The sequence below is a fragment of the Danio aesculapii genome, chromosome 20 (genome assembly GCF_903798145.1).
Source record: "Danio aesculapii chromosome 20, fDanAes4.1, whole genome shotgun sequence".
Lineage (NCBI taxonomy): Eukaryota > Metazoa > Chordata > Actinopteri > Cypriniformes > Danionidae > Danio > Danio aesculapii.
In genome coordinates this window covers 20,386,309-20,458,397 of record NC_079454.1, presented here as the reverse complement: position 1 = coordinate 20,458,397, position 72,089 = coordinate 20,386,309, and the positions used below count along the sequence as shown (strand labels likewise).

The 72,089-nt window shown below is 36.9% G+C and overlaps 2 protein-coding genes and 1 pseudogene across 5 annotated transcripts in view; 1 reads left to right on the top strand and 2 right to left on the bottom strand.

Annotated features, from left to right (window-relative positions):
• The first annotated feature begins 8,099 nt into the window (after positions 1–8,099).
• On the top strand, positions 8,100–14,179 carry LOC130247979 (protein FAM167A-like; annotated as a pseudogene).
• Positions 14,180–28,411: 14,232 nt separating this feature from the next.
• Positions 28,412–55,087, bottom strand: ccm2 (CCM2 scaffold protein). Of its 4 annotated transcripts, XR_008839571.1 has the most exons (11): positions 54,776–55,087; positions 48,615–48,791; positions 46,887–46,970; positions 45,696–45,879; positions 45,455–45,585; positions 39,933–40,068; positions 39,655–39,712; positions 39,433–39,574; positions 36,829–36,967; positions 32,242–32,800; positions 28,412–30,743 (listed from the first exon to the last, which is right to left on the bottom strand). XR_008839571.1 is itself a non-coding variant. In XM_056481149.1 (10 exons), the coding sequence occupies exons 1-10, from the start codon at positions 54,803–54,805 to the stop codon at positions 32,514–32,516; spliced, it is 1,368 nt and encodes a 455-aa protein (XP_056337124.1). In that variant the 5' UTR covers positions 54,806–55,087; the 3' UTR covers positions 31,024–32,513. The 4 variants fall into 4 exon arrangements, 3 of the variants coding, with proteins under 3 accessions (XP_056337124.1, XP_056337125.1, XP_056337126.1); XM_056481149.1 differs by lacking the exon at positions 28,412–30,743 and having other exon boundaries at positions 31,024–32,800; XM_056481150.1 differs by lacking the exon at positions 28,412–30,743 and having other exon boundaries at positions 31,024–32,800; positions 39,655–39,709.
• Positions 55,088–61,953: 6,866 nt separating this feature from the next.
• Positions 61,954–72,089, bottom strand: part of xkr6b (XK, Kell blood group complex subunit-related family, member 6b) — a 123,051-nt gene continuing 112,915 nt past the window's right edge. The window contains exons 2-3 of the mRNA XM_056481758.1: positions 68,654–68,850; positions 61,954–63,340 (exon numbers count right to left, since the gene is read on the bottom strand). Coding sequence (XP_056337733.1) covers positions 62,367–63,340; positions 68,654–68,850 — 1,171 coding nt within the window. The 3' untranslated portion in view covers positions 61,954–62,366. The remainder of the gene's footprint in view (positions 63,341–68,653; positions 68,851–72,089) is intronic.

The window sequence follows — 72,089 nt, the reverse complement described above, 5'->3', positions numbered from 1 at the left end:
TGTTTATTTCACCCCAACACTATATCTACACATATGTCTGTCCAAACAGCTCGAAAAGTTGATTTTTCACCATAGGTGCCCTTTAATGGAATGTTTGATACCACTCGCTGTATGGGAGAAAAAAAAAACCCTCCGCATTTCTTAGTAACTTAGATGCACTCGGTAGGTGCAGAGAATAGTATCAGAAAGCTGTGTGTTTATAGACTATCCTGACACAAAATGCGCTGAAAATCCTACACAACGGTAATAGTTTGACTAAGGTGTTTATATTCAGAGAGCAGCATTTACAGCGGATCTTTCAGTCCATAATATTGTAGTGATATTAACGTACTGTAAACTTAGTAACTACTGTAAATCATTTTGAATAAGGTATGTCTTTAAAAACTGAAAGAGTACTGCTGACAATACTAACTAACCTTGACATCTGAATAAACATAAACAAAGAACATTGATCACACACTTACCAAATCTATAGAGACAGGAAAATCCACACCAACTGGAACCGCGTCTTTTTTAAAGAGGAGACAAGCGGAAAATCCGGATTTTTTACCATTTCCAGATGCGAAAAGCTCTCGGGTAAAAAAAATGTTCCTTATAAACATATTTTTGTCATGTGTTAGCAGACCACTGTAATCCACATGTGAGTCCAGCTGCGCTCTCATAGCGGGGAACTGAAAACAAAACCTTAGTTGCAGCACATTTATAAACGCTTCTTCTTTCACTTGTTTTGATTACGGTTGGCAACACAATGTGCCATCTGAACACTGTAACAGGTAAAAACGGTCTTCGAAGATATATCATGCATATTAATGAAGTTGCACCTCAAACACAATAGAGCGCGATTATTGGTTTGAACCAAGTCTTTCTCTTGAATTAATGCTGAAGACGTCACATTGTACCTGCCGGTACAGACATGCAGTCTCTACGCTGGAATTTACACAATGATCTCATGGCCGTGACGTAGCTTCAAAATTTATTTTCAAATCAGAAGAATGAATTTGCTCTAAATAACGCAAAAACAACCAATTTTCACTCTTTAGTGAAATATATGTGTCCTATTAGGGTTTATAGCAACGTCTCAAAAATGTTATGGGTGTTTCGTGACCCATTAACACTGTCTTGTTAAAGTCTTTTTACACCATATGCAGGTCCTGTTAGCATTAGCTTTTAAGTTGGTGCCCACTGATGAGGGAAAACCTAGAGTTTGTGATGAATGAGGCGAAGTTTCTTCACACAAAATAGATTTGAGGATTAAAATTAAATCTTGCTGCTTTATTTTTGAGGTTTTATGAAGGCGGGACTTTTTTTTTAACCGTCGGACAAACAGGATATACAGAATTCTAAAAGCACACAGAGGTTAAAAACTTACAAGACACCTGTTGTTTTAGAGCTATTGTCTGCCTCCATCCACCAAACACTATTAGCTCTAATGAGAGAATGTATGACTGTCTTTAATGCAGCTGCAGAGCCATAATGACATCTAACATGACACATTCTCCCAAGCTCCTTGTTAGCTCAGGATCAGAGTACTGACCTTCGACATCTTTGTGTGTGTGTGTGTCACTAAAGCAGCTCATTTTGTACAGACGTGCTCCTTGGCTACTTTGAGGAATGAGGCTCTCACGGATGCCTGCGTCCCGGAATGACGAGAATGCGCTGTGTGCGCAGAATTATGTGACAATATGATAACAGTCATATTCATCTTCAAGAGGCTGAACGGCCCTTGCTGAAGCTAATTTTTTCGCTCAATTGCGCTTTTGGCGCAGTCGTTTTAAGGATCACCAATGGGGAAGAGAGGGAACAATAGTGTGATTTTGTGTACAGGGGTGCCAGTGAAGCAATGCGATAATGAGGACACGGCTGGTGGCGACCGACTTTCTAGCACAGACGAATTAAAAGGGCAGATTTACAACACAGGTTTATCTCATCCAAGTTTAACCCGTAACCTCAGAAGAAGTCATTTCAGGCCAGTGGCCTCCCGTTTCAGAGGCAATGACCGCTAATGAGAGAAACGGAGTAGAAAAACTGTGACGTTGTGGGATACACTTAATCCTCCTTATCATTGCGTGATGGGTCCCCGCTAAATACAGCAGGCTTATGCCTATGTTTGGGATTCGTCTGAAATGCTATTTTTGTCAAGGATTTCATTAGTTTGAAACGTGAGGCAACGGTGAGTGCGTGGCTTCACTTCTGATCAATTTAATGCTCAATGCAAAATAAATAGCAGACACGTAGGGAGGTGGGGTTCGGGTGGTTCGAAAGACCCCCTATACGCGCTCATTTGTCCCATTGGTGATAGTATGCCATCATAAATTGTGAAAATAAGTAATAGAAGACGGCTTTAAGACAAATTAAATTTTTAATTATTCAAATTTACAAATTCTGACTGAGGAAATGAGCTGACCAGCGTGTTAACCTACAGGCTATGGTTTTATATTTTTTTTATTTGGTTTTAATAAGTTTTAACAGAATCCTATTTTTAATGATGCTTGATAGTAAATTTGTATTTAAAAAATAATAATTTAATTAAAAAAAACTTTATTCTTTTTATTTTATATCTTCATTTAAATTTTTATTTAAAAATTCTAATCTCATAACATTTCTAAAATTGTAGTAACTTGCAGTTTAAACGCACGTAAATAAATTGTGATAAAATAGTATTAAACATTTTGACAAAATGTAGGAAATATTTTTGTTCCATCAAGAAGTGCGGTTCATCACCACCCGACAAATCCTTTAGTGTTTAAAATGTCACTACAATGCAGCATTTGAAGCTCATAATTTAATAGAAATTGAGGAGAATAACTGCAAAGAGCAAAAAAAAAACAAAAAACAAAAAAACAAAAAAAAAACATCACTTTCAATAGGCTGGCTACGGGCCTGAAAACTATTAATTTCCTTCATCGTCAGACTCCGCTTGGAAAGGTAATATGAATATTATATGGCAGAAGGTTATTGGTAATCGATCTGCTGTACTTTGAGAGCCCTCTGCTGGCAACAATGCAATAATACCACCAGTCTTGGGTACTTCTTGAAACAAAATCAACAACATAAAATGTAAATGACTTGATTTAAGATTCCAGAGTAAGCTTTCCTTTAAAATGCTAACTATTATCTATAAAAGTCAGCATTATGTTTTAAATGTTTTTTTTTTTAACTCTCAATGTTCCAGTAGCAGTTGACTTGAATTTTATGAATGACCAAGGACCAAACTAATCTATAGTCTAATAGATTTCTAAACACAGACAGCTTGGCTAAAACAAGGCTAAATTTGGGGCTGTCCAGTGAAAATCGAATAGACATCTAAGAACAGCCTAAAACTAGACACGTCAGTTACATTTCATTCTTCTGTAATGTTGGCCTGAGGGTGAGTAAATTAACAGTGTAATTTTATTTCATACATATCACTTTAAGCCAGGGTTAAAGACCTGCAATAAGCTTTCATTGGTTAATTTAGCTTAATATGAAAATAATAATGAGCATAATTTATTAATCAGTTTCAGATGATCAACATTTACTAATGCATTATTAAAATCCACCTTCATGCTTGTTAACATTAGTTAAAGCACTGTGCGTTAACATGAACTAAAAATGAATGACCTATGTCTATTAAAGATGAATACTGTAATAAATGTATAGCTCATTGTTTGTCCACGTTAATAAAATACAGTAACTAATACCTTATTGCAAAAGTGTTACAAATACTTTATAAAGACAAAAGCTCATTAAATCATGATGTAGATGAATCCATGAATCCAAATAGTAGCTCCACTACAGAGTGCTTAGAGACTAAAAGAACTACACGTTAAGTGCTTCACTTTTTAATAAACTCATACTTCAGTCGCGTTTCTGATTAGATTACAGAATATACCTTACATCCAATGTTGGATGATACAATCAGTGATTCTGCAAGGCACAACGTTAGGTTACCAAAAACTCTGAGGAGGATACAATGAATGACGGGACACGGGTGCAATGCAGTGTACAGAATATTGCATTCTCAGCCAGAAAACTGACCTTGTCTAATATCCACATTGTTCAGGTTTTCAGTCAAAACCAAAAAAATATATATATAGTGCTACATTTCCTACCTGAACAAACCCACATGATAATAACTGGGTAATTAGAACCAATCCTGGCTGAAGCAAAATATATAAAGTAAAATACATATTAGACAAAAAAAAAGAAGAAAGTGTAACACATTGACCAGTTAATATACGGGTTGTAAATGGGTCAAGTTTCGATTTTAGCACTTCAGTGCAGGAAGGAAATATACTGCACTTCACTTCCCTCAGGTTACAACATTTATAAGGCAATCCAGAACACAGTTTAGGAAGGACCACTCAGCAACGCTCCACACACTCCAGGGAGAAACTGACTCTTCACACTGATCTGAAGTTGGCTTAAAAATGACTATTAATCACTCACCCTGTGTCAGGCCTTCGGTTATGTTCAGAGCACAAATAAATGGCTATTTAACAGTTTACTTTCTCTTTAGTGTCAGTATATTGCGCACGTTCACAAGCACTGTATATCACATCACAGGCGCATCATAGGCACACATACAAACGTGAGCATATGCGCCCTTTACAGACACTAAGAAGAAATGGTTTATTTTTGCTTTATGTGCTCACAATTGTATTCTCGTTTTATTCATAATGAACCAGACGGCAAATGGTCTGTTTTGATTATGTTTTTGGTATTTTTTTTTATTTGGGATCAATTGCTGTTCACGGAGAAAGGAGGAAGCTCTCCAGTTTCATCAATAATATCTTAATTTGTTTTCCTCAAGATGAATGAAGGTCTCTGGGGGGGTGAGGAGTCTGGAAAGACATGAAGCTGAGGAATTATTACCATAAGGTGCTTGTTTTGGAAGTGTGTGAGCTCCGCTACTGGATCACTTTTGCTCACAAATGTTATTTCATTTTTAATTTTATGCAATTTTGTACGTGATCATCTTTTTGATATTGAAGTAACATGATATTAGGAATATCTGACTTTTTAGGGGATTTGAAGAAATGTTCACAAGATAACTTGTCTTGTTATTTCTTAAAAATAATCAATCATTCTACAATGAGTGGCATGATTTTGTTTTGGGGGTGCAAAAATAATTTAAGAGGCTAGGAAAACACCTTTTTTCCTTCTGAACACTTAAAAAAATAGGTAAACTATCTTTTAGGGGCTGAAAAATTATACACGCTTGCTAAATAATAATAATAATAATACACCAAAATAAAAAAAAGTGATACTAACTATTCCATACATTTAGTTTCAACTGCTAGCATAAAAGGGCTTATGGTTCAGAACAATGACTGTTTACATATACAGTTGAAGTCAGAATTATAGTCCCCCTGTGTATTTTTTCCTTGATTTCTGTTTAAGATTTCTTCAACACATTTCTAAACACAAGAGTTTCAATAACTTATTTCTAATACCCGATTTATTTTATCTTTGCCATGATGACAGTAAATAATATTGACTAGATGTTTTTCAAGACACTTCAAGACAGCTTAAAGTGACATTTAAAGGCTTAACTAGGCTAATTAAGTTAACTAGGTAGGTTAGGGTAATTAGGCGAGTTATTGTATAATGATGGTTTGTTCTGTAGACTATCGAAAACATATATAGTTTAAAGGGGCTAATAATATTGACCTTAAAATTTTTTTTTTTTTTATTAAAAACTGCTTTTATTCTAGCTGAAGTAAAAGAAATAAGACTTTCTCCAGAAGAAAAAATATCATCACATACTGTGAAAATGTCCTTGCTCTGTTAAACATAATTTGGGAAATATTTAAAAAAGCTAATAATTCTGACTTAAACTGTAGCTTTGCAGCTTCTATTGGAAAGAAAAGAAAAGATGTTGTGCAAGTGTTTCCAACAACATTGTTCCTCTATGCTGTTATCTTTAGAGTCAGAGTTATGCATTCATAGATGCAACATTCAGCCGCTACAGACACATGGACAAGTCTGACATCTTGGAAATGTAAACGCGTCGGCGCCAATAGCCTAGTGGTTAAGTGCGCCAACATATAGCACTATGGTGCTCACGGCGACCTGAGTTTGATCCAGGTTCGAGGTCCTATGGCGATCCTTCCCCTCTCTCTGCTCCCAATGCTTTCCTGTCTGTCCTCCACTATCCTATCCAAATAAAAGGTAAAAAATAAATAAATAAATACGGCCGCAATCCTGGAGTTATTAAAAAAAAACACACAAAATAAAGGAAATGTGAATGTGTCATGTCGTCGTTCACAGTTTTAAATATTATATATATATATATATATATATATATATATATATATATATATATATATATATATATATATATATATATATATATATATATATATAAATGCCTCTGGTTGTTAAACTTAAGATAAAAAAAAAAACAGGGAGACCTTCAACAAGTATGCATGCAATTAACTTTTTAATATCAAGTTAGCCAACACCTTTGTCTTGCTGTATTGTGTTAGTTTAGCAATAATCATCTGTAGTCTACTGTAAACAGATATTCACATAAGCGTATATGACCCATCCAATATGGCAAATGGTTAATTATGTCTAGCACACCATAGGATTTTATCTAATAAGGCCTATATGGTTACATACACTCACCGGCCACTTTATAACAACTCTTCGTTAATCAGCCAATCACATGGCAGCAACTCAATGCATTTAGGCATGTAGACATGGTCAAGACGATCTGCTGCAGTTCAAACTGAGCATCAGAATGGGGAAGAAAGGTGATTTAAGTGACTTTGAACGTGGCATGGTTTTTAGTGTATTTCAGAAACTGCTAATCTACTGGGATTTTCACGCACAACCATCTCTAGGGTTTACAGAGAATGGTACGAAAAAGAGAAAATATCCAGTTAGTGGCAGATCCGTGGGCGCAAATGCCTTGTTGATGCCAGAGTGGCCAGACTGGTTCGAGCTGATAGAAGGAACAGTAACTCAAATAACCACACGTTACAACCGAGGTATGCAGAAGAGCATCCCTGAACGCACCACACATCAAACCTTGAGGCGGATGGGCTACAGCAGCAGTGCCACTCCTGTCAGCTAAGAACAGGAAACTAAGGCGACAATTCTCACAGGCTCATCAAAATTGGACAATAGAAAATTGGAAGAATGTTGCCTGACGAGTCTCGATTTCTGGTGCAACATTCAGATGGTAGGTATGGTTCACTGTACTCAAATGACTACAACAGTGACCAGATCTCAATCCAATGGAGCACCTTTGGGATGTGGTGGAACAGGAGATTCGCATCATGGATGTGCAGCCGACTAATCTGCAGCAACTGCATATTGCTATCAAGTCAATATGGACCAAATCTGAGGAATATTTCCAGTACGTTGTGCAATCTATGCCACGAAGGATTAAGGCAAGGTTCTAGTAAGGTGTACCTAATAAAGTGGCTGGTGATTGTAGACTCTTTAAAGCAATATTAAAAATATATCTTTGTCATTTTTGTTGTAATCCTTATGTAAATGGGCTTTAAATGTTTATTTGATAGTTTAGCAACTAAACTAGCTATTTGTATTTCGATATATCATTAGCCCTACTTGCTATTAAATGGGACACTAGCAAACTGTTCTCAGATCAGTGTGAAAGAGCCACACCTACCCAACAACAAGGTTTTTTCTTCAGTGGTAGCAGATACTGCCAATAAACATCCCAGAGGAACATGACTGCTGTCCACAGCAATACACATCCTTCCATCACAGCTCTTTAAAACCGCTCAACAATATGGCACGACATAGAAAATAAAATTGACTGTCAGGAAGTGGTATCCATACAGCATCCAAAATCCAGCATTGTCAGATTCAAATTGACAGCAATACGGACTGTTGGCCGGTGTGTGGCGATTGGCTAAAGCTCACCGAGAGCCGTGGCATCAAGATGGCACGCCGTCCTGGTCCATGCTGCTTCCTAAGGCTTCAATGTCATTGCTTATGTCTGAAATCATGCGGTCCCATTCGTCGCCCTCAGACGTGGCCGTTCCCTCATCTGATCCGCCCGCAGCACACCGTTTCCGTTCGTGGTGGAGTCTGACGCAGAGCTCGTCGTGCGCTTATAACGGCCGAAACTGTCTGTGATGATGCCGCGGCCGTCCTTCACCCGATGGTCTCCAGAAAGTTCTCAAAGTGCTGGCTGTCCTTCTCAGGGATGAACGGCCGCAGTCCTGGAGTAAACAAAACAAGGAGATTAGCCAATAAGAATAATCGTGAGGTTTGATGAGAGACTGATGCACTTTTAGAAACGGCATTTACAGGACCAAACCTGCAGAAATTCCAATTTTGTGACGGTATCCAAATTTTTTGATGACCCGTTTACATCATTTTACAAAGTGACTCGTATCTGATGTCTGCATTTACACTACACACAGTAAAGACCCAGGAAAAAACTAAACAAACAAAAAAGAAATGACAAAAATATTTATTAAGTATGTTTTGATTTAAGGAAAGGACAAAGAATCAAGCTGTGTTGGATGGCTACTCTAACAAGACGATATGACTGGGAAATGGACAGTCAATATCTTCACTGTTGATTTATTTTATAACCCCACAGACACACCATCCTGGGAAACCGCAAGCAAATCCAAAGGTCTGCCATATCTTTATTGATCAAACAATGCAATGAGATCATCTGACCACTTAAATTGATTTTCGCTATTTATTTTTGGTCACACTTACCACTGTCCACAAAAAGGCCATGGATGCGAGCTCATACCTCAGATTAATATAGAGGATTTGATGGCCTAGAAGTTGCCCCTGATGATCATTTGAGAAACTTAAAGAGGCGTTTGACTGAGAACTAAGACTGGAAACCAGAAGGCCGTCATTCTGGAGTGGAAAGAGCGAGTGGAGGCTCAAAACACCAAAGGCTTAGCGGTGTCAGATGGGTCAACAGAGCTGGAAAAGATGCTGGACTAAGACCAGAGCGACACCTCAGAGGGACCATAGAGGACTCCCAAATGACTGCTGGAAATGGACTCATTTCTAGAAGCCTTGGAGGAATTCGATAATATTGACGAAGCTCTTGTTTGGCTTAGAAAAGAACTGGTAAGTCAAAAACGTTTCAAAACCTGTTTGTGTCTTATGTAGGGGAATGTAGGAAGAAACATACGCTGAAACATCAAGGTGATATAACTTGATATCATAATTGAGAAATAGAAATTCAATTTAAATTGATGGAATTCTTGAATGAAAAAGCTTAATGGTTTAGACTATTTTGTCTTTCAGTGCAACCAACATGTACTTAAAAAAAAGCATAGCATAGATAGAGCCCCTGTGAGGCATCAAAACTGTGTCAAGGCCAAGACTTACCTTATATGACAAGATTATTTTTAAAATCACCTTGAAATTGAAGTTAAGATTGTTGATGAAAGACAGGTGTTGCAAACAAAATGAAGGATGATTGACGAATAGGCGAATTCAGAGCAGAAAGGAGACACCCACTGATAGCCCCGCCCTAAAGGAATTCCATGTGACCAGGAAGTGAAAAAAAGTCTTTCGAGAGGGAGGGAAGGATAGGGTATTTGATTAAGGTTTATGAGGGCAAATTACTTTTTACAAATAATGAAGTGCATCATTTATAACAAGAACTACTATATAAACAAAAAGAAAAGTACATTTTAATTTCATGGTGACTTTATGGTGACTGGACTTCTGTTGTTTTCTTGAAAATTGTAAAAAAAAGGTTGTATGCCTCAGTAGACAACAAACAATAATAGCTTCGATAACAACAACTAGAACATGTATAAAAAATAAATACTACAACCAGGTAGCAAAATTTGTGTTGGGACAAACCTGCATAATGGTTGTGAGAAGGCCTTGTCAGAATATTTGATACAGCTTTATGAATTGTAAGATTTTTAGCATGCTTTAGCACATTTCTAGCCTGAGTGTGCTACTATAGCATGAACAAACATGTTGTTTGTATGTTTATAACATGTTTTAGCACACTGCTAGTATTACTAGGTATGCTTTAGCATGTCGCTAGCATGTTTTTTCTATATACAAATTTTTTTTATACTATGCTAACATGTTTTATAATGTTTTAACATTTAACTGTTGTTAACATGAATTAGCATGTTTTGCCAGATGGCCACCCTACTGAAAAAAAACAGCTTAACCAGCCTAAGCTGGTTGGCTGGTTTAACTGGTTGACCAGCCTGGTTTTAGAGGGTTTTTGGCCACTTCCAGGCTGGTTTCCAGCCTAATCTTAGCTGGTCAGACTGGAAATACCAGCTAAACCAGCTTGAGCACCGCCTGGTTTAAGCTGGACACAGCTGGTTTTGGCTGTGGCTCCCAGCCTGGCTAGTCTGGTTCAAGCTGGTTTTAGCTGGTCATCTCCCAGCCTAACCAGCTAAGACCAGGCTGGAAATGACTGGAAACAATTGGCCAAAACAACTCTAAAACCAGCCTGGCTGACCAGCTAAAACCAGCCAACCAGCCTAGGCTGGTTTAAGCTGTTTTTCTTCCAGTAAGGCAAACATTTTAAAATGTTGTTAACATGTTAAGTCAAAGTCCCTTTAGGGCAAGTAATTTCACTTGGCGGCCATCTTTGAAACACCTCTCGGGCAGTATGTTCGGGCATTCTGTTTGAATGGGGAAACATCAAATTCTCCAAAACTACTTGCCAAGCTTACGATTACATTTTATATTACCAATAACCAATAAAATTAAACAACAACTGTCTCTTTAGTTTCATCTCTAAATGTTCGTATCACACAAATTCTGCAGAGACTCACGTCTGATTCGAGCCCCTCCCCTGGAGAATTGTCTTTCTATTGCAATCGCTGATTGGCTCCTGTACTAGAAGGCAGCTTTATTCGCCATATTGACAGTTACACTTTTCCCTATTCAAAAGTATATGAGTGACATGTCGTGTGTATTCTATCGTCTTTGATTTAGTGCACGTGACAAACATTTTTAGCATGTTTATCATGTTGCTAACTTGAATTCCCTATGTACAGCATTTTCTATTTAGTTACTCAAGGTTGCTAATCACAACCAGCTTAGGACCAGCACATAATCAGTCAAGAACCAGTTAATTCTAGGCCAAGATCTGCAAGAGCCATCAAGAACCAGCTTAAAGTTTAGCAGATGTGTCAAAAACTACCAAACCAGCATATGCAGTTTTTTTTAGCAGCATTACCATTTCCAAGCATATTTTAATGCATTGTTATTTTGTTTTACCATGTTGCTAGCTTAAAATAGTATGCTGTTACCACATGGCTGAAATTTGGATTCTAGCTTTTTAAAACATCTTTTAACACATAATTAGCATCTTTAACGCATAACATCTTTTAACACATAATGAAGGTGCATGATGAGAGCATTTACCGTGCTGTTAGCATGAATTAGCGTTTTGCTAACATGTTTCTAGTATGTTCTAACACATGGCTAATATGTTTCAGCATGTTTTCCCGCTACATTCAGTTATCTCTCTGTAAATGGAGAAAACGAATAGCATCCCTATTAGTGAGCTAATTTGAATTAAACAATGGGGTGAAATGTGGGCCTCCATTAGCACATGATTGCGCGAGATTGCCATTCATGTTAAAGTGAGTGGAAAGATGGTGAGCAGATGAGCATTAGAGGCGATCGCTCTGTTTCCGCTCTCTTTCTGTTCTTGTAAGTGTAATCACTTCTCTTCCAGTCAGTCATGTGGATCATGGCATTCTTGTACGCACAGTCTATTAGAGCCGAGGCACGCAATGAGGCTCCTGTCCCACATCAGAGGCCCCTCTCCCACTGTCTTCGCCTCGTGTGCCTCCGTAAATATTTGTACAAAGAAAATTGGAGACAATAACACATTAACAGAGCCAGTTGTGGCACAAAGGGACATCTGATAATGCATCCCTCCACCCCTAATTTTGAGCCCCTTGTTATGTGAAATAAACAAAGGCATGTTTGCTAACAAAGACGGATCTTCTCGCTCATGTTTACTTTAGTGGTTAGTGGCAATTAAGCAGTTAAGCTGCAATTGAGCGGATATTTTGCAATAAATCTGAAAAGCTAAAAGCTAATAAGATATTAAGATTTGAATAAAAAATTAAAGAAACTTCAAATGTTACAAGTTATTTACTTCTCAAATAAGTTACTGTTTCCTATAGAAAGATGCTGAAAATAATCAATTTACCCCCAAAATAAGAAAAGGTGCAAACATCAATGAAAATAAACATTTTTAAACATAAGAAATCAGCACATTATAATGATTTCTAACATTTTAGCACATTGCAAGCATGTATGAACCATGAATTGGCATGTTGCTAGCATTTTTATATGTTCAGCATTCTGCTAGCAAGCTTTAACATTATGCTAGCATGCTCTTGGCATGTTTTAGCATGGCTAATGTAACGGAGGCCAGCAAGTAAGTGCTGTGCAGGTAACCTCACTCCTCTGACCTCTAAAGGTGCTCTAGCGACAGACGCTAGAGGCCATGGTCTTTAGCCTTCTTGTTAGAGCAACCGACTCCTATGCGAACTCGGAGTGGGTTGGGTGGTGTAGGACCAGAGGGGGTTACAGTAACATGCTCTTATACATAATTTAAACCATTTCAACTTTAAAATACTAGCAAATACAAGGACTTTTCACAATTTTAATTAAAAATGTGGTAACACTTTACGAAAACAGTACATGAATAATGATGTATTGTAAACTGACCATTATTTAAGGCATTTGCTAATCATGAACTAACTTTTACTACAACATGAGTCACATGAGTTCATGTGTAAATAGCCAACACAATCTCACGGCAATTCGTAACTTTTTTTTTAGTGGCTAATTCGTACGAATTCGTACGATCTAATTCGTACAATTTAGTACGATTTGCTCATCCTCCAATGACGGTTGGGTTTAGGGGCGGGGTTAGGTGCCACGCCTCCTTTTTAAAATCGTACCATTTCGTACGACTGAACTCGTACGAATTCGTACGAATTAGCCACTAAACTGTCAAAACGTAAAATACTTACGTTTTCTCGTGAGATCAGGCTGAAATAGCTGCTATCTTAATTACTTGTTGTTATTTATTGTATTAATGTAAAATGTAATGTATTAATAGTTAATGTATAATTATGCTATGACTTTACTTGGAGGGACACATCATCAAATCATCCTTTATGAACTCCTGTGCTTAAACTGTTCATGTTGATGTTGACAGAACTCTTTTCTGTTGTTATTCAGTGTAAATGCACTAGACGGACGTGCAAAAGGAGTTGATGAGTAGTTAAGAAGTGATTTGCCCATCTAAATAAAGTCATTATATAATTATACATGAACATATTATGAGTTCATTCTGGTTAAATTAAGGATAAACTAATGTAATAATAATATATTAATTAACAAACAAGCATACTAACAAGTAATTAAGATAGCTGTTATGAACTCATTGACTCGTATGTAGTTAAAGTTAGTTTACTATCAGCATTAACTGATTATTACTTCATAATAAAGGAATGTTTAGTTTACATATTTACAGATTGTTATTCATGTACTGTTATTGTGAAATGTTACCAAAAATGTATATTCATAAAATGTATTCATATTATGAAAACCTAATCAGTCTTTTAAACTTTAAAGTGACAACGTGTAGATTCGAAACTAGCTGTTGGCTGATTAGCAGTGCTTTCTGCTTTTAATTAATGGCATGGTCATAAAAAGACTTGGAAGCAAGCACACAGTCTGACACGTTTTAATTTAAAGCATAAAATTCAACCACTGTGATGGTGACAATTAATACAAGGCAACAAACATAACTCCAATACATTAAACAGCAGTGAGCACTAAGGCATTACTTAATTGTACAGTTAAACTAGTGAATGTAGTGAGTAAATATTGTCTTACTCAATACAAGGGTATGCTTCATAAAAAGACATAAATAGCCTTATTGAGTTTGTTATGCACTGACAGATGGAGATGCGCATCCAGGACCAGCAGTTGGCTCGGCAGCTCATGCGGCTGCGCGGTGACATCATAAACTTAAAGTGGAGCAGACGTGTCACCTGCACCGCCGAATGCTCAACGATGCCACCTTTGGGCTGGAGGAGCGGGACGAGCTGTCGGATCTTCTGTGCGATGGACCCGTCACCCCAGGGTTGGCCTCTCTTCACCTCTGCGCCTCATTGGGGTCACTAAGATGAACATCAACTCCAGACGCTTCTCGCTTTGCTAGCCTTCAGTGACCATATACTGCAAAATATTGTGCTATTTAAAACCCATGAGGGCTGTCACAGCAGCATATCCAGTGCCCTCTTGCTTTATGTACTTGTGCCATTGAATCCATCTGAATTATTACATGAACAGTGAAAAAAAAATTCTGACCCATTACCCAGACTTATGCCTTAGATACAACCCTATTGTGGTCATTAGATATAACCAGTGCTCTAAAGAGACCACTTGACATTTTCAGTCTCTCTGGATTTGATTTATTATTTAGTGGTTCTTCGTTCAGTTTTCTTCGGGTTAGTCCTTGATTTATCAGAGGTCGCCACTGCAGAATGAGCCGCCAAATACTCTGGCATATGTTTTACACAGCGGATGCCCTTCCAGCCACAACGCACCGTGTTGGGAAACACTCATAGACTCTCTCATTCACACACATACTCACATATCCACATACACAATGGTTAATTTATGTCATCCAATTCACCTATACAGTACCACATGTCTCTGAACTGTAAGGGAAACTGGAGCACCCAGAGGAAATGTTATGGGTTTGAGTACAATTTGAACATTTGTTTAATTGTTTAAACATCTGAGAACATTTATTCCAATTTTAGTTTTAAAAATACTGTAATTTAGAGAATTTTCCCTTTAAAATGGCAATTGGTGAGAAAAACAATGCTTTTCAATTAAAAATCCAGATTTTTGATTTATTTTGATAACTCAATATTGATTTTCTTAACTCTTCTGATGTCAAAACGTTGCCGTTGTGTTGCTTAAAAATAATTATATATAAAAATATGACACTTTTTTTTGTTGTTTTATGCTCTAAATGACAAAATGTTTATTGTCAATTTAGAAGAAATGTCAGAAATAACTAAAGAAATGGCTAAATAAAACGAATACATATTCAAACATATAACTATTAAATGTAAATCCAGAGAAAATATGTCAAAGGGTCTTACATTTTTTTTTTCAGTTGTTTTTGTGCCATTTGACACTAAATTTGTTCATAGTCTGCTTAATTATATAGTGCCTCCTAAGACACTTTGTGTTAGCTGCCATTCATGGTAAGATATCATTCATGGTAAAGGCAACCCATATTGCATTGCTATATACCTCAGTGAAGCAATCTATCAGGATTGTGAAAGATATGTTGATTATTCATAAATGAATGCAATATAAACTGATGATTGATCAATTCATAATATTTTTTGTGCTCTGTGTATTTTCATGCTTATTCAAACATCATGTACATCTGTCTGTCTGTCTATACTTTAAAAAGCGATTTACTTAAAACAGTGAGTAAACGTATTGCCTTAAAAGTGACAAGTTGACTGTAAAAAGTGAGTAAACTTGGACCCATTGTAACTTGGACTTTATTTTATCCCTTTAATAATTTCGCACAGTCCATTTACTTGATAATTTAAAGGTAATGGGTCTACAAAATTTTTTTTATTGCTTTGTTTACTCAAAGTAGTCAACTAATCACTTTATACAGTGTATAGACAGGAATATATACACTCACCAGACACTTTATTAGGTATAACTGCTGGTTAACGCAGATTTTTAATCAGTCAATCACATGGCAGCAACTCAATGCATTTAGGCATGTAGACATGGCCAAGACGATCTGCTGCAGTTCAAACGGAGCATCAGAATAGGGAAGTGACTTTGAACGTGGCATGGTTGTTGTTGGCAGACGGGCTGTTCTGAGTGTTTCAGAAACTGCTGATCTGCTTGGATTTTCACGCACAGCCATCTCTCATTTACAGAGAATGGTCCGAAAAAAGAAAAATATCCAGTGAGTGGCTGTTCTTTGAGCACTAATGCCTTGTTGATGCCATAAGTCAGAGGAGAATGTCCAGACTGGTTCCAGCTGATAAAAAGCAACAGTAACTCTGAGCTCTGAACACACAACACGTCCAACCTTGAGGCTGATGGGCTATAGCAGCAGAAGACCACAGCAGGTGCCACTCCTGTCAGCTAAGAACAGGAAACTGAGGCTCCATTCCGCACTGGCTCACCAAAATTGGACAATAGAAAATCAGATAAACTTTGCCTGGTCTGATGAGTCTCGATTTCTGCTGCAAACATTCAGATTGTAGGGTAAGAATTTGACGGCAAAACATAAAAACATGGATCCATCCTGCCTTGTATCAGTGGTTCAAGCTGCTGGTGGTGGTGTAATGGTGTGGGGGATATTTCTTGGCACAATTTGGGCCCATTATTACCAATTGAGCATCATGTCAATGCCACAGCCTACCTTTTGTGAGTATTGTTGCTGACCATGTCCATCCCTTTATGACCACAGTGTACCCATCTTCTGATGACGAATCATATCAGACTGGTTTCTAAACCCTCTACTGCACAGCGTAACCATATGGCAACATGACACTTATGTTCATTTCCCTGCCACTATTTCTTTAAGACCAACATTATTATTATTATTTTTTGTTGGTAAGTGAAGACCTTAGAGTAACCAATGATGTGCTTTGGTTAAGTCACGTGACATGCTGTGTTTTTCTGTAGCGCGATTTCTGACAGACTGGCGTTTATTGTGAGTAGTTGCTAAATGTAAATGTCAATAAAAACAAATGATTAAATTATGTCAGATCCACAAAAAAATCTGAAACATCGCCTCCAGTAAGTTATGATGACATATTCGAAACTCAAGCTTTTTAAATCAAATTAGTTTTTTGTAAATCGATCAAATGTGAGTGTTGCCAAATGGCAACACCGTGCAATAGTGGAACATGCAATATTGCAATGGGTTAGCTAGCTAGCAAGGTCAGCTGTGAACTTTTAAGTTGTAACAATAACAGCATGAATGCTAGTAATAAAATGTTGATTAGTTGTATGTTAATGACATTTGCATTATGGATAAAATATAGTTTTAATGGCAAGCTACTTTTGAATAGATATAAATACAGTGAACAGTGTATAAGCGAGCACCACCATGTTCTATGGTAAGTGAAAGAAGAAAAGGACAGTACTAGCTCTTCCTGCAGATGAAAATGAGGGTGAGATGGGTTTTAGTGACCATGAGAATGATGCAGACTGGACATTTGATTGAGACAGTTCAGGTAAGTTAGCTCAGATGCAGATAAATAGGCGTAGTATAGTATATAGTATAATATATATAAACATTGTCAGCTAGTAGCTACATTATTCTGATGCATCTGGATATTTTAGACTTGTTATTTATTTGTTATAATATTTACTGGAGAAAATATTTATATTTACTGTATGTTGTATACATGATAAAACAATATTACGTTTGTTTTCAATAATATTCAGCAAAACGAATGTAATAAATGAAAGCTTTTGGAATATGAGTTGTGGTAAAGTATGTATAAGGTGTTATTTATAAGTTCTGTGTTAAAGTTCATTATGCTGCAACACCAATTAAATTATATCAAACAAAAAATATTAATTAAAAGGAAAGTTTTAAATTTGAAATTTCTGAGTTAGAGCACTATTGGATGTTGTTGCCTTATGACAACATATCATAAAGTACCTTAAAATTACATTTTATTTTAAATTTTTACAGCACTTCAAGTTAAGCTATTTTAAGAAAGAAAAACAGTCAAATATATATATATATATATATATTTTTTACTGATTTATTATAATGCGTGCGGTAGAGGGTTAAACATGACAATGAGTTCACTGTACTCAAATGGGCTCAAAAGTCACCTGATCTCAATCCAATAGAGCAGGTTTCAAAACCACAGTCAAAACAATTCCCTTTATTAAAAAAAAATTTTTTTTACTTCCAGAATCTGACTTCTGCACGCTATTAAAATAAATAAATAAATAAATAAATAAATAAATAAATACATTGTTTTCCCAGAGATGGGTTGCGGCTGGAAGGGCATCCGCTGTGTAAAACATGTGCTGGATAAGTTGATGGTTCATTCCGCTGTGGCGGTCCCAGATTAATAAAGGGACTATGTCGAAAAGAAAATGAATGAATGATAAATACATTGTTCCCATGCGGAATGCAATTTGTGTAGGACACAGACTTTCTTCCTATGTAGAGCACTCCAAATGGGTCACTTATGAGGTTTCCTGATGATTACCATGTAGGCCAAAGCAAAACCCATCGGTTTTGGAACAGAGCTATAGTTTTTTTTTTTTTGCATATATATTATTTCCAAAATATCCAAAGCATTTAATTTGACACGTCTTTGCACAAATTTGCACATTTCTATTTTACTTACTGAAGAATACGCCGGTAAGTTATAAATGACTAATATAATGTTTGGAATTTACAATGAAGGTATCATTTGCCATGTATAATAAAGTAAAATCCCAGTCCACCGATCATATGTAAAAGCATGCTCACAGACAGTTTCTGGTCATTTTTCATATATCAGCAGAGATGTATAAAGCTCTAGAGACCCAGACATAAGTAAAAGTACAAGTGCTCTATCAAAAAGTGACTTGAGTAGACGTTGAAGTGCTCTTTAAGCACCATACTTAAGTGGAAGTACTAAAGTATTCAACATTTTTGTACTTAAGTATTGCAAGTAGTTTATTTCAAAATTTACGACTCAAGTACTGAAAGTAAAAGTACACGTATTGTGTAATGTAGTTATTAAAGACGCAGTCAAAAGACATCATGTGTTTTGTTTATTTTAAATATCTTTTTTTTTTTTTGGGGGGGGGGGGGGGGGGGTGACTAAGCAGAACGAAAGAGAAAACATGCACCTCACAAAGTTACCTCACAAACAGGCCAGCGGGTCAAATGTTCAAAGTGAGAGAGAGAGGTGTAAAGATGGAGTTTTACAGCATTTCTCCATAGTAGTGAAATAGCAGCTCATGTGCTGTGCCACCTTAATTGTAGTAAGAGTGTTATTAACTCTCTCTCGCCTCGTTCGCCATAGTACTCTACTGTGACATCGCGCGTAAGTGAAAAATGATGTCAATGTACTTAATAACCGGATATTATGGAAGCCCGTTCCCGCCACTGAATCAAAAAAATAATTGAAAAAAAAAAAAAAAAAAAACACTTTAAAAAAAAAAACTTAAAAAAAAAATTAAGTCAGAATTCTGACTTATAAAGTCAGAATTGCGAGTTATAAAGTCAGAATTGCGAGTTATAAAGTCAGAATTCCGAGTTATAAAGTCAGAATTCTGAGTTATAAAGTCAGAATTCCGAGTTATAAAGTCAGAATTCTGAGTTATAAAGTCAGAATTCCGAGTTATAAAGTCAGAATTCTGAGTTATAAAGTCAGAATCCCGAGTTATTAAGTCAGAATTCTGAGTTATAAAGTCAGAATTCCGAGTTATAAAGTCAGAATTCTGAGTTATAAAGTCAGAATTATTAGTCGAATTCCGAGTTATAAAGTCAGAATTCCGAGTTACAAATGAGTTTCCTGTTATGCCGGCTGTCCATAAATGGAGTTTTAAAGACGCATGCCACATTAGCTCATAATCGCAACATAAAGCCTATATCTGACTTTTTAATGTTTATCACGCTTTCTAAAAGGAATATATAGTGAACTAGTCTGTCTATTTATTCATATGGATTTGTTTTTTTTTTTAATTATTACCATTTGGTCTAAATAGCAATTATAAAGCATTAAACAGAGCGCCTGAAACTAGCTATAGGTGTGTGGGTTCCTCCAAATGTCTAAAATTAGGATTTCATTACTATTTATCTATTATATGTGTAACAATTATATGATTTATCGCAGCTGTTATTTGTTTCATGTTGCAAGAGTGCCCTCGTATGGTGTATACTTGGGAGCTGCCAGACATATCGTACATAAACATTATAAAGGGCTAAATCTAAAAGGGTTATATTAGTTTATATTTCAGTTCAGTAAAGTGTCAACCAAATACTGTGTATTCCTGGCCTTTATTGGTAAACTGGGCTGCGAATCCATACCCACATCAGAAGCAGAGAACCTAAAGAAAGAGTCTTTAACACTTCATTTATGGCCAATCGCCATAACAGGAAACTCCTTTAAAACTCGCAATTCTGACTTAATAACTCGCAATTCTGACTTTATAACTCGGAATTCTGACTTAATAACATCAGAATTCTGACTTTATAACTCGGAATTCTGACTAAATAACTCAGAATTCTGACTTTATAACTCGGAATTTCTGACTTTATAACTCGGAATTCTGACTTTATAACTCAGAATTCTGATTTTATTTCTCGGAATTCTGACTTTATAACTCGGAATTCTGACTTTATAACTCAGAATTCTGATTTTATTTCTCGGAATTCTGACTTATAACTCGCAATTCTGACTTTATAACTCAGAATTCTGACTTTATAACTCGCAATTCTGACTTTATAACTCAGAATTCTGACTTAATTTTTTTTTTTTAAGTTTTTTTTTTTTAAAGTGTTTTTTTTTTTTTTTTTCAATTATTTTTTTTGATTCAGTGGCGGGAACGGGCTTCCATAGGTTATGATCTATTACTGAACCAATATCAATAATTTTGACACCACTAGGAATGAGTAACGATGCAGCACATAAAAAAATCTATCGGAGGGAAAGTATTAAACTCATCGAAAATATGTACTTAAGTAACAAAGTGGCAGCAGTGAGGAAAAATACAGTACTCAAGTAGAGTACAGATATCAGCCTTTAAGTACTTAGGTACAGTAGTGAAGTAGTTCTACACTAATGATAATCAGGCAGTAATGTTTTCAGTACATTGCTGCTGAGTTGGTATGTTGATATAAAGGAAGTAACAAAGGTCATAGCAAGAAAGGTCGTTATTTTACCGCTTTGTGTACATCAAGCTGATGCCAATCTCTAAGTATGTACCCCAATTCCTTTAAGTGGTTCCATTTTACCCAATTTAGAAAACGAGTTTTAGTAGATCCCCATCGTCCAATGACATGCTTTTGTAAACAAACAAAAAAACTTGAACATATGCAAAGACTTACGACACTAACTGAAATGACAAGACCTAGTTATCTTATTTTGTGATTCTTTCTGTGCTTGTTTGAATGCCTAAAATGCTGGTTGTCACTAACACAGTTCTTTTTAATGATTGCGAATACAGCATTGGATAACCCAGTAGCAAACGGTACACCTACTTGGAGAAAATGTCTTGGCGTTCTCTTTCACGTTTCTTCAAAACATGGAATGAAACCAGCTTTGAACAAAGGCTGGAAGGGTGTGTTTTAACTCAAGTTCACTTTCAGGAAGGTAGTGTTTCACAGCCCTTCACAATGACTGGCTTTAGTGAATTGCCAAGCCATCCTTGATCTATGATAAACTCTTAAAGCATTCCAGAAGTTGAAATTCAGACCCTGTAGACTTTGTGTCACAATTAGCAGGTTTGGTACTCAGAATGTGAATACTGATGTCTGTAAAATATCAGTTCAGTGTTATAAATAGCAGTAGTTCTACAATAAGGACGTTCTCGGGTTACCCACTACTGTAGTGAGCCAGGGTCCTATCCCAGTGCCTGAATCTGTGTACATGATATACTAATTCACAAGCTCTTAAGGGTGCTGACTGAGATGCACCCCTTGTCTCCTGATGACCTTTGGGTACAGGGAACTGGTAGTGAGCTCCATGTTGCCTTGCTCTGCATGCTCCGGCATCACTGGGTGGAAGCCAAGTTTGTTCTCCATTAAGACTCCTCCGTCACTCTTGGATGGCAGATGTCCTTCCTTGCTTAGGCAGATCTAACATATTTTTCAAGTTTCCGTATCAGTCTATTTCAGCACTATCAGCCTTAATCGTCCACTTAACTCCGTGGATTTCCCCCACCAGTGAAGACTGACAACATGTATCTGCAACAACACATCAGCGAGTTTCTTCGCGGGTTGTTTTGTTTTTTCTGAATGCTACCTTAATGTAGAAGTAGCTCAAAGTCGCTCATTTTGAGGCAGGAACCAGGGGATGTGCAACAACTTTATTCATAAGGTAACACAAAACAAAACTTTCCATCTGGACCTCCTGCACGGGACTCGACACTTGTAACACTTGCCTCAATGGGTTCATGAGGCTTACGGTCCCGCCCCACACGCGTCAGCGCTACCAAGACGACCAATCACAGTGCCTGCGCTACACGTCGTTGTGACATTTTTAAGAGGTGCGCGTCAGCTGCGCCGGAGCATACATGTGTGCTTAACGCAGAAGTATAAATCAGTCTTACTCTCAAGATTCAGCCCTAATGCAACACCGTCTAAAGTCAAGTGAAGGTGGGGATTGGTGAATGACAAACTGAGCTGTAAGTGAACAACAAAAAGAAGGCATGCCAAAAACAGAACTGCAAGACAAATGTTCCAGGCGTAGTCCTCTCATGTTCCACTGTTGTCCCTCATCCTTCCGGAGCTCCTTCATGTGGATCCCAGACAAATCAAGCTGATGTTAAACAACTAGCAACAGCGAAAACTGACTGTGATGTCACCTCGAGTCAGCTGTATCTGGACCAGAAAGCATGAGATGATGTATGTTTCCATACTCGCAGGGGGCAGTGTCTCATTGTTATTCCACAAAAAATGGGACCTATATAGTGCTGCACATGTGCAAACCATAAACAAAGCAGCGTTATGTACCATTTTTACAATATTTCTGTCTGACCACAGAAGGATTTGCTCGTGTATATATGTCAGATTATTTGTTAATTCATTTCAAGAGTTCATGCCGCAATAAGGCACACATGACAGTTGGAAGTATCGCACACCAGACACGCACATTCGCATGTTATTTAAAATGAAACTATTCAGATGGCACTATGTGGCGTGGCGGAAATATGAACAGTGTCCTGAGTCGTAGCTGGGCGCCACAGACAGCCCCTGACTTGCCGCTTTCACCAAAGCCGATTCTACATGCTAAAACAGGCCAACCTCCTCTGGTGTGATCCTGACAAGTGGCCAGATGAGGAACACACCAAACAAACTAGCCTGACAGATGCTCACCAATGGCTGGATGCTGCCCAATGGCTTACCATCAGCCGAGGGCTTAACTCTTGCATTTACAGGCCTCAGTTCCACTATTCTCCACTCATCAAAATACCACATTAACACTCACAGGCTGTGAGGTAGCCTAAACCCCTCAGCATCACAATGGCTGCAGCACCTTGGGTAAAGAATAGGTAAAGGATACTCGAGAATGGAGAAAGGAGATGTGAGAGGAGAGTGAAAGAAAAAAATGATGGTGCATATGCCTTTTGGTGGACAGTTTTAACTCCTCTTCTTAATGGCCAGTGTTAACGTGTCAGACTATGGTTGTCTGGCAGTGAGCAATCTTCCTGGTCCTCATCATGGAAAATGGCAGCAGGCCTTGTACTTTAGCAAATGCTAGTGAAGACTCCATCTAGTCAGAGTTGACAGCCGTCCTTCCATAACCCCGCAATTAAATCAGTCATTCATTCATTTTCTTTTCAGCTTAGTCTCTTAGTATCCAACATATGTTTTACGTAGTGGGTGCCCTTCCAGCTGCAACACATCACTGGGAAACACCCATACTCTACCATTAACACACATACACTACGGACAATTTAGCTTACCCAATTCACCTGTACCGCATGTCTTTAGACTGTGGGGAAAACCGGAACACCAGGAGGAAACCTACACAAACAAGGGGAGAACATGCAAACTCCACACAGAAATGCCAACTGACCCAGCCAAGGCTCAAACCAGTGACCTTCTTGCTGTGAGGTGACAGTGCTACCCATTGCGTCACCAAGATCAGTCATTATTTCATTATATTTTTAATTTGCCTTACTATGATATGGGAAGTATATAATGACATGAAGTTGGAGAGAAGGATGGGATCAGGAAAGGTTTGCTTGTCGTCACACCACATGCATTGCGCTATATATTGGTGTAACACTAGGCTGTCAGTTCTTTTCTTTAATAAAAGCACCATCTTGTAGTTTGGTCGGATTTTCAAATACCTTTTAACTTTAAAGCTTGCAACTATTTTGGTTTGGTTTATAGCATATTACTCAGACAAACAAATCAATACTAGTGAAATAATTAAGAAAAATACTCAAAAACTCATAGTAGATTACTCTAATGTACTCTCTTCTTTTAACCCTCCTGCTTATAAATGATGTTTTAATGTTTGAAAGACATTTTCTAAATAACACTGAAATTAGAACAAAAAACCCAGATATAAAACCATTTTTCACACCACATAAACTACAGGTACACCAGCAAACACACACAGACTCCCAAAACACCCTCACACTCACACAATAAGAATCTGCAGCTTTAACTTTTATTAGCAAACTGAACACACCTTTTATTCCCGGTTGCTTTGCGCACGTCCTGTCTTGTTGATATGATTATACACGTGACTAACGGGACATGCCAATATGCAGCTGTCAATCAATTCGGTGTGCAGGGGGACCACACTCCTATGTAAAGTTGCGGTCGGTCTGAAAACCGCTCCAATTGGTCCATCGCTTTTATGTTGTTAAATTGAAAAAAAAAGCACTGGGTGTGTTTATTTCACCCCAACACTATATCTACACATATGTCTGTCCAAACAGCTCGAAAAGTTGATTTTTCACCATAGGTGCCCTTTAATGGAATGTTTGATACCACTCGCTGTATGGGAGAAAAAAAACCCTCCGCATTTCTTAGTAACTTAGATGCACTCGGTAGGTGCAGAGAATAGTATCAGAAAGCTGTGTGTTTATAGACTATCCTGACACAAAATGCGCTGAAAATCCTACACAACGGTAATAGTTTGACTAAGGTGTTTATATTCAGAGAGCAGCATTTACAGCGGATCTTTCAGTCCATAATATTGTAGTGATATTAACGTACTGTAAACTTAGTAACTACTGTAAATCATTTTGAATAAGGTATGTCTTTAAAAACTGAAAGAGTACTGCTGACAATACTAACTAACCTTGACATCTGAATAAACATAAACAAAGAACATTGATCACACACTTACCAAATCTATAGAGACAGGAAAATCCACACCAACTGGAACCGCGTCTTTTTTAAAGAGGAGACAAGCGGAAAATCCGGATTTTTTACCATTTCCAGATGCGAAAAGCTCTCGGGTAAAAAAAATGTTCCTTATAAACATATTTTTGTCATGTGTTAGCAGACCACTGTAATCCACATGTGAGTCCAGCTGCGCTCTCATAGCGGGGAACTGAAAACAAAACCTTAGTTGCAGCACATTTATAAACGCTTCTTCTTTCACTTGTTTTGATTACGGTTGGCAACACAATGTGCCATCTGAACACTGTAACAGGTAAAAACGGTCTTCGAAGATATATCATGCATATTAATGAAGTTGCACCTCAAACACAATAGAGCGCGATTATTGGTTTGAACCAAGTCTTTCTCTTGAATTATGCTGAAGACGTCACATTGTACCTGCCGGTACAGACATGCAGTCTCTACGCTGGAATTTACACAATGATCTCATGGCCGTGACGTAGCTTCAAATTTATTTTCAAATCAGAAGAATGAATTTGCTCTAAATAACGCAAAAAACAACCAATTTTCACTCTTTAGTGAAATATATGTGTCCTATTAGGGTTTATAGCAACGTCTCAAAAATGTTATGGGTGTTTCGTGACCCATTAACACTGTCTTGTTAAAGTCTTTTTACACCATATGCAGGTCCTGTTAGCATTAGCTTTTAAGTTGGTGCCCACTGATGAGGGAAAACCTAGAGTTTGTGATGAATGAGGCGAAGTTTCTTCACACAAATAGATTTGAGGATTAAAATTAAATCTTGCTGCTTTATTTTTGAGGTTTTATGAAGGCGGGACTTTTTTTTTAACCGTCGGACAAACAGGATATACAGAATTCTAAAAGCACACAGAGGTTAAAAAACTTACAAGACACCTGTTGTTTTAGAGCTATTGTCTGCCTCCATCCACCAAACACTATTAGCTCTAATGAGAGAATGTATGACTGTCTTTAATGCAGCTGCAGAGCCATAATGACATCTAACATGACACATTCTCCCAAGCTCCTTGTTAGCTCAGGATCAGAGTACTGACCTTCGACATCTTTGTGTGTGTGTGTGTCACTAAAGCAGCTCATTTTGTACAGACGTGCTCCTTGGCTACTTTGAGGAATGAGGCTCTCACGGATGCCTGCGTCCCGGAATGACGAGAATGCGCTGTGTGCGCAGAATTATGTGACAATATGATAACAGTCATATTCATCTTCAAGAGGCTGAACGGCCCTTGCTGAAGCTAATTTTTTCGCTCAATTGCGCTTTTGGCGCAGTCGTTTTAAGGATCACCAATGGGGAAGAGAGGGAACAATAGTGTGATTTTGTGTACAGGGGTGCCAGTGAAGCAATGCGATAATGAGGACACGGCTGGTGGCGACCGACTTTCTAGCACAGACGAATTAAAAGGGCAGATTTACAAACACAGGTTTATCTCATCCAAGTTTAACCCGTAACCTCAGAAGAAGTCATTTCAGGCCAGTGGCCTCCCGTTTCAGAGGCAATGACCGCTAATGAGAGAAACGGAGTAGAAAAACTGTGACGTTGTGGGATACACTTAATCCTCCTTATCATTGCGTGATGGGTCCCCCGCTAAATACAGCAGGCTTATGCCTATGTTTGGGATTCGTCTGAAATGCTATTTTTGTCAAGGATTTCATTAGTTTGAAACGTGAGGCAACGGTGAGTGCGTGGCTTCACTTCTGATCAATTTAATGCTCAATGCAAAATAAATAGCAGACACGTAGGGAGGTGGGGTTCGGGTGGTTCGAAAGACCCCCTATACGCGCTCATTTGTCCCATTGGTGATAGTATGCCATCATAAATTGTGAAAATAAGTAATAGAAGACGGCTTTAAGACAAATTAAATTTTTAATTATTCAAATTTACAAATTCTGACTGAGGAAATGAGCTGACCAGCGTGTTAACCTACAGGCTATGGTTTTATATTTTTTTTATTTGGTTTTAATAAGTTTTAACAGAATCCTATTTTTAATGATGCTTGATAGTAAATTTGTATTTAAAAATAATAATTTAATTAAAAAAAACTTTATTCTTTTTATTTTATATCTTCATTTAAATTTTTTATTTAAAATTCTAATCTCATAACATTTCTAAAATTGTAGTAACTTGCAGTTTAAACGCACGTAAATAAATTGTGATAAAATAGTATTAAACATTTTGACAAAAATGTAGGAAATATTTTTGTTCCATCAAGAAGTGCGGTTCATCACCACCCGACAAATCCTTTAGTGTTTAAAATGTCACTACAATGCAGCATTTGAAGCTCATAATTTAATAGAAATTGAGGAGAATAACTGCAAAGAGCAAAAAAAAAACAAAAAACAAAAAAAACAAAAAAAAAACATCACTTTCAATAGGCTGGCTACGGGCCTGAAAACTATTAATTTCCTTCATCGTCAGACTCCGCTTGGAAAGGTAATATGAATATTATATGGCAGAAGGTTATTGGTAATCGATCTGCTGTACTTTGAGAGCCCTCTGCTGGCAACAATGCAATAATACCACCAGTCTTGGGTACTTCTTGAAACAAAATCAACAACATAAAATGTAAATGACTTGATTTAAGATTCCAGAGTAAGCTTTCCTTTAAAATGCTAACTATTATCTATAAAAGTCAGCATTATGTTTTAAATGTTTTTTTTTTAACTCTCAATGTTCCAGTAGCAGTTGACTTGAATTTTATGAATGACCAAGGACCAAACTAATCTAATAGTCTAATAGATTTCTAAACACAGACAGCTTGGCTAAAACAAGGCTAAATTTGGGCTGTCAGTGAAAATCGAATAGACATCTAAGAACAGCCTAAAACTAGACACGTCAGTTACATTTCATTCTTCTGTAATGTTGGCCTGAGGGTGAGTAAATTAACAGTGTAATTTTATTTCATACATATCACTTTAAGCCAGGGTTAAAGACCTGCAATAAGCTTTCATTGGTTAATTTAGCTTAATATGAAAATAATAATGAGCATAATTTATTAATCAGTTTCAGATGATCAACATTTACTAATGCATTATTAAAATCCACCTTCATGCTTGTTAACATTAGTTAAAGCACTGTGCGTTAACATGAACTAAAATGAATGACCTATGTCTATTAAAGATGAATACTGTAATAAATGTATAGCTCATTGTTTGTCCACGTTAATAAAATACAGTAACTAATACCTTATTGCAAAAGTGTTACAAATACTTTTATAAAGACAAAAGCTCATTAAATCATGATGTAGATGAATCCATGAATCCAAATAGTAGCTCCACTACAGAGTGCTTAGAGACTAAAAGAACTACACGTTAAGTGCTTCACTTTTTAATAAACTCATACTTCAGTCGCGTTTCTGATTAGATTACAGAATATACCTTACATCCAATGTTGGATGATACAATCAGTGATTCTGCAAGGCACAACGTTAGGTTACCAAAAACTCTGAGGAGGATACAATGAATGACGGGACACGGGTGCAATGCAGTGTACAGAATATTGCATTCTCAGCCAGAAAACTGACCTTGTCTAATATCCACATTGTTCAGGTTTTCAGTCAAAACCAAAAAAATATATATATAGTGCTACATTTCCTACCTGAACAAACCCACATGATAATAACTGGGTAATTAGAACCAATCCTGGCTGAAGCAAAATATATAAAGTAAAATACATATTAGACAAAAAAAAAAGAAAGAAAGTGTAACACATTGACCAGTTAATATACGGGTGTAAATGGGTCAAGTTTCGATTTAGCACTTCAGTGCAGGAGGAAATATACTGCACTTCACTTCCCTCAGGTTACAACATTTATAAGGCAATCCAGAACACAGTTTAGGAAGGCCACTCAGCAACGCTCCACACACTCCAGGGAGAAACTGACTCTTCACACTGATCTGAAGTTGGCTTAAAAATGACTATTAATCACTCACCCTTGTGTCAGGCCTTCGGTTATGTTCAGAGCACAAATAAATGGCTATTTAACAGTTTACTTTCTCTTTAGTGTCAGTATATTGCGCACGTTCACAAGCACTGTATATCACATCACAGGCGCATCATAGGCACACATACAAACGTGAGCATATGCGCCCTTTACAGACACTAAGAAGAAATGGTTTATTTTTGCTTTATGTGCTCACAATTGTATTCTCGTTTTATTCATAATGAACCAGACGGCAAATGGTCTGTTTTGATTATGTTTTTGGTATTTTTTTTTATTTGGGATCAATTGCTGTTCACGGAGAAAGAGGAAGCTCTCCAGTTTCATCAATAATATCTTAATTTGTTTTCTCAAGATGAATGAAGGTCTCTGGGGGGTGAGGAGTCTGGAAAGACATGAAGCTGAGGAATTATTACCATAAAGGTGCTTGTTTTGGAAGTGTGTGAGCTCCGCTACTGGATCACTTTTGCTCACAAAATGTTATTTCATTTTTAATTTTATGCAATTTTGTACGTGATCATCTTTTTGATATTGAAGTAACATGATATTAGGAATATCTGACTTTTTAGGGGATTTGAAGAAATGTTCACAAGATAACTTGTCTTGTTATTTCTTAAAAATAATCAATCATTCTACAATGAGTGGCATGATTTTGTTTTGGGGGTGCAAAAATAATTTAAGAGGCTAGGAAACACCTTTTTCCTTCTGAACACTTAAAAAAATAGGTAAACTATCTTTTAGGGGCTGAAAAATTATACACGCTTGCTAAATAATAATAATAATAATACACCAAAATAAAAAAAGTGATACTAACTATTCCATACATTTAGTTTCAACTGCTAGCATAAAAGGGCTTATGGTTCAGAACAATGACTGTTTACATATACAGTTGAAGTCAGAATTATTAGTCCCCCTGTGTATTTTTTCCTTGATTTCTGTTTAAGATTTCTTCAACACATTTCTAAACACAAGAGTTTCAATAACTTATTTCTAATACCCGATTTATTTTATCTTTGCCATGATGACAGTAAATAATATTTGACTAGATGTTTTTCAAGACACTTCAAGACAGCTTAAAGTGACATTTAAAGGCTTAACTAGGCTAATTAAGTTAACTAGGTAGGTTAGGGTAATTAGGCGAGTTATTGTATAATGATGGTTTGTTCTGTAGACTATCGAAAACATATATAGTTTAAAGGGGCTAATAATATTGACCTTAAAATTTTTTTTTTTTTTATTAAAAACTGCTTTTATTCTAGCTGAAGTAAAAGAAATAAGACTTTCTCCAGAAGAAAAAATATTATCAGACATACTGTGAAAATGTCCTTGCTCTGTTAAACATAATTTGGGAAATATTTAAAAAAGCTAATAATTCTGACTTAAACTGTAGCTTTGCAGCTTCTATTGGAAAGAAAAGAAAAGATGTTGTGCAAGTGTTTCCAACAACATTGTTCCTCTATGCTGTTATCTTTAGAGTCAGAGTTATGCATTCATAGATGCAACATTCAGCCGCTACAGACACATGGACAAGTCTGACATCTTGGAAATGTAAACGCGTCGGCGCCAATAGCCTAGTGGTTAAGTGCGCCAACATATAGCACTATGGTGCTCACGGCGACCTGAGTTTGATCCAGGTTCGAGGTCCTATGGCGATCCTTCCCCTCTCTCTGCTCCCAATGCTTTCCTGTCTGTCCTCCACTATCCTATCCAAATAAAAGGTAAAAAAATAAATAAATAAATACGGCCGCAATCCTGGAGTTATTAAAAAAAATACACAAAAAATAAAGGAAATGTGAATGTGTCATGTCGTCGTTCACAGTTTTAAAATATTATATATATATATATATATATATATATATATATATATATATATATATATATATATATATATATATATATATATATATATATATATATATATAAAACTGCCTCTGGTTGTTAAACTTAAGATAAAAAAAAAAACAGGGAGACCTTCAACAAGTATGCATGCAATTAACTTTTTAATATCAAGTTAGCCAACACCTTTGTCTTGCTGTATTGTGTTAGTTTAGCAATAATCATCTGTAGTCTACTGTAAACAGATATTCACATAAGCGTATATGACCCATCCAATATGGCAAATGGTTAATTATGTCTAGCACACCATAGGATTTTATCTAATAAGGCCTATATGGTTACATACACTCACCGGCCACTTTATAACAACTCTTCGTTAATCAGCCAATCACATGGCAGCAACTCAATGCATTTAGGCATGTAGACATGGTCAAGACGATCTGCTGCAGTTCAAACTGAGCATCAGAATGGGGAAGAAAGGTGATTTAAGTGACTTTGAACGTGGCATGGTTTTTAGTGTATTTCAGAAACTGCTAATCTACTGGGATTTTCACGCACAACCATCTCTAGGGTTTACAGAGAATGGTACGAAAAAGAGAAAATATCCAGTTAGTGGCAGATCCGTGGGCGCAAATGCCTTGTTGATGCCAGAGTGGCCAGACTGGTTCGAGCTGATAGAAGGAACAGTAACTCAAATAACCACACGTTACAACCGAGGTATGCAGAAGAGCATCCCTGAACGCACCACACATCAAACCTTGAGGCGGATGGGCTACAGCAGCAGGTGCCACTCCTGTCAGCTAAGAACAGGAAACTAAGGCGACAATTCTCACAGGCTCATCAAAATTGGACAATAGAAAATTGGAAGAATGTTGCCTGACGAGTCTCGATTTCTGGTGCAACATTCAGATGGTAGGTATGGTTCACTGTACTCAAATGACTACAACAGTGACCAGATCTCAATCCAATGGAGCACCTTTGGGATGTGGTGGAACAGGAGATTCGCATCATGGATGTGCAGCCGACTAATCTGCAGCAACTGCATATTGCTATCAAGTCAATATGGACCAAATCTGAGGAATATTTCCAGTACGTTGTGCAATCTATGCCACGAAGGATTAAGGCAAGGTTCTAGTAAGGTGTACCTAATAAAGTGGCTGGTGATTGTAGACTCTTTAAAGCAATATTAAAAATATATCTTTGTCATTTTTGTTGTAATCCTTATGTAAATGGGCTTTAAATGTTTATTTGATAGTTTAGCAACTAAACTAGCTATTTGTATTTCGATATATCATTAGCCCTACTTGCTATTAAATGGGACACTAGCAAACTGTTCTCAGATCAGTGTGAAAGAGCCACACCTACCCAACAACAAGGTTTTTTCTTCAGTGGTAGCAGATACTGCCAATAAACATCCCAGAGGAACATGACTGCTGTCCACAGCAATACACATCCTTCCATCACAGCTCTTTAAAACCGCTCAACAATATGGCACGACATACGAAAATAAAATTGACTGTCAGGAAGTGGTATCCATACAGCATCCAAAATCCAGCATTGTCAGATTCAAATTGACAGCAATACGGACTGTTGGCCGGTGTGTGGCGATTGGCTAAAGCTCACCGAGAGCCGTGGCATCAAGATGGCACGCCGTCCTGGTCCATGCTGCTTCCTAAGGCTTCAATGTCATTGCTTATGTCTGAAATCATGCGGTCCCATTCGTCGCCCTCAGACGTGGCCGTTCCCTCATCTGATCCGCCCGCAGCACCGTTTCCGTTCGTGGTGGAGTCTGACGCAGAGCTCGTCGTGCGCTTATAACGGCCGAAACTGTCTGTGATGATGCCGCGGCCGTCCTTCACGCCGATGGTCTCCAGAAAGTTCTCAAAGTGCTGGCTGTCCTTCTCAGGGATGAACGGCCGCAGTCCTGGAGTAAACAAAACAAGGAGATTAGCCAATAAGAATAATCGTGAGGTTTGATGAGAGACTGATGCACTTTTAGAAACGGCATTTACAGGACCAAACCTGCAGAAATTCCAATTTTGTGACGGTATCCAAATTTTTTGATGACCCGTTTACATCATTTTACAAAGTGACTCGTATCTGATGTCTGCATTTACACTACACACAGTAAAGACCCAGGAAAAAACTAAACAAACAAAAAAGATCCAAGATGGCGTCGATGACGATGGCAGCCTCCGTGTCGTACTCTGCAGTAGTGTTTGTGTTTTTGTTAGTTTGTCCTGTCTCGAGTCATATTCCTACAATTAGTTTCACCAGAGACGAATTGTTGGACATTCGGGCACATACACCACCGAATATTTTTCCATACCTGGATTTATCTGATGTTCTGTTGGACATCGTAGTCGGCGGAGCCGCGGTGCTACTCAAACGCTTTCAAGCGCGCAGACGAGGAAAGCGTGCAGGCGCGCTGGTGAAACTCAGACAGCGCGGATTTCGGACCGCGTTGCCTAGCATCCATCTAGCAAATCTCCGCTCTCTACCCAACAAAATAGACGAACTCATTCTGCTCTCTCAGACAAACAGGGATTTTCTGCATTCAGCTGCTCTGTGTTTCACGGAAACCTGGCTGAACAACACCATACCGGACAACGCGCTTCACCTACCGGGCTATCAGCTGTTCAGAGCGGATCGCGACGAAGAATCAACGCGGAAATCACGCGGTGGCGGGACGTGCTTTTACATCAATGAAAGGTGGTGTACAGATGTAACAGTTTTAAAGAAGATGTGCTGTCCAGATCTCGAAGCCCTGTTTATTAACTGTAAGCCTTTTTACTCCCCGCGCGAGTTCTGCTCGTTTATCCTCGTCAGTGTTTACATTCCTCCGCTCGCGCACGCGAGTCTGGCGATACAGAAACTAGCTGATCAGATCACGGTGTTAGAGCAACAACACCCGGACTCTGCTTTAATCATTCTCGGGGATTTTAACAAAGCAAAACTGTCATGTGAACTGCCAAAATATAGACAGCATGTTACATGTCCCACAAGAGAAAGCAATATTCTGGATCACTGCTATACCACAATAAAGGATGCATACCGCTCCGTCCAACGAGCAGCTTTGGGACACTCTGACCATTGTTTGATTCATCTCATTCCAACCTACAGGCAGAAACTGAAAACAGCCAAACCTGTATTAAGATCTGTGAAAAGACGGACTAACGAAACAGAGCGGGATCTACAAGCCTGTTTCGACCTCACTGACTGGAGTGTTATTGAAGCTGCTGCAAACGATCTGGATGAGCTCACAGAGACTGTAACATCTTATATCAGTTTCTGTGAAGACGTGTGCATTCCTACCAGGACTCAACTCACATACAACAATGACAAACCATGGTTCACTGTAAAACTCAGACAGCTACGTCAGGCCAAGGAGGTTGCTTACAGGAATGGGGATAGGGCCTTGTATAAGCAGGCCAAATACACACTGGAAAAGGAGATCAGAGTCGCAAAAAGGAACTATTCTGAGAAACTAAGGAGTCAGTTCTCTTCCAGCGACTCAGCATCCGTGTGGAAAAGTTTGAAAAACATCACAAACTACAAGACACCATCCCCCAGCACTGTAGACAATGAACAACTTGCAAACGACCTGAATGAGTTTTACTGCCGGTTTGAGAAAACCCCCCACACCCACTCTGAACTGCTCTTCACGCCACCATTAACACCACCACCACCCCCCGCCTCCCTCATACCTGCCCTACAGTTTAACGAAGACGAGGTGCGCCAGGTCTTCCAGAAACAGAAGAGGAAAAAAGCACCAGGCCCAGATTTTATAACACCAGCCTGTTTAAAATCCTGTATATTAGCCCAAGTTCGCATGGTTTAATTTTTTGTTTTCCTTTTGACAAGTTCATGCCAAAAAAAGTTCTCATTTCTATTAATCTAGGCGTTTTTTAAAACCAGTAGGCATTTTAATGTCATATCTGATCTGTGCCACATGGGAGAAAATAAATCAGAATTGGGTCACTTGATCTACCCAGTGTAAATGCAGCCTAATAGTTCATGGGGAAATTTCAGCAGTTCAATTGATCATGTAAAACATCAGGAATGTCTAGGACTATAATTAAATTTATGAATATCTATATCTTTATATCTATATATATCTATATATCTATATATATCTATATATCTATATCTATATCTATATCTATCTATCTATCTATCTATCTATCTATCTATCTATCTATCTATCTATCTATATATATATATATATATATATATATATATATATATATATATATATATATATATATATATATATATATGAGCTTTAAATATGTATATATTTAAATATGTAAATATTTTTCCCCACTTTAAAGGGTGATATACCTTTTGTTTGCATTTGGAATAGAAAAGAAAATGTTTTAGATAAAATCTGAGAAATCTCTCACCCTCCATAGACACCAATGTCCCGACTCATTCATGCAAAAAAAAAAAAACATCCCCAAAATGGACCATATGAGTTCAGTGGTTAAATCTGAATATCATGAAGCTATGAGAATACCTCTGTGTACACATAAACTTTATTCAACAGTTTATTCTTTACAGTGTCCGTATAGAGCATGTGTTCACAAGAGATCTCAGCTCTTTTTTTGCATGTGGTGCTCGGTAGCGTTGCTGACCTACACCATAAATTAGAGCCCTGCACGGGCCTTAAATCTAAACCCTAGCCCGAGATGCACAGGCTGCAGCCCTGCCCTAGTTCAACAGCTTATCGAAATTTTTGTCCGAGTCTGACTCCGAAGCCTGTCCTTTTTTCCCACCAAACAGCTTATACTGTTACAGCCATTGAAATAGACCAGATTTGTATTTAACAGAAAGGTTTTTTTTTTTTTCAGAATAATTTAGAGAAATGTTTTTTATTTTATTTTTTTTTTTATGTAAGTTTTAGTTTAAGTTTAACACAGTGAGTTAACTCAATTAAGCAGCACTGTGCATAATCAGTTGGCTCATGATTTAAAGTTGTCAATATTTGAAAAGGTTTTCTTTCCTTTAGTGTTTTTTTTCCAGTTTTAAGTTTCATGTTCTCCATTGCACGTGGCTGGAAATCTGTATACCGAGGCATTACTGGCGCTTCCAGACCGCACGCATTAGGTCTCATTAAACTTTAAAAAAAAAGTTTTTTCTAAAGCAGACCCGAAGCCCGATATGCTGCTAGCTGTGACGTGAAAATTGACCTGAACCCCGGCCCTAGGGGCATAAAAAAAAAAACAAAAAAACATTGAATGTGAATGTGCCTGTGTTTTTTCAAACGGAGGAAGTTTGTGCATATCCGGGGTGTATATATGTATATATGTATATATGTGTATATATATATATATATATATATATATATATATATATATATATATATATATATATATATATATATATATATATGTGTGTGTGTAAGGACAGAGCTCATGAACGTGGACCCTATACTGACACTGAGAAGAAGAAACTGTTGAATAATGTTGTTATGTTTGTTTTATATGCACACAAAAGTATTCTTGTAGCTTCGTGATATTCAGATTGAAACCACTGAAGACATATTGTGGTGTGTTTTAAGAATGTTTTTTTGGTACCTTTCTGGTCTTTGAAAGAATTGAGATTATTGTTGTCTATGGAGGATGAGGGAGCTCTCACATTTCATCCAAAATATCTTAATTTGTGTTCTGAAGATGAACGAAGGTATCAGGGGTTTAGAACAATACAAGGTGAGCTATTATTGAGAGAATTTTCATTTTTTGGTGAATTATAGCTTTAAATAATTTTCAACTTTAGCTATCAATTTTGAATTATTTTATTTCAGTTCTCTGCAAAACATACTATTTTTATCCAGTGTTTATATTTGATGTTAATACATTTGAGAGTAAGAATTCTGTTTTCAAAAATTCAGCTAGCAAAGAGTACTCAAAAAAAATAATTATGTTAAGATCAGCTCAACATGCATCTAACCGAGAAGGAGGAACTTCCTGCTGTCTCCATAAAGCTGCCGCAGGTTGATACAGAACTCATGGATGGAGGCGCCGTTTCTGTATTCATGTAACAGTGTGGCAAACTGCTGGATCTCCTTAGATGACAGCTTTGTCCTCAACTGTTGCAGAGCAAACAACAATGTAAAACCACAATGAAATATGCAGAAACTAATTATAGTCTCAGGTTTAATTTACACTAGCACATTTCCGATAGATTCAGCCAGACATTTATACACCTTGATGTTGTTTATATCAAAATTAATTGATTTCCTCAAAATTCTACACACAATACCCCCATAATGACAATGTGAAAACATGATTTTTTTGAAATGGTTGCAAGTTTATTGAAAATAAAAAAGCTGAAAAATCACATGTACATAAGTTTTCACAGCCTTTGCTTAATACTTTGTTGATTCACCTTTAGCAGCAATTACAGCTTCAAGTCTTTTTGAATATGATGCCACAAGCTTGGCACACCTGTCTTTGGGAATTTTTGCCCATTCCTCTCAGCAGTAACTCTCAAGCTCTCTCAGGTTGGATAGGAAGCGACGGTGTACAGCCATTTTCAGATTTCTCCAGAGATGTTCAATAGGATTTAGATCTGGGCTCTGGCTGGGCCACTCAAGGACATTCACCTAGTTTTTGTGAAGCCACTCCATTGATATTTTGGCGATGTGCTTTGGGTCATTGTCCTGCAGGAAAATGAACCGTCGCCCCAGTCTGAGGCCAAGAGTACTCTTAAGAAGGTTTTCATTCAGGATGTCTCTGTAGATTGTTGCATTCATCTTTCCCTCTATCCTGACTAGTCTTCCAGTTCCTGCTGCTGAAAAACATCCCCACAGCATGATGCTGCCACCACCATGCTTCACTTAAGGGATGGAATTAGCCTGGTGATGAGCGGTGCCTGGTTTTCTCCAAACGTAACGCCTGGCATTCACTCCAAAGAGTTCTATTTTAGTCTGATCAGACCAGAGAATTTTCTTTCTTATGGTCTGAGAGTCCTTTAGATGCCTTTTAGCAAATTCCAGGCAGAGAGTATCTTCCATCTGGCCAATTTACCATACAGGCCTGATTGGTGGATTGCTGCACAGATGGTTGTCCTTCTGTAAGGTTCTCCTCTCTTCACAGAAGTACACTGGAGTTCTGGACTCAGAGTGGCTCAGAGTTATTGATCACCTCCCTGACTAGGCATTGGCCGGTATAAGAATCTGACGGTATGATAACCTTGGATAAAAATATCACTGTTTCACCGTATTGTAATTACTGCTCTAAAATGTATTTTCTTTAAATGTCTGGGTTAAATACAAACTTCTTTCCCCATTTGAACACAATTTATTTTATTTTGAGAAACATTTAAAATATTTTGACATATTTTGAGATGAGAAACATCTCAGGCTAAATAATTAATATGAATCATTTATATCTACTGTCTTAATTTGCTTCAAAAACACAGATTTCTTAAATAAATAAAATAAACTTAAAAAAAAAATAAAAAAATAAAAATAGTACACATACCTTAGGAACGGTATAGCAGAAAACGGTTTTAAAACCTTGACTTTTCCAAACCGTGGTACACCTTAAAAATGGTAATCGTCTCATGCCTATCCCTGACTAAGGCCTTTCCCCCCAATCACTTAGCTTAGATGGCCAGCCAGCTCTAGGAAGAGTCCTGGTGGTTCCAAACATTTTCCATTTATGGATGATGGAGGCCACTGTGCTCATTGGAAGTTTCAGAGCCTTCCCCAGCCTTGTGCCAAGAGACAATTCTGCCTCGGTGGTCTACAGACAATTCCTTTGTCTTCATGCTTGGTTTGTGCTTTGGCATGCACTGTCAACTGTTAAATCTTTTCAAATCATGTCCAATCAACTGAATTTACCACAGGTGAACTCCAATTAAACTGCTGAAACATCTCAAGAATGATCAGTGGAAACAGAATGTACCTGAGCTCAATTTAGAGCTTCACGGCAAAGGCTGTGAAAACTTATGTACATGTCATTTTTCAGATTTTTTTTTTTATATAAATTTGCCACAATTTTAAAAAAATATTTTTTTCACATTGTCATTATGGGGTATTGTGTGTAGAATTTTGAGGAAATAAATTAATTGATCCATTTTGGAATAAGGCTGTAACAAATAAAATGTGGAAAAAGTGAAGCGCTATGAATACTTTCCGGACACACTGCATTTTACTTACATAAATATTTAAGTTACTTATAGATTTTTTGATTTTCTTATCTTGTTCTGTTCTGAGTACTGGTGTTTAAATGAATTGCTGCAAACATGACTTTCAACTCAATTCTGTAGTGTTTCATATTGAACGCTGTTATAATTTGTCCTTGATTTAATAATTGTATAGATGCTACCACATAACACGTTTGTACAATTATTATCTGTCTTTAATGTTTTCATGTGGTGTACTGCGGACGAAGATCTTTACTCAAATGTAGTGAAAATGGCAGTATAGGTTGTCATTTTAAAATGCTGCTATAAATCTAAAAGGCACTAGTGTAAATGTGACCTCAAAATAAAAAGAAACAGCCTTGCAGATGTATTTTTATATAGCACATGAACAGGAACACTCACTGTGGTCATGTAGTCTTGCAGCAGTTCAGCAGCTGTTGTGCTCAGTTCACTCTCACTGGCTGTTTTGGTTTGTGGTGAGGCCGGGGCCGAGGTGGGGGAGGGGCTAGAGGAATGTCCCGCCTCTAGAGAACTCTGGAACGAGCTGCGATTGGATAAGACTCAATGACTGCTTAATTCAACAGATAAAGTGCCAGATTACTGGACAGTTGAAGTGATACTCACAATGTGCTTGCCTCAGCCTCAAACACATCTTTGACATCAACTTTACTTGAGGAGTCTTCTTTAATGAGGAAAAAAAACATAGGAAAGTATTTAGAGACATTATTCTACAAGGTCAGTGCAATATTTAACAGACTAAGCTTGAGGATAGCATAAATACGGTTTCCAATAAACCACCCCAGAAGAAATAATGTTGTGAAACTGACTGTGGCCTGTGGTTTTGGGCAAGTGCAAATTTACTGGGAAATCCCAAAATGATGAATCTGCTCCTGCTCACTTACCACTGTAGATTGAGAGATGCCTGGTGGGTGTTGTGGCTCCATCAAAGATGGCCCTGTCTAGGAAGTCGATGGTGGACTCGGTGTAGACGATCTGGAAGACTTGACTGAGTAGAAGACAGAGCTCCTCTGCTGCAGCCTGCGAAAGAAAAGCTCACGATAATCAGAGGTAGAGTTTAGATTCTCTGCCCGAGCCCAGATATTTCCTGCCACTATCTTCGGGCCGGGTTTTTTTTTAATTAGCCTAACTGCATGGAGAGCTATACACAAATCTGTAATGAAAGCACTGTTTGTGCGCATTTAAGGCACAAATATTTGTGTTTAAAATAAAAGACGCCAGGACAGACATGTTTACATATTATTAAGTGTATTTGTCTGTTTAAAAACACACCTAAATACCGAAGCATCCACTTTCGCTCATCTTCAAATCGCGTGTACAGAAGCTGATCTGAGAACAGTGTCTTTATACGGAGCGCCTCTGTCAGTCACCTGTGTGCAGTGTGTATGGAGAGCAGAAGCAGTGTGCAGGCGTTTGCCTTTTACGCAGCTGCAGCACAAAGCTCAGTGTTTCCTCTAGGATTTTTTCCAGCTGTGGCGGCAGACTCTGTTGGGCATTTTACACAGATCTACCAACTACATGTGGCGTTATTTCCTTGACAAATGTCGTGAGCGCACTATTAAGTCGAGATCGCATTCATGTAATAGCCTACAAGCATGTCGATCTCTGTGCTTGAGCGCCAATTTCCTCTGCTCCTGCACAAAACGTCTTGCGCGCCCTCAAACATACGCTGCTCAAGTGCAGATGTTCTTGCGCGTCCTCAAATAAACACTGCTGAAGTGTGATTTAGCGCGTTTATGTAACGAGCATGTCTCCAACATTTATTAGATTTGCTAGGAATATTTATGAATGGCTCTAACAGATCTACAGAGAGCATTAACGCATCCTGAAGTAAAGTGAAACCGGCTATCAAACTCCAGCAAGATAAAGTCATTGTATGCAGAACCACAGACCTTTTTCTATAAATAAAATATAATTATGGATACTGTGTTCATCATAACTGAAAAACTTTCTGCGCATGCGGTGTGAAACAGGCATTACATTAATTTACTGATTCAGACGTTGCAAAGTAAATCAGACCATTTTTTAAATAATTTCAACGTGGTTTTAAGCCAAAATGAAGCAAAAGCATAATTCTATTGAACAGCTTTTGCAATTAGGCTATGTTCACTCTTCAGGCAAATGTGGCCCGAATCTGATTTCCCCCCTCATGCGATGACAGTGTGCATAGCCCAAACCGCATGGAATCTGATCTTTTCAGGTCAGATCTGTGCCACTTTCATATGTAGTCTTAAATCAGACACAGATCTGATGTTTTGCAATGCAGACGCAGTGTGAATGGTTATGTCGGATTTCATGTGATTTTTAGATAATCTTCGAGCGACATGCGTCATCATTCTGTGCTGCAAACATCATCTGCTCCTCAGCAGCATAGAAGAATGGCAATTACTTTACCACAGAAAGTTGGTTGTTCATGTTGAAAAAGATTTTGAAGGCAAAACTGGTGCTTGTTAACTAATCTGGTTAACGATTGAGGCACTCAGCGGAGCTAAAGAGCGTCATAGGTGTTGCAGATAGGGGATCCGTGTGCAAAGGAGGAGGAAGGCAGGAAGGCAGGTGCTCGAGCACCTAAACCCCCCTTCTGCATGTGTTTGTTGTTTATAACGAATTAAAATGAAATAACTCTGCAAAAGGAGATAATCCAACTCCGCCTTCACAGTTCAGTCTGCGGTTGCTCATTAACCCTTGATGAGTTCACTACACCGGTGGTCAGAGCACCATGCGCCGCGCTTGTCATAAATCACAAATAATCAGTGTTTTCAATCACAAGAGACTTATTTTAGGTCTCAAATGCCGAAATACACATTAGCAGTAGCAGAACAACCCTTTACAGTTCATGAAATACACCACGGTTGTCTGTGAATAGAGTAATAATCATAAGCATGATCTGATAACATGCTTACTTCATACAGTATACACATTGTGTGCATAATTAGACATGTTGTGCTGTCCGTATCTGTACTTTTGTGCAGGCGGGGGCACTTTAGGAACAGGATCTGTTCACACTGCAAATCTGATATTGGCCACATTTATAAGAGCATTGTGAACAGCCATGCAAAAAAAAAAAAAAAAAAAAAAAAAAAAAAAAAAAAAAAATTCAGATCTGAGAAAAAAATCTGATTTGAGCACTAAGCCTGGCAATGTGAACGTAGCTTTAGACTATTTCACACTTAAGATGGAGTCTTTGATGCTACTTTCACTTTCATAGAAAGATATGGGAAAATGCTTTAAGGGGGTGGTAGCGGGATAGAATGGTAAAAAAAACAACCAAACAAGAGAATTCCGGCAAAAACGAGAAGCTTGGCAGGTATGCAGAAAGGATGAAAGTCAGCCTTCAATGTCTTCTTTTGTCACTTCTTCAAGCGTACCCCCGAGAGCGAGGTATGATAAATCTAAACTAATTTCTGTAACTCAAACAACTCAGAATTGTAGTTGAGAATGTCTGTTATAACAGCCCATGTATTAAAACAAATAGTCAGGTTTAAATCGGGCTCTGGCTCAAAATTACACAATGTGCTGGACCGGGTCAGGCTCAGCCACAAGGTGCATGGGCTCTGGTTTAATTTTTTGGGCTCGATCTAAGACCACATGAGAGGTTAATAAACTGCAAATAACCTTGAATGAAAATGGCCTTAAAGGTACTGTTTATCTCAAGATATTTCAGCTTTGTCCATTTTCCAGCAGAGTTTTTACTAATTACTCCTAATTAGACTAACACACTAGTTTTCTTCTTGTGTTTTAAAGTTTTACTTCTACAATGATTTTAAATCAATCAATGTTAATGCATATCTGTGAAAAAAAGATAAAAATGCTGTATTATGCATGCCAGGTCCGTATTCGGCACTGTCACATTGTTAGTAAATGTTAGTACATGTAGGGAAGTGACAACGTGTCAGCTGCAACTTGGTGCTAGTGTGTATTTGGAATGTGATGTGTGTATGTGATGCATCTCGGCTATTGGATGTAATTGATTGTAACTGATGATGTAAATCCACATTTTGCTGAAGCATTAGCAAACTCTTGACCAGCACCAACACTACAATGTACTACAATTTAGTGTATGTTTGATCACGCTTGCCATTAAAATTAACAAGTACTGCATATACTTAAATATAATGTACTTTGCATACACATGATGTGGATGTTTTCAAAGATTCCCTTTTTCAGGCACCAAAGCACATATGTTATGTAAAAGAACAGGCAATAAATCATAGAAGGATTCCCGTTTGTGGTTGAAAATGTTGTTGTGTAAACAGGTCAGTTTGATTAAAGTTTACATTAAGCTCTGCAGGGAGTGTCCCTCAGGGGCTAGTGTTGAGAACATCTAGTTACCCGGACATTAAAAAAGTGTTTACAAGACATTTTCAACTAAAAACCTGTAACATTGTGTTTTTTTGTCCATTCATATGAGCAATTGCCTTGGGGACATCAAAACAAGTTTTAAAGTGAAGTTTTTATTTTTTTTAATGGTACCGTTGATTTCTTTGTGCAAAATATCAAAAATTAAGTTGAGTTTATAAAGGCAGTTTAATCTAAATGTTTAAGGGTCACGAAACACCAAAACACATTTTTTGGGACGTTGACAGTCATAAACGTGTCCCACGTTGCTAAAAACACTATTAGGACACATATATTTCACCAAAAAAGTGAAAATTGGTTGTTTTTGCGTTATTTAGAGCAAATTCGTGCTTCCGGTTTGTAAAGAAATTTAGAAGCTACGTCACGACCATGAGATCATTGTGTAAATCCCAGAGTGGAGACTGGCTGTCTGTACCGGTGGATACAACGTGACGTCTTTGAGCTTTCAGCATTAATGCAAAAGATAAACTTGGTTCAAAATAATCAGCGCGCTCTATTGTGAATGAGGCACAACTTAATTTGCATGATAGCTTCGAAGACTGTTTTTACCTGTTCAGACGACAGAGAGACACCACGTTGTGTTGCCAACCGTCATTAAAACAAGTGGAAGAAGAATTGTTTAGAGACATGAGTTGTTAGTGTTGTATATATGTGCTGCAACAAAGGTTTTCTTTTCAGTTCCCCTGCTATGAGAGCGTAGCTGGACTCACATGTGGATTACAGTGGTCTGCTAACACATGACAAAAGTAAGTTTGTAATGAACATTTTTTACCCAAGAGCTTTTCGAATCTGGAAATTATAAAATCCGGTTTTGCAGCTCATCTCCTTTAAAAAAAAGACGCGGTTCTAGTTCATGTTGATTGTCACTTTGGTAAGTGTGCGATCAATGTACTTTGTTAATATTTATTCAGAGGCAAAGTTATTTAGTATCGTCAGCAGTACTCTTTCAGTTTGTAAAGATATACCTTAGTCAAAATGATTTATTTACTCAGTTTACAGTATTATCAATGCAATACTATGGACTGAAAGATCTGCTGTAAATGCTGCTCTCCGAATGTAAACACCTTATTCAAACTGCTAGTTGTGTAGGATTTAAATTTTAGGTTATGTTTACATGTTTAGTAATGATTTAACTAAAAGTGAAAAAGGTTTTCCTTATTTAATTTTTTATAATTTTACCATGCATACAACAGCACTGTCATCATCTTAATTTACTCACAAAGTGTTTCCCAACCCTGTTCCTGGAGGCACACCAACAGTACATATTTTGGATATCTCCCTTTTCTGACCCATTAACTTCAGGTGTTGGAGTATCTTCTGATGTTATGATAAGTTGATTCAGGTGTGTTTGATTAGGGAGAGGTTGAAAATGTGTACTGTTGGTGTGCCTTCAGGAACAGGGTTGGGAAACACTGCCTTAGAAAATGACTAAAAATGCTGTATAGACAAGCCAGGTTTGTGGTGAGCAAAGTGACTTTGTAAAAAACACTACATGCCCCCTCAGATCCTGTTGTCCAACATTATTGTACTTGCGTATACCTTCAGACTTAACCCACGTCACCTTATTTACAAACTCACACTTTTATTGTACATGTAAAATGATAATAGTATTGGATTAAAAAAAACATGCACTTTGAGAGAAATACGAGTCTCTCTTTACATCCAACCTTTCTGAAAAACCTATATTTTTTTTGGACAGCTGAACCAGCCTGTTGTGACGGGTTAACCATTTAGAGTGCCTGAAATGTAACGACCCCTATCATATTCAGGTTTTAGCTCCCTCCATTTTATGAGCACCAATAAACAGTATTGTATCTATAGTAACTATGGACTCAGCATTGGAAGCCCATGTCATTTTTATGATGAAATTACTTCCCTTACTGTTCTTTGAGGCAGACCAAAGATTTTACTAGATGTGAATTATGCAAATATGTAACATTTTAACATGGCTACATCATGGAAATAACGGCAAGACTACAAACAAGGCATTTCAGTGTAAAACTCTAAAAAGGCCATAATATGCACCCTTTAAATGACAAAAGCTAACCTTGTTGTCAACAGCCAGCACAAGCAGACAGCAGACCTCCACCAGCACAGCCCCACTCTCCGACAAAGAGCTCAGAGTGGGAGATTTCGACATCTCTGTACTATGACATGGGGAACCTCCGGGCTCCTGAGCTGCAAACAAAAATCATACAACCTTTATACATTTTTCAATCATTATGCTTTGAATCTTGAACCCACTGTGTTTAGTTTGATGCTCATTGGTTGACCACATGACTGTATACCTGTTTTTAGCACCACTAGATGAAGCGAGTCGTCTCTGATGTAGGACACAGCTGCAATGTCGTGGATGGGTACGCGCAGAATGATGTCCTCTCCGTCACGCCACACAAGCTTCACATTGTACGCCGACAAACTGACAACAGCATCCTGCTCTGATGTCAGCTGCCCCGCTAACTGATGAGACTTCTGCACAAGAAATGAGAGAACCAATGTGGAAACATGTCCTCATGTTGCAATGGTTCAAGTGAGCCAATTTTTTCTCCCATGTGGCACAGATCAGATATGGCCCATGTACGAGTAAGCAAAAAATAAAAAATAAAATAAAATAAAAAATCTCATAGATTCCGATTTACTTAAATCAGATTCAGGCCTTGTTCACATGTGGAAATTTATCCGATATGAATCAGATCTGTGTCCTCGTGTTTGCAGTGTAAGCAGGTAGATCGGATTTTCACCTGTCAATGCGAGTCATGCGTCATTAAAAACCATAGCATATGACGTCAACTCTGACGATTTCATTTCGGGACAGACTTCAGCAGAGTCGCAAACCTTAAATCTTATATACTAGAACAAAAAAGCTTTAATATTGTCATATAGCACAAGTATTTTAGCATGTTTAACGAGAGAGAGAGAGAGAGAGAGAGAGAGAGAGAGAGAGAGAGAGAGAGAGAGAGAGAGAGAGAGAGAGAGAGAGAGAGAGAGCGCGAGAGAGAGAGAGAGAGAGAGAGAGAGAGCGCGAGACTGTGAGTGAGTTAGAGTAAAACGCCCGTCATGTAAACAATATTAGGCTAAACTAAAACGGTTGCAAACATCACGTGCTTAAATCACGCCATGGAAATGACGTTAAGATGCCTAGTGGTTTAAAAAAAGCCTAGATTAAAAGAAAATGGGCAAATGAGAACTTTTCTGTCATAACCATAGGAAAACAAATAAAAATAAAAATAAAACCTCGCTAACAGATTAAACACAAGAATAGAGAAAAGAGCGCTTTTTTGCTATCAGCTGTCAGTCAGTGCCCGCTCTTTTTTCTTGCTCATTGCGCCTTTTGCCTTGTAATTACAAACAATCAGATCCGAGTCACTTTTAAAAGATGATGCAAGCGGGTCATCAAAAAAAAAATTGGATAGTCACAAAATCGGAATTGACCCTTAAGATCTGCAGTGTAAATGCAGCTATATGAGTATTGAGCTTACCCTGGCATTGTCAATGAGCTGAAGAACTTCAGTGCGGCTGGAGGGATTCAGGTATCCAGGAACTGAGGTCAGCTGTCCCAGATACTACAACAATAATAACAATGTTATTAATTATAGAGCCTTTCTAGAATACAATAGAGCATGGTTAACAAGAAAACAATATTAAGAACAAAAATATTAATTCCTAAATAATCACAAGAAATTACGGGGCACATTAAGAGACTGCATCAACATCCAGAGGAGAATTACTAAATAACTAGCTATGGGAGGGATCACAAAAGTTGATATAGATTTGGGTATCGGCAACATAACAGTGGAATCTAGAGGTGTAACGGATCACAACCCATGGTTCGGAACGCACATGACCTGTGGATTAATAACTGTAGGTTAATCCAATATTTATAAAAATTGCAGAGAGATCGGCTCCCGCATTATTCAAACCACATGCATGAAGGCATTTTGGCCTCCCTTTAAAATATAATGAGGACGGAAATGTTGATGTGGGACCTACCTAAATGCTTTCTTAGGTTATTTATTAAAGATGTTTTCTGTCACTGTTTAGCCTGCATTAATGTATTTGGTGTAAAGCTGCACAATTAAACATTAAAAGGTTGCAATCTCAATTAAAACCCACGCAACATGAATGAATAATGATTTGCATATGTTTATTAATCCTTCAAAACGCTGCACTCAAATCTGCGTTTGATCGAGAGATTCAGTTTTTACACTTTTTCAGTTAGTTACAAACAATTAAATAACACAGAAGTACTGGGAGAACAGTTTATAGTTATATATCTAAATATTTTTATATATATTTATAGATATAAACACTGATGTTTCTGGTAAGGATTAAAATCGCTGTGTAAGGGAACTTGACGCTGGTGAATGTTGTAGCAACTACAATGTGTAACCAATGGGTGGCGACAAACAACCATCAAAATTATGTCACTGAATATGTTTTCAAAAATGATGCACCTATAATGAAACAAAGTTTTGTGTGTCAATTGTTCAATCATTAATTAAAAAATAAATATGATTTGTTTTACAAGATGTTAGATTTTTATATTTAGCATTAACAGTAGCAAAGATCGTTTTTCATATTGAATATTTTCTCTTTTTTCAGCTGGTTCTTTCTTGATTTTTATTTTTATTCAAATTACAGGTTCTAAGTTATGTTTCTTAAAACCAATGGTTTTTGCAGTGATATTTTTGTATAAATGGAAAGCAAATGACATTTCTCTCCTCCCTTTTTTTGCTGATCCGAAAAAAGGTCTGATCCATGACTCAAAAACTGTAGTGTGATCCGAACTGTAAGATTTGTGATCCATTACACCACTAGTGGAATCCCTGGTGCCTCAATATTTGTTTAAACAAAAACAAACTAGAAATAAAAAAGGACTGAGAACTGAACCCTGGTGGATGCCACATGGAAAAAAAAAAAGAAAAAAAAGAAAAGAAATAAGCTGCAGGATGTTATTTTGTGAGAACCTGTAATGTCAATTACTGAAAAGCAGGTGAGAATTAAACTGTGGTAGATGCTGCCAAATGCAGATGCAATAGTAAAGGTAATCAAGGGTTGAGTCTTTATAACCAAGATGGATTGGACACATCACCTTTGATTTTAGCAACTAAAGAAACAGAAATGTTTTCCAGTGTGTGTAAGCAATATAAATGCAATAAAACAATGAAATATCAGCACACAATACAAAAGCAGAAGCTGAGTAATACCTTAACTTCCTTCTCGATGTAGTCATTGAGCAGAATATCTGGGTCGATACGGTGGTCTGGGAGAGAGAGGGAGAAGGTGTGGAGGGCCCTGCGTTCAGTGGACTTCTCCAGAGCCTTCTTATCTCTACCCTTCTCCCCTTTCAAAAACACCCGCTTGAACGGAGACACAATACCTGGCTGCAGAAAGAAACAGAAAGAGGAAATCACATCACGACTTTAGGAAGTCAAAAACGCAGGAGATTTTTTTCAGCGTGACCATAAATTTATGAGCTTGGTCAGTGGCTAGCTGTGTGAAAATGATTCTTGCTGATGTCTTGTATACACTGCACATTGATATACTGGATTTCCACTGATGACATCTTTGAATTGTGTGATCTGGACTGATACGGCAACAGTTACTACAACAATCTCAAGGCTAAGCCTCTATGGACGTGTCAGTTATGTTGACACAGAAAAATGTTTAGCAACAGGATTTTTTATTTTTACAATAAAAACGAAGTATAAACCAAAATATACTCCTTAACATGCAGTCCTTCCTATTTAAATGCACTGTTGGCTAAAACACGTCTGCAGCGCTACATTTGCTTGAGGGCTTTTATGAAACCATATACCTTTGCAAAAGCATAATGAGATCGACATTCGTGGAAAAAGGCTGCTATTTACTCTGTGGTAAACCCAACCACTAATATCAGCTTGCTATTCAACAGAAAAGCCTCTTGGAAATAGTTATGGCTGAAATCTGAAGGAGTGAAATCTTTAAGTAACCACTTTGTTTTTCAAAGTCTGCGGATCTGCAATGGTGAATTGAATATGTATTTAAAAAAGACGTTTCAGTAAAAACAAGATTTCGACAAGCCCTACCTCTGTCTCCATGACTGGCCTCTACAGTATCAACACAATGGAAATGGCCACCGTACGACAGCTGTCCTTAACAACAGGCGCGCTGCTCTTGAAACAGGTTGCATGTGGCTTGTGACAAATGAGATCAAGCCCAACTCCCTCAAAACAGCAAGAGAAACCACACCCCACGATACACACGCGTCCCCACACAAACACTCAGACACTCTGCTTTAAGCTATAGTTCATGCAATAAGGAAGAACACAAACCGCCATTTCCTGTGATGAAACAGTCAAACAATCTTTCAGAAGTGTGTCAAACTGCTACGAGAAGATCCTCAATAATAACTGTTTTGAAAGATGGACTTCGGATTTTTGTGGTGTGTATTTAGGTGCTAAATATTGGGTTAAGGCAGGAATTATATGCTTTATAAAGAATTAACTAACATTATTAGGATTCTTTTTAATAATGTTTTTAATATGGTACTACAAAAGCACTTTAATATTGGCATTTTTTTTAAATAATAAACTATAGATCAGGGATTCCTTTCTCACTTTAATTTGCAGCTTGAGGTTTTTGGCCCATTGGGGTTTGGAGAAGTCCTGCTATAAAGTACTGTATTCAAAAATGTCCACAGCAGTTTATAATATTAATGTTAATTTATAACTTGTAACTAACTAAATTATTGAGCAGCCAAGGAATGAGACACTACAACAACATCAACATTTCATGAGTCTGTGTCCTTCTGAAATTTCAGAAAACACGGCGCACAAGTGATCCTCACCAGAAGAAAAAAAGACAATGCACACTAAGAATTTGGCAAGATTTGAAAAAACTAAAAATAATAAATAAAACATTCAGCAAGAAGCCATTAATATGAGTGACAGTAAAGACTATTAATTAAATGTGAATCAGTTTTATTCATGAAAGAAGAATCCCAAAAATGTCCCACACATATCTTAAGCAATTTGGACAAAAATGAGAAGTTTCTTGATCATCAAATCAGCAAATTTGATGAAATAAAAACAAAATATTTAAAAAAATTAAAAATTATAATAATAATAAAAATCTTTTATTTGGTTTTACAGAAAAAAAGACTTAAAATGTATTCATTTATTTTACATTGTTATCATTTTAAATTTAGGATATTAATAATTATACTTATTTGAATTCTATTAATCTGACTATATTACTGATCCTACCACTTTAATCAGTAGAGAGAGAGTTAAGTTTATTGCCATAGCAGCGTCTCTGGCTATGTAATGACAAAAAAAAAAAAATGAAAAAACGTTTAAACTATTTTTTAATAGCACTTTTCAATAAAAATATTTGAACAATATAAAGTCATCAACATCAATAAATATTATACAAGATAAAATACATAAATAACAACAATAATAATATAGAAGATAAAATAATAATAAATCTAAAACTGCAAATGATAAAAATTGTACAATTATGGAAGAATTCACATTAAACATATTTCATTTAAAGTCTCTCCAGACGAAAAACATTGTCTGATATCATTAAAAATAGGGCATTCCACAAGAATACTAGCTTTCTTTACTATATTGACATTTTGGGGGGTCTTCTCCTTTGAGTAAATAATCATGTGTGTCTCGTGTGTCCTATACAACATCTTCTGTAAACAATGTCATCATGTCTTGAGTCAAAATATAGTTGGAATTTTTTCCTATTTTAGGCTGGATTTTAAAAAGTTTTTTTCTGAGCACTGATGCCATTCTGCTTATCATATGTTAAAAATATAGCCTTTTATTTTTTGACCAGTATAACAACCTTCTTCTAAATAAATAATAAAGAGATGAACTTACCAATTCCAAACGTTTGAATGATTTTTGCTGCTATCTTTTTTGATGTTAGTCTTTTTCAGGCTTTACAAAAGCGTGTATCAGAAGTTGATCTTGCTGGTGTTTAAAGAAATACTTGCAAATATATACAGTTGAAGTCAGATTTATTAGCCCCCTTTGAAGTTCTTTTTTAAACATTTCCCAAATGATGTTTAACAGAGCAAGGAAATTTTCACAGTATGTCTGATAATATTTTTTTCTTCTGGAGAAAGTCTTATTTGTTTTATTTTGGGTAGAATAAAAGCAGTTTTAAATTTTTTTTTAACCATTTTAAGGTCGAAATTATTAGCCCCTTTATGCTCTTTATTTTTTGATAGTCTACAGAACAAACCATTGTTATACAATAACTTGCCTAATTACCCTAACCTGCCTAGTTAACCTAATTATCCTAGTAAAGCCTTTAAATGTCACTTTAAGCTGTATAGAAGTGTCTTGAAAAATATCTAGTAAAATATAATTTACTGTCATCATGGCTGAAGATAAAATAAATCAGTTATTAGAAATGAGTTATTAAAATTATTATGTTTAGAAATGTGTTGAAAAAAATCTCTGTTAAACAGAAATCGAGGAAAAAGATAAACAGGGGGGCCTAATTTTATTACGCTTTTTTTTGTATGTAAGATAGATGTCTTTTATAGATTACAGATGTTCTATAAGACTTGCTGTGTGCTTTACAAATCATAGTACGATCATTCAATACCAGGACTGTGGATTTCCAGTTGGTTAATTAAAAAAAAAAAAACAGACAAATTCTTCCACAGTTTCTTTGACAGTAAACGACTCAACAGCTCCAGCGTGTGGCCACGTGAGGAATCTTTTCCTTTTAGTTAAATCAGACAACCAAAAACATACATTCTACAGTAGCTGATAAGATAACTGAGAGAATGATCGTGCAACATCCAACCAAACTAACTGCAACTCAAGTACAAGTAAAAGATCTGCTTAGTTTGAATGTTATGCGTCCTCTGTGGCAAAGGGAAAGAAACTATCGGCTCACAGTGGTGATTAAAAGGCAGACACAGGGCCGTCACATCCTGTCTGAGTCTTTGGAGAGCCCAGCCCTCCATTCTCCCCTGTGCATGAGGAGGAAAGACTGAGCTCAGCAAGCACACAACACCGGACTGATTGGAAAGGCCATAAGTCCTGTCTGTGCTCCTGCCTTTCCTTAAATCAGCTGTAATTGTCAGCTGAAAAAGGAGTTATTCTGCGTAGATCACCTATACTGCGTACACTACCTATAGGGCCTAATAGGTGATTTATTAGTACTTTTAGTTTATAAACCATTGCCTCAGTTTGTCATAATTCAGAGATTTCTGCTTTCTAATAAATATATATATATATTTTTTTTTTCTTGTGTACATTAAAATGTGATGCTTATATTTATTTTTATTAGAAATAAATAATGAACATGTAAGAAGACACTTACTATTCCTAAATTAAATGTGTAACAACTGTTTATATACACCATAAACATATTATAAATTGGGTAAAGTTGGTTTTATATTTGCAAATTCTGACTTTCTCCTTTATAATATAACTTTAGAAAAATATTCTTTGCAAATTCTAAATAGGGAAATCATATTAGCAGCCAAAGACTATCAAAGTTTATTGTTCAGTCGATTAAACAGTGCTAATGTTATTTTGTAGTCATACTTGCATGCAATTTCAGAACGAATATTCAAAGTATTATGGTAAACAACATAAGCAGCATATCACAAGTTGTCACTAAACAACCATGCGAATATAAAAGCAACTTTACCTCAATATTATAACATATTATTTCACAAATACAAGGCTGCTAAAGGCATGCCTGGATAATTTTAATGAAACAGATTGAGGTAAAGTTGGATTTATATTTTGACTTTCTACTTAATATTATATTCTCAGAAAAGTATTCTTTGCCAATTAAAATAGGGAAATCATATTAGCAGCCAAAGACTATCAAAGAACAACACTGTTTACAGTCAATTAAATAGTGCTAATTCAGTTTTAAAGTCATACTTGCATGCGATTTCAGAACGAATATTTAAAGTAGCGCTGTAGACAATATAGGGAGCATGTCTCAAGTTGGCACTGAACAAACGGGTGAATATAAAACCAACTTTACCTCATTATTATAAAATATTACTTTAGAAATATAAGCATGCCTGAATAATTTAAATGAAACACTAGAAAGTCTTTTAATTCTAAGTTCACAATCCTAAGATGAAAACACATTGAGCCCTATACATTATCATCATAAAGAGCTAGAAGACAAAAAGTGTTAAACTAGCTTTGTTAGCAGTTTTTTGGTTAGTTATCATTGCTGAACGGATTGAGGTTAAATTGGGTTTATATTCTGACTTTCTACTTAATATTATATTTTCAGAAAAGTATTCTTTGCCAATTATAAATAGGGAAATCATATTAGCAGCCAAAGACTATCAAAGAACAACATTATTTACAGTCAATTAAATAGTGCTTATGTTGTTTTGAAGTCATACTAGCATGTGATTTCAGAACGAATATTCAAAGTAGCGTTGTAAACAATATAGGGAGCATGTCTCAAGTTGTCACTGAAGAAATGTGCGAAAATAAAACCAACTTTACCTCATTATTATACATTTTTAAGCATGCCTGGATAGTTTAACTGAAACGCTGTAAAGTCTTTTAATTCTAGGTTCACGATGCTGGGCTAAAAATATATTAAGACCTATAAATTTTATCATAAAGAGCTAAAAGACAAAGAGAGTAGAGAAAACGAAAGTGTTTTGATCGCAATTTTTGGTTAGTCATAATTTCTGAACGGGTTGAGGTAAAGTGGGTTTTATATTCTGACTTTCTACTTAGTATTAAATAGTGCTAATGTTGTTTTGAAGTCATGCTTGCATGTTATTTCAGTACGAATATTCAAGGTAGTGTGGTAAACAATATAGGAACCGTGGCACAAGTTGTCACTGAGCAAATGTGTAAATAAAAAACAACTTAACCTCAATGCTGAACGAATCGTTTTGGGGGTTTTTGCATTTACTAACGTTAACGTTACTATGCAAACCACGATTTCAACCTCCAGAGACCAGTATAGATTTTCTACGTGGCCATACGGGGGCTCTGTAACTGACATCTTTGACTGAATACTTTACAAAAAGCCACCAAGAATCAGAAGAAAATGTCAAGCGCCAGATCTTTGACAATCACAGTAAAGTCACATGCTGAGATTCTGAGTGTTTATCTTTGGGCTGCGCATATTCATAACTAACAAGCAGCACTAGCTTTTTCCTTGATAATCTAGTTTAGTTACAAGAAAACGAGCGGAAATTATTCTAAACATATCTTATGGAATGAATACAGACACGAATGATTTAAAAGATAGTTAATATTGCTGTTTTGTCGTGGTTAGGCCAACACTTTTAAGCTACTAACCATTTTTGTATCGTACACGGGTAAACTCTGGGAACATTACAGCGTTAACTTACCTTTTTGACTTTCTTTACATCCTCCTCCATCTCTACGTACAAATGCTCTTCATTTTCGCTGTATTGGATGTGGTGATGTCCACCAATTCACTGCCATCTGCCTCCTACACGTCAACGGCGGCGCTTCGGCGATCTACCTAAACAAACCGACGATCCAGAATCACGTGCTCGTGGACCGTCAAGAAACGAGTAACCTTATTTGTCGAGGTAAAACTTGGAATTTATTAAAAGGGGGACAGAGACCGAACAGATATAATAAAATAAAACAAAAACAGCAACAAACTTTTCAATCCTGCCGCCATTTTGGGCGTAGGACGTCTACCCATAGTGCTTTGCGAGACAAACAGAAAACCTCATCAGCACATATAATAAATACTTACGGTAAGTTAGTATTAATAAATACAGAAGATGGGAGGCTTATATTACTCTTTATAGCTTTGGGCTGTGCATTGTCTTTCCACTACGACTTAAAAGCAACTTTTAAAGGGTTACTTTTAAAAATGGAGCAAACTTCTAAATTGTCGACAATATGACTAACACATAAAAATATAGCCTATTACTTGTGTAAATGTGTGTAAAGTTATATTTATTCAGTTTTTAAATTAATATACAGTCATTTTATTGACTAATATGAAAATAATCTATTTAAAACGCCACAACCAACTTAAGTTTTATGTTTGGGACAAGTAACGTTATAGTGACCATTCTAATTTGACTCTTTTAGCAAAAATGTTTTTATAATTATACATTTTTTAATTATAAAGTTAAAATTTATAGTGTATTATATAACTCAAAAGGGTATATGGTAATATGTTTAGTAATTGTTATCGTTTCTATGTTACATGGTCATGTATTTTCTTAAAAAAAAACAATTAATTTGCTATTGTTTTTATCAATATAGGTGAATTACTGGTTTGTAAACATTCAGGATGCGCGCGCATTGAGGTTGCAGAAAAAATCGGGAGCGCCAGCATTTACAGCGAGGGAATGACATCCGATGCGGTACAGAGTTTGTTGTTGTATTAGAGATAAGTTATATTGATTACATATAATAAATACTATAATGCTTTCAGCCTATTATAACAGCTTGTCACCCAGTGATAAGGCACAGTTATTAGGCAAAATTTACGTTAAAGTGAGCGGCGTTCGTCTGACAGGTCCATTTGAGACTCGCTTATATATTAATATTATTTATATAAAAATAATGTTCCATGATTACCAGATTCAAAACTTTGTAGTGCTAAAAACCGAGGTTCTGCCTAGCCAAAGACAAGGAAAGAAGACGGAACTGAACAAGGCCTGAGTAATCATTAACAAGCAAAACAACTGCATACTAACAGCGAACTGCACCTGTACGGCAGGGTATGTGAACATACATTTTTACATTTCATTCTAAGCATTCAGTGTCCGCAGTTTAATTAGTTTTGCTGAAATCATACATTGCTGCAATCAAAATGAGTAATGTGTATGATTCAGCACAGCGTGAACTTACCTGAAATAAAATGAGAACTGCAGAGTCGAGCATTTTTGAGTAGGTCCTCACTCTATTCAGCTTCTCTGATGGCTGTTAGCCAAAAACGTCTGCAGTTGGCATTAAAAGCAGTGTAGTGTATGGTAAAATTTAAGTTTTTTGTTTTTGGATATTTGATTTTGGCATCCTATCGCACAACACGACATGTTTGCTATTGCAACAAGGCTTTTTTTTTGCAACCGGTATGCACAGTTGAACCCGTGTGACGTCATGTGTGATGTAAGTTGGTAATTCTTCTATTGCCAATGTATTTTGTATATTTACCATATGGTGGTTAACCACCTCCAAAATTACATTATATTTAAAGTCATATCCCCCAGTCCCCAGTTACTGCATGCTTATGCTTAATTTTATTTTATTTTATTTATCCGTTATTTTACCAGGAATTTCCCATTGAGATTTGCATCTCTTCTGCAAGGGAGTCCTGGCCAATATGGCAGCACAAAAAGTTTCAGATACAAAATTAGACACACATAAAATATTGCGAATTAAAATGTACACAAAACATTCACATGATTCTTCCAGGTAAGACTTCAAATGATTTTTAAGAATATTTATGGATGGATTTGTTTCTAACATGTTAACACTCTGCATTTTATTCCATAATGTAGGGCAAAAGGAAAATGCTGGAAAGAAAACATGCTATTTTACCAAACTCCGTACATACTCTAGTAACAGTTAAATGTAATTAATAAGAATTTAATAATAATAATTACAAATAATAATAACACATAAATAAAAGGTTTATGAATATATTGTAGGGCTTTATAATATTCATCGTAATTCGATTAAGGCAATCTGATGATAAAAAATGTAATAATGTAATATCTTTATTAAACAACAATTTGTTACTCTGGGAAATCTATATCTATCATATCAGTATACATTCACATACACATCTGAACATATACATCAGTATATAACCACTTTGATCTGTCATTGGGCAAATTGTGCATAAACGTAAAGCATACAGTTTATATATATATATATATATATATATATATATATATATATATATATATATATATATATATATGTACTCGTTTTTTTTTTTTTTTTCAAATACTGTACTTATTTTTCCCATCTTCAGGGAGAAACAGTCTCATATATATATAGATCTACAGTAAGGCTCAACATATTCTTTTGATTTTCCCTTTTTGACCTAAAAACCAAAGTTTACAAAAACAACCATAGCACCATATGTTGTCAGTATTAATAATGTTTCTTTTGTTTTCTTTTCAAAAATAACGTCTATTACTAGACATCAGTTTTGTTTCTCAAATAATGGCAATCAAACAAAACAATTTACTTCCATTTGTATTTGACAACATCAAATAAATCTTATTTTCTCAACATAATTAATGTGTACAGTCAGTTAAGGAAAAAAGAAATGTTACAGTTAGTAGAAAATCAATTACTTAATAATAACTTTGTGCCTTCATTCGTCAATACCCCATATCTGAAATACAGTGACAATCTAACACAATCTGTTTCACAGGTAATTTACCCGTCTCCAACAGCATGGATAACAACTCTAAAATCAGCAGCAATTTATCCCACAACCATAATCATTATTAATAAGGTCATTTCCCAACAAAATATACAGCCAGCTCTACAATAACGGAAGAAATACACATAGGCTTAGGACATAGAGATGACAGGAATATACAACACGGCAATCACCTTCTACATGTTTAGCGATCCCTTTTTTTATCAGAAGTACTTTTAGGCCTGTGGATGGATGTCAAAATGATGCATTTTCATCTTTTACAAGATATCCTAGTGCAGATTTTAAACACCTAAACATATTTTTATCAAACAAATATACATAAACGTGAACAGAAATTTGGGAAAGAAGTAAAAAAAATGAACATTTTCGCTGCACCAATGCTTCTTTGTGCAGTGTGAAAAGCAATAAATGGCACCATATTTCAAAAAGAGATGTTTGTCTGTAAACCGTGTTGAGGTGCTTGTTCTTCCAGAGAAGAGAAGTGTCCGTAAGAGCTTAAAGAGGCAGGTCTATCGGACGGTGGCTTTGCTTAGTAAGCCACAACATGGGTCCTGCAGTCCACATTTGTGGTAGCACCTTAAGAATATGTTGATAAGCACCAGGTCAAGAAACAAAAATGCACCGTTTTGTGGTCAACTTTTGGCTCTATAGTAATACTGATCGTTGCGGAACCACTGGATCGGATGAGCGTGTGGATGCTCTGGAGTGATGGGTAGGACGTTGCATTGAAATAAACATGCAAGTGTGTTTGAGGGGGTCACCATATAGGATGCATTTTTGTGAGCATGCTAAGAATCCAAAGGATGTTGAAGCAGTCTGAAGATGGTTCAGCACTGGAGGCCTTCAAGAATGTGTCCAATGTCATCTCAGATTTACGTTCCAATTTTCAACCAAGTGAGCACCATATTTACGTACCCAAGTTTGATTATTCTTATTGGTCTACACACATTTTTTTCTTTTTTTTTTTTCGTCTTTTTTGCAGGCATAAATCCATTTGGCTAGACATTTGTGTTCACAAGACAAACGACAGAGAGAAAAGGTTAACTTGTTGGCACTACAGCTCATTCGTTTTGCAAGACAGAGGAAGGCATAGACAGAAGTACATTAACAATCATTAAATAAATTGCTAACTTCATCGGAACTGTCATTTAGTACCCAAACAAACCAATCTCATTTCTTTTTTTTTCAGGTTTGATCGTTAAAGAAACCCTTGCGAATGGTCAAATGGAACCAGGAAAGTGTCTAACTCAACATTCAAGTATTGCCTTTCAGTACTTTCTATTTCATTTTGCATGTCCTGAATGGGTACGGGGCAAAATTGACTGGCTTGTTACAGTACTGAGTGAAACATGAACTGAGATAGAGACACTGCCGTTGTTGTTTGCTGCATGGGCTGCCGTGGCTGCACAGAAGCACCCAAAAAGACAAGGCACCACAAAGAATCGGTTATTAGAGACTGGTCCCACTCACCCATCCCACCCTTGACATGTACAAATGGCGATGTGACTTTAATATCCACAAATCTGATGTGTAACTTTGACTAGTAAGGCAGTAATCTGAAATGAGCCAATTGTGAATTCTGTGGAATTATTCCCCATGCCTCCTCAAATATGGCAATGTTGACGTCTACACATCATGCTAAAGTGAAACAATAGAAGAAAATATCACAGTGTAGTTGGAAATATAACCTGGTCTGTCTTACCCCAATGCTGTAATTGGAACATTTCACAGGAGGCCAGGCAGCCAATTCACGCAACCATAAAAAGAAGTAAATAACATAAAAAGGTTGGTGATTTCGCAGCAAACAACAGTGCATTAATGTGCCAAGCACCTACAGGAGTGGAATACCGGTGACTCTTACAGGCACTAGAAGGGAACCGGGAACAGGAATCGAAACCTGATATTGCGAGCATTACGGAATTTGGATGTTTCAGAATTAGAATTCCTTGCATGAAATCCGACTACCCGTCCCTGATTCCCTTTGGCCAGGTTATAAATCCGAGTTGTTATCTTGAAACGTAGTCTTTGCATTTGAATATCCCAGATAACACTCCCATGAGAGGGTGGAGGAGTCTGAGCAGCAACCCAGGATGGAGCTGAAGAGGTAAGACCCACAGAAATACACACAAATAAATTCACACACTCGCAGTCTATCCTCTTGTTCTTATCCGTCCCTGGCAAAAAATAAAAATAAACTCATCCACCTCATCCACTATAACCAATCTGAAGTCTGCTAGGGAAATTTGAGCAGACGCAAATAAGATTTGCAGTAGCCCATGTGGTGAATCTTAGCATCCCGTGTTAATATCTGCCGTATCTTGCTTGCATTCTAAACAAAATGTTAGAGTGAATAACAGAAATGACAGCCCTCACATTCATTCATTCTTTCATTCTCAACTGATTTGATGAAATCTGAGAGGGGAAAGTACCTCACTGGAGGTAAACAAGTGGCTTTTTTGAGGGTAACCCTCAAGTTTGTTCTGTTTTAAGTGCACCGTGTATAGATACTGAAATAAAAACGTATATAGTGGGATGATTGATTCAATTATCTTGTACATTAGAAGCCCTCATTCATTGGTTGGCACCTGGCAACCCAGTCAATCCTCAATTTATTGGCATGCATTCAGTGGTGGTGTATAAACGTCAAGCAAAAGCGTCATTTTTCTCCAAACACATCTGCCCAAAATATTGCACACTTCAGATAAAATAACCTTTTTCTTTTATAAAAATGAACATTGTACATATTGAATGTGAATGGTATACCATTTACACATTATTTCTTGAGAATCCATAATCCTTTTGTTAAAGAAAAGGTTTAAGTGGACAAAACAATGCTATTTTATACAGGGAATGATGGAGGATTACTAAAGGTTACATTTAAGCACCACACATTTCTTTTCGTTATTACACTGTAATGATGCTAATGTGCAATTGTTACCCTAAAGATTAGTTTGAACATGAGCTAACTCTTTAAAATAACTTGGCTGAGGTTAGTTTAGTCATTTTTAATGTTTTTTTTCATCCTTGGATAAAACTAACTCATTTACTGTACATGTTAACTCATTCAAAGCACTTATATGAGTGTTATGTGACAAAACGTACTCAATTTATATCAAAACTTTGTCATTGTGTTTTAAATGTATGTAAGGATATAATAAAATTTGTAACTCCTAAATCTTTCTAGCGTTCAACAGTGTACACTAGATATGGGTTAAAACAAATAACAACATGTTTGAAGAAATCATCTAAGTTTGGAGTTGGTAAGATTGTCTTATGCTGACCAAGCCTGATTTATTTGATGAAAAATATGAAATGATATTAAGATTTAAAATAGCAGTTTTATATTTTATTTTAGATTAATGTGTATTTGATTCTGGGCAGCACAGTCGTTCAGTGGTTAGCACGTTTGCCTCACAGCCAGAAGGTCCCTGGTTTGAGTTCAATGCTGCATTTTTAGCATTATTATTTCAGTCTTCAGTCTCACATGATCCTTCAGAAATCATACAAATATTCTGATTTTGTGACCAAGAAATAAATCTTTTAAATATTGATTACAGCTTTGATGTTTATTATTTGGTGGAGGCTTTGACACTTTTTTCAGGATTTTCTGATGAATAGAAAATTGAAGCAGAAATCTTTTGGAATTTGATCAAGTTAATGCACCCTTGCTGAATAAAGTTATTATTAACTTTAAATAAAATCGTACCTACCCTAAACAATATGAAATTATGTACCATTTATTAAATCTAGCCTTCATAAAATGCATTCTTACATGCTACAGATGGGCTAAATATATTTAATAGTGGGCCATATGTAAAAGAAATGATCGATTTCACATCACTAGTGAGTTTCAGTAGGAAAATAAATGTTGAGATAAATATTAAGGCCGTTCATGATTACAGTAGCAGTGGCAGTGTTACATGGTAGGCCAACACCCAAATTTGACACCAATTTTTACATGACATCACAGATTTTTACTCAAAAAGTTACTGTTCTTTTTAAAAGCAATTTGACAACAATTTAAAGCCTCTTCCCCCCTAATCACTGGAGAACAGGAGTGGTGTTTTGTGTGCTTCATCTGACAGTCAAATGTGCTTTTTAGCATCTAAGCTAATGTTGACTTTTCTTGCTATCATCTAAGATCAGCTGTCGTTACAGCTGTTTAGGAAAAAACAAAAACATAGGCACAAAATGGTAAAAGCGAAATCAGAATGAGGATGCAAGAGACTATGTTCCTCCATCATTCCCATCATGCACATCTCAGAGGTGACAGGAACACAAACACCATCAAACATACATACAGTATTAGTCGAACATTCACACCAGAGTAACCCAAACTAGGGAATGTTGTATTTCGAACACTTTGTTCCTCAACTCTACACTGTGTTAGTCAAAATATATGTTGAATATTCTCTGTTTAGACCTTAGATGCACTCTTGTAGCTCGAGAGCACAACTAAATAATAAAAACTCTGAAGAAAAAAGCACCAAGGGAACCAGAGAACCAGAGAGGGTCGAGAGAGTAGAGAAAAGCGGCATCATCGCACGCCTTCATAGGGAGGACTCGTACTGGAGCAGCTCATAGAGGAGGGGTCCGTCCCTGTACCTGATGCCCACTGCGTTGGGGCTGATGAACTGGAGAATATTTATGGTCCGCCGTAAACGGCGGTCCACAAAGTGAGCATCCCAGGCTGGGTAGCGCTTCCTGGGCATATCAATCTTGATTAGGGGCCCCTTTGGAGGAATGGGCCGTCCCGACGCATCTGTGGGCTCAGTTGATCTCACCTGAAAGACTGGCAGGCAAGTGTCTGTGGCGGCCTCCTCTGGTTCACTGTAATCCCCTGAAGCCATGCCCCTGGTCGGGGTTGCTTGGGAGCCCCGGGGCCCTGGAGTGGGTGCCATGGGCTCAGCCTCAGGTGGTAAGGGGAGGCCCCAAAGAAGCTCGGCACAGCAGGAACTGGCCAGCACCCTCAACCTGGGCCCCATAGGATGCAGGACCCCATAGTAAAGAACCATGCAAGCCACTCCGGAAGCAAAGCACAGGAAGACGCCACACAGGGCAGATGCGGCGTAAGAGTCCGTAGAGACCGGGTCTCTGTAGGCATACCAGAGAGCGGTAAGGATGGTGTTTTCCACTAGCACCAGCGAGTAATAAAACACCATGCGGTATCGGGTCCTTCCCTCCTTGACGTTAAACCAGCAGAAGACGTAGACAACGGCGACCACCATGTTGAATAGCACCTCTTCCCACTTGGACATACAGAAGTCGGTGCCTCCGTGGATTACCCAGAAGGCCATGGCACACCAGTGCAGCACCACAAAAATGCCAAAGTAGAGGTGGAAAACCGAGGCAAAGAGGGCGAAAGAGAGTGCCCGAGAGGAAATGGTGAAGAATCGCCATAGGAGATGCACCACAGCTCCCCGGTAGCTCATGCTCTTTTGGTCATCACGGGAATCACGCAGAAGCTTGTGGTACGAGGCCAGAACCCAGGAAAGAGAGAGGAGAGACGTGACTGCCGACACACCTAGACAACACAGAGACATACTGATATCACAAAAAAGGGAAATTGAAAAAAATATTCTTGTGCTCATTGATGTAATGAATCATGATCAGCATTGAGTATCATGGTCAAGCTTTTTTTTTTTTCAAATTGAATTGAAATTAACAAAATTAAAATAATAAGAGATCAGATCCTACATCAACCTTCCGAATGGTGGTTTTGTCTTTTTCTGAATCAGTGCACTAAAGGATTAGTTGACCCATATATTGAACAGTTTATTATTAATTACTCACCCTCATGTCGAAACCTTCGTTCATCTTCAGAACACAAATGAAGAAATTTAAGATGAAATCTAAGAGCTTTCTGACCCTCCATAGACAGAACTGGTCCAGAGACATTCAAATTCCAGAAAAAGAACCAAAAACATTGTCAAAACATTCCATGTGACTTCAGTGGTTCGGGAGTAATCATATGAAGCTCCAGGAAAGATGTAAAACTAAAAACAACTTTGTTCGCCAATGTCTTACATATCAGATCAGGGTGTGTGTTTATTTTGGCCAATAAGACATGTTGTGTGTTTCACTTCAGTCTCTAATGACAATACGTCCAACTGACCAACTGATAGTAAACGTGCACCCTGATGACCTGACGCAGGAGAGAAGAAATTCCGTTTTTACAGGTGCACCAGTGTTCTTGATTACAGTTGAACTATTGAAGTCACATGGAATGTTTTCACAATGTTTCTGGCACCGTTGCTATCTATGGAGGATGAGGGAGCTCTTGAATTCCATCTGAAATATATATTCCATTGAAATGTTTCGAAGATGAATGAATGTCTCAGGGGATTGAATCGACATGAGGGTGAGTAAAATTCTAATAACAGAATTTTGAGTTTTGGGTGAATTAACCCTTAAGTGTTTCTACTTTAGAACTGTTAGAATAGATTCAGCAGGAAATTGTGTACATACATCATGAACACATCCATGACTAATCATGTCACGTATGAAGTATCCATTAATCTGGAAGTTAAGTGTCAATGAGCAAGACATAGCGACTATAACTTGTAGACTTTTGTAACACATTTATTCAAAAACAACAGAACAACAGCATTAGAAAACACTGTAAAAAGTGATCAGTTACTTAAAGCGTGTAAACCAATTGCCTTAAAATCAACAAGTTGACTTTACAAAAATAATGTAAGTAAACCCATTGTAACTTGGAACTGTTAAGTTGACTTAATTTTTATAATTATGTAAATTGTACTTTTAAATAAAAGCAAACTAATAATTTTTTTCCGATAAACCTTTATTATACAGTATCTGTTTTTTCCCCCAGCTTTTCTGTATCTATCAAAATGACATACAGTAAAATAGATCTGCTCTTCCAGACTCCAGTGTGTCTTCTAAATTCATAATTGTAGATTTTATAAACTTAATGAAGCACTAAATATGTAATATTGTAATAATTACAGTAATTATTTGAAAACAGACGTGCTAAAATAGTCTGACACTATAAAAAGTTATTAGTTGACTTTAAAAAAGTGAGTTCAATTAGCATAATAATAAAAATGAAGTCAACTTAACAGTTCCAAGTTACAATGGATTTACTTACATTATCTTTGTGAATTCAACTGGTTGCTTTTAAGGCAATTGGTTTACTCGCTTTAAGTAACTAATCACTTTTTACGGTGTAATTTTTTTAGTGTGTACACTCAAAATAAAGGATAACTGCTTCTTGTTCAAACTACCTGTTTAAAATGAGCTGAAAAACACAATTCTTGTAGCTTCTTTGGCCAATTTATTTGTTTTATGTTCAGTCCACTTAAATTTGTAAACCATTAAGCTAACTTAAGCATTTTGTGTTGGGACAACATGAAGGAATTGAGTTGGTCCAACTACCTCATTAGGGAATTTGTAGTTCACAGGGAGCTTTTTGTGGGATTGAATTAAGAGAAGGAAATATTGACAATAAAAGTAATCTTAGGTGTTTAAAGTTAATAGAAAGACTTGTTAGAGTTTAATTATCACTATAGTTTGAAGATTTAGAAGATTTTCATGTAATGCTTTGAGTTTTGAGATTACCACTTCAGAAGCCCCCATGCTTTGGGTGTTGGAAGCTTAATTAACAAAAATGCAGTTTGTTGCTTTGCTCAGTGAGCAATAACTGTCCGTAAATTAGTTCTAAGATCAGTCTCAATCAACTGTATATGTCTGCAGTCACACTGGACTTTTCTCCCCATTGACGTCCATTTGTATGCACGTGAATGCTTCAGACCAGAAACGAATGCTTGTGCAACAAGTTTAGCAGTTCGCTGTGTTGCAAAGTTCAAACTTGGTGAACTCTGACCTGCGAAATCGCATCATGTGACTGTGTGAGATCAATCAATGATCAAAACATGACCTCTCTCGACAGAAATTTAAAATATAGACCAATCGCTTGCTTTTTAAAACCGCAGCATAACTCATGAAATATGCTCAAAAATGGCTTTTAGTTCATTTATGATAACTTCAAAGTGATTCCAAAATGTACAACACATAATAACCAAACATGGTATTATCAGACCTTTGAGTTTAAGTTAAATAAAAATACAAATGTATTTAAACTTTTATTTGATTATATGACATTGGACTAACTCAATTGCATTTAATTGTGTAAAATGTTTTTTTTAGTTGATGCAAAACAAATTTATTGGCTGGAAATCCTGCCCTCAATTAAAGTGAGTTCATCCAATGAGTTATTTTTTGAGTGTATGGTATCATAAATTCGGTTTTTATTACAGAAAAATACCATATCAGGTGTATATGACTGTGTTCAAATAAGTTTTGTAACATTTTCTAAACAATGATTTTTTGTGTGGTTCATTCCGCTGTGGCGGCCCCTGAAAAATAAAGGGAGGAGAGTGAATGAATGAGTAAGTGACTTTCTATGGAAAATCGCTTGTAACTACAACATGCTATTTAGTGGATTGCGTTTATATTCTAATCTCATCAGCTTGTCTGAACATAATAAACATAAAAAAAAAACTGTATACCATATTTGGTCTTTTAATATCACTTTCTTTGTGCATTATGTCACATTAAGTGACTTCCTTATAATAGTTTTCTACAGGAAGAAAACATTAATGTGCAGTTCATAACATTAATATCTGCTTTAGATTGCATCAACAATAAGACTTGATACAAAACTGAACTTGGATTTTTAATTTCACTATAATAGTATTCTACGGCTGGGAACAGTTCATGTAAAATGCCATTATATTCTGACCACCTGCTTCCATTCACATACACATTTTATTCATAAACCATACCGTTTATTCAGTTTGATATCACTTTTAATATCACTGCCTTGGTGCATTAAGCCACATTAAGGGGTTTCTATACAATGGCTTTCTATGTACTATACAAATATTCTATAAGTAATAGTTACTTGTCATCTGTGTTCTTCCTGTTATTTACTCTTCATTCATTCATTTTGGGACCTTGATCTCTGCTCTGACATCTTTTGATGTTGAAAATGCAGTTTAACATATAGTGGCTTTAATTGACAACTTTTATTAAGAAAGATTTCATATATACATTTGTACAATAACAAAATAAGCAGCTCACTACTTTTGTTTGGTACAAGAATTTACATTGTACCAATATATTGTTTTAAAGTATTACAAATATCTATACTATAGTTTAGGTGGAAAACTCTTAATGACAGACCTGATGTGTATTATTTTTCCCCTACAGGTGACTTCGAGAGCTGTGTATTTTTTTTCTTTTTTTGGGGTGAAAAAAGTATTGCATGTGTACTCTTATAAATACAAAAGCTGTCTTTATCCAGTTTTTCTAATTAATAAAAGCATGCTAACACATGCACTGTATCATTGTCATCTTATCACTTCTACAACACACACCTCATGCTTGTTCTTGGAATCTCTTTTCTAAGATATTTATCATTCATCCTGCTGAGCTCAGACTTCAACTTCATGAAAGCATCTGCACTGCTGGCAGTGCTGTCACCACAAACAGAAAAAATGGTCTTACGGCTCACATTATCTGCTGCACAGCAGAAAAAATACAAAATAAAAAAATAATTTTCCCTCAAACACAGTTGATCATTTAAAAAATCTCAACTAGGGAGGGCTCATGCTGTCAGATTCATCCACAGGTCAGCCTTTTTTCCCAGATGCACACTATGGAATTGTCATGATTTGTCCAGCTTTCTGAAAGATTAGGATGGTTGTTGGACATGCTGATGAATTAATAGAACAAAAAGCTGTGAGATCCAGTTGATCATATTGTGCTGTCAAAAGCAAACCCAACCTGCAGATTTTGACCATACATCATGCTGTTTCAGAGCCTTATTTTGCACTCATGAAAAATTAAAGGTGCATTTCCAGCAATATTTTAACAAGAAATTATCAACACTGCTGCAAAGCAAATCAAATAGATTTGAAACAACTTCCACTGCCAAAATTGTCAACCTATAATAGCATACGTTTACAAAGTACTAAAACTTGACTTGATATATCTACTAATAAATAAATAATATGTATATTTTCATGTTTATTCAAATATCATATCCATCCACCAGTCTGTCTGTACGTCTATACTTTAAAAAGCAATTTAGTTACTTTAAAAGTGACAAGTTGACTTAAAAAAGCAAGTAAACCCATTGTAACATGGAACTGTCAAGTTGACAACTTTAATTTAGTATTTCATGGTGACTCAGTGGTTGGCACTGTCGCCTCACAGCAACAAGGTTGCTGGTTCGAGTCCCGGTTGGGCTAGTTTACTTTCCTGTGCAGAGTTTGCACGTTCTTCCCATGTTCTCATGGGTTTCCTCCGGGTGCTCCGGTGAATTGGGTAAGCTAAATTGACCATAGTGTATGAGCGTGTGCATGAATGTGAGAGTGCATGGGTGTTTCTCAGTACTGTATTGCAGCTGGAAGGGCATCTGCTGTGTAAAACATATGCTGGAATAGTTGGCGGTTCATTCCGCTGTGGCGACCCCTCATAAATAGGGATTAAGCCGAAGGAAAACAAATGAATGAATGAACGAATGAATTTTGCACATAGTACATAGACTTAATAATTTTAAGTCAATGGGTCTACTCGTTTTTTAAGTAAAGACAACTAATTGCTTTAAAAGCAACATGTTTACTCACTTTTTAAAAAAAGTAAAGTCAACTTATCGCTTTTTACAGTGTACAGACAGGAATATAAATGTTATTGTATCAAGGTTTTAAAGTTATCCCTGTGATATTTTTAGCATTCATCACAGACACATAAAAGCAGTACTGTTTGAAATGTCAGTGGTCTCAGTACAGAGCCTTGAGGCACTCCTTACACTGTAGCGTTTCGGCCCGGTTCTTCTGAATCATGATGCAGAGCTGGAGCACCAGCTGTGGAGCGCTTTCCAGAAATGTCTCCAGTAGACGGAGCATGTTGACATCGGCATACTCGTACATCATGGCCCAGTAGAAGCGTCGCTGGTTCTCCTTTTGTCTGCGGCTCTGGATGCCCAGATACATTGTTCTGATGTACCTGCAAAAGTGCAGATGCAGAAAGGAAGAAAAGAAGAAATAGTGTGAGACTGGAAGCATACAGAGAAGGAATTAGATTACATTTCAGATGTGGAAAATGACAGTAAACAAAGATGGGGAGTGAGAAAACACAAGAAGGGATCAATTACACAGACTATCATGTTTCCATTTTGAATATACATTGCCTGAGAATGTAACCTTGTGGGATATTTGTATATTCTGAACGAATGTTGAGGAGCACTTAACATTGCAATACTAATTATTAAAGTTTTCTGAGTGTGCGACAGTAGCGACATTGTGGCGTTGCTTTTTTCAAATTCCATTTTGGTGTTGCTTTCCTTGTAACTACTACTATAATGTGGTGTGAAACACCAACACATTGCTGCTTTTGTCAGAACATTTCTCAGCTGTCTCTCCACCTCACCGTGTTTATATTTGAGATTCGAGACTGCATTATTGGTATACATTTTTCCCAGACTCTTTTGGTAGGTTAACTAATTTCGCCAGTAGATGGCAACAAGTGAGGCTTACCTTATTGTCTTCTGAATTATTCATTCATTCAATTTTGTTCAGCAAATCTCGACTATTTAATAAACAAAACAAGTGTCTAATGTTATGGTTAATTTAAATAAATAATTCAAACAAAATTGGTTCCTTAAGCAGAAGCAAAATCTAAATTAATTAAAAGTTGTGAATCATTTGTTCAACCAATACTGTCTATAATGCAGAGGTCACCACACACTGTCCTGGAGGGCCAGTATCCTACAGAATTTAGCTTCTACCATAATCTATTCAGACATGTTTATATTGCTTTTCAGACCGAGAGAAATATATACTGTATACACTCACCGGCCACTTTATTAAGTACACCTTAATAGCACCGGGTTGGACCCCCTTTTGCCTTCAGAACTGCTTTAATCCTTCATGGCATAAATTCAACAAGGTACTGGAGGTATTCCTCAGAGATTTTGGTCCGTATTGACATGATAGCATCCTGCAGTTGCTGCAGATTTGTCGGCTGCACATTCATGTTGCGAATCAGTATTGAGTGAATTGGTTGAACAAATGATTCACAACTGATTTTTAATTTGCTTCTTCTTAAGGAACCAATTTTATTTAAATTAATTCCATAAGAAACCAAAATATGATTGTCTAGTGCAGAGGTCACCACACTCGGTCCTGGAGGGCCAGTGTTCTACAGATTTTAGATCTACCATAATCATATACAGACCTGAACAAGCTATTCAAAGTCTTACTACTTGAAGCTTCCCGGCAGGTGTATTGAAGCAAGTTGGAGTTGAACTCCAGGACACCGGTCCTCCAGTAGGAGTACATTTGAGTACAGTGAACTCATTGTCACGTTCAAGAAACCAGTCTGAGATGATTCGCGCTTTATTACAAGGTGTGCTATCCTGCTAAAAGTAGCCATCAGAAGATGTGTACACTGTGGTCATAAAGGGATGGACATTGTCAGTAACAATACTCAGGTAGGCTGTGGTGTTGACATGATGCACAATTGGTACTAATGGGTACTAATTGGTACTCAAGGTTGGACAGAGATATGCTCTTCTGTATACCTCGGTTATAGCGAGTGGTTATTTGAGTTGCCTTTCTATCAGCTCGAACCAGTCTGGCCATTCTCCTCTGACCTCTGGAATCAACAAGGCATTTTCGCCCAAAGAACTGCCGCTCACTGGATATTTTCTCTTTTTTCGGACCACTCTGTGTAAACCCTAGAGATGGTTCTGCGTGAAAATCCCAGTAGATCAGCAGTTTCTGAAATGCTCAGACCAGTACTTTTGGCACCAAGCCCCTTAAATCCCCTTTCTTCCCTATTCTGATGCTCGGTTTGAAATGCAGCAGATCGTCTTGACCACGTCCACATGTCTAAATGCATTGAGTTGCTGCCATGTGATTGACTGATTAGAAATTTGTGTTATCGAGCAGTTGTACTGGTGTACCTAATAAAGTGGCTGATGAGTGTATCTGTTTAGAGGAATAACCCTGATTTGCACTCACAACATGTGAAAACGTTCTTCTCACCAATTGTCATTTTCTGAAGAAAGAAGAAATTTTATCAGAGCTTTACATAATAAAACAAATGTGAACATTTGAGATAGATCCATATGTAATGAATCTATTAAATCCAAAACAGCTGATAATTTTCAAGTGGTTTATTTATTTATTATTTATTTACAGCTTTAGTTGTACTTGACGTGTAATTTAAATGTCAGAGAATTAATATTAACACATTAAATATAGTAACATTCAAAACCTGCATTTTAGAAAAAACTGACAGAACAATATGCTTTTATTAAGAAAACATTAAGTATCTGACTGTATTATAACTGTGACTTTTAAAAAATAAATATGGTGCAGTTGATGACTGGAAGGAGCTAATGATCTGAGGAGACATGCGGATGCCAGTCTAGTCAGTCTGTTGTGATCCTGTGTTGAAGCTGGTGGAGACAGCGGGCTATGGGATGGGCGCCTGTCGTCTAGGCAGGGATGGAGATGGTGTTGTGTGTCAGCAACGGTCAGCGATTGATTATCTGTGATCTTCCAGAGCTCAACATCACACAATATTTAGACACTGTGAGGCACAATCTTGGGTCACATTTCATACCTGCAGCTCAATTATGAGGCTTTCATGAGAGAAGCTGAGACAGGTAAAAAGCAAGGTGCTGAGAGGAGCAAATTACATTCAGCCATAATCACAGGACGGAGGCTTTGAGGTCAACAGGAGGTAAATGGGACTCACAGGGCCAGTATCTGAGAAAATGAAAAATAAATAAATATAATATAATGTGTAATGACGCGACTACACCACTAGATGGTTCACTGCTGTTGTGTAGAACAGGTTTTGCTCAACATAATCTGTAAAAACGGAACAGTCTTCTAAAGAAAGGAGCTTGTAGCGATTTTTCTGAATTCTACACATAAAGCCTGACAGATATATAACAGTGACAGACCTAGCCTATGTAAACAGCTGCCAATAAATGAATTATTTTGTTAAATTCAAGTTAAATGCAAGGATTTCACATATAAATATTGTTTGTTGGCATGTACTTTTATCATGTGAGTCAAAGACAGTGAATACATCGAATCAAATTTACAAAAGATATTGTATATACATACTTTAGAAAGCACATTAAATGGAAACAAAGTGTCTGGTTTAATGTTTCAATACATAATGTTTTAATACATTTGACCTAAATTGTACATTTATACAGTATAACT

Coding starts and splice junctions, on each gene's coding strand:
- ccm2 (XM_056481149.1), bottom strand. CDS start 54,805: ATGGAGGAGGATGTAAAGAAAGTCAAAAAG. Junction 46,971..48,614: donor ACATCGAGAAGGAAGTTAAG/GTATTACTCAGC, acceptor TTATTGTTGTAG/TATCTGGGACAGCTGACCTC. Junction 36,968..39,432: donor TGCAAGACTACATGACCACA/GTGAGTGTTCCT, acceptor GCTCTGCAACAG/TTGAGGACAAAGCTGTCATC.